The sequence below is a fragment of the Glycine max genome, chromosome 1, assembly GCF_000004515.6.
Source record: "Glycine max cultivar Williams 82 chromosome 1, Glycine_max_v4.0, whole genome shotgun sequence".
NCBI lineage: Eukaryota > Viridiplantae > Streptophyta > Magnoliopsida > Fabales > Fabaceae > Glycine > Glycine max.
This window is the reverse complement of record NC_016088.4, coordinates 41,149,002-41,213,267: the sequence shown is the minus strand read 5'-3', so window position 1 is coordinate 41,213,267 and position 64,266 is coordinate 41,149,002. Positions and strand designations below refer to the sequence as shown.

Sequence of the window (64,266 nt, the reverse complement as noted above, 5' to 3'; positions counted from 1 at the left end):
GACAACAAAGCTTCCATAGCTATTTCCCATAATCCTGTCTTTCATGGGAAAACTAAGCATTTTAATATCAAGTTGTTCTTTGTAAGAGAAGTACAGAAAAGTGGAGTTGTTAGTCTTGTCTACTGCAAAACAGAGAACCAGGTTGCAGATTTGTTTACCAAGCCATTGCCAGTTAGCAAGTTTGAGTTTCTCAGACAGAAGTTAGGACTTTGCAAATCTTAAAGCAAGGAGAAGTGTTAAGAAACTGCTTTTGGACTGCACGTGGATCATTATTTTTCACTTTTTCTGTTTTTGAATAAGTCTATTGCAACTACTAGAGAGTTGTTCCTACAATTTAGGAGAAAGTAATTATGATTTATCTAAGTTAGTTTTTTTCTGTTTTCTGCAGCTATTATAAATGTATTACATTGGCAGCTGAATAATATATTCCCCCAATTTGTTTCCCTTCAAATTATATATTCTTCAATATTTTATTTCTCTGTTTTTCTACTGCATTTATTCTCTAAAAACCAACATAACTTTTGGCTATGTTTACTTAATTGCATAAACAAAGCTCAAGCTATCAGCAAGATTGATAAATAACTTCCTACCTCAACCTCTTTGCACCTTCTTAAAATGCACACCTCTTGTTTTTCTTTTATTTTATTTTTATGGTTTTTTTCCTTTTACCTTGCTACTACGTACAGTGGCAAAGTACTTTTCTTTGGGTTAATTGTCTTAGATGTAACTTCCTTCTTCTTCATCTTCTTTAAAACTCTGCTAAATCTTTCTCGCTTTGGGAATGTAGCCTTCAAACTTCAAGCACTAAATGTTCCTTTCTCCATAACTTCTTTTTTTAAGAGTTACTTGATCTCTATCTAGAGGGACATTACAATAATGAAATATCTTTATTAGTGGTATGCCATAGGACATGCTAATAGACTTTTTTCTTGCACATACAACAATGATCATGTATGAATGACGTGCATCAAATTTAACTTTCTTTGAAGTAAAAAATAGAACAGTACAACATTTTAACTCCTAGGTCTATTTCCAGATATCTTCCCTTGGGTGCAAGTATGTGCATATCCAATCAATGTAATAACTTTCAAACGAAATTGGGGTCTTTAGCCTTGTTGCTTATTCTTTTTCTTTTTCTTTTCTTTTTCTGTGGTTTGAAAAGGCCGGTCTTCAACATGTCTACCTTGTTAGGTTGTATTTTGTATCTGAATCTTGATAGGAGATGCTAGTGACTCCAAGTTGATTCGGCCACTCATCATAGAAGGAGAGTAAAACAAGCCAAAATCACTATCACAAAACCCTGTATGCTTGAACTCATTTGAAGGCCCTGCAAGCTTGAACTCATTTGAAGGAGAATAAAACAAGCCAAAATCAAGTGTACCTAAGGTAACAAAAAAATTTATTTTCTTCCTTCATATGAGTAGGGATGAGAGACTCCATAAAGCGGCAAACAACATCAACCACATACATAATATCTAGCCTTGTACATATTAAGTACCTCAAGTTACCTGCAAGACTCTTTAACGAATTAGGATCTTCTTTATTTCCACCATCAAGCCTTGACAATATCAAGTTACCTTCCATCGGTGTGTTCAGAAAGTTGTAATCAAACTTTTGAAATTTCTTTAACACCTTTCCATAGCTCTCTTGAGAAACAAAAATGTCATTCTCCATTTGCTTCATTTCTAGTCCCAAGTAGTAGTCCATAAGCCCTATATCTATGTCATCTCAAATTAACAAGACATAACCTTGAAATCTTCAAACAAATTTGATTATCGTCAATAGAGATAAGATCATCCACATTAAGAAAACAAGAAAAATATCTCCATTATCAAATTTTTTAACATAAAGAGCATTTTCATGTTGTCAATGAGCAAACCTATTATCTTGAAACTATTTGTCAATGCAACTATTCCATGCCCTTGGTTCTTGCTTTAGGTCATACAACGCCTTCTTCAATTTCAATATCTTCTCTTCTTTTCCTTTGAATACGAAACCCATTGGTTGTTCAACATAGACAACTTCATCAAGATAGTTGTTTAGGAAGGCTAATTTGATATAAAGTTGAAAAATTTTCCACCCCATTTGAGTCCTTGGAGACAAGAAGACGAATTATCTCCATACGGGCAACAAGTCCAAACACTTCATCATAAACAACTCCATGTTGTTACTTGTAGCCTTTGCTTTATATCTTTCCACCTCTCTCCCTTGACATTCTTATTAATCTTGAATATCTACTTGATTCCAATTATTTCATGACCCTTAGGACGTTTTGAAAACTCCAAAGTATCATTCTTCTTGATGATATTAATTTCTTTCTCTATGACTTGTCCACACCTTTTGTCTTCCATAGTTTCATCAATGATTAAAGGCGTACTGTCAACAAAAAGACAAAACAAATCATTTATAATTTAGTTTCATCACATATTTCTTGAATACTTCTTATTTTTCTTCATCTTTCACTTGATATATTAATTTAATAATTCAATGGTCAAATATTGCTAACCACAAACAAATTGAATTTTTTTAGAATATATACATGAACTTTATTTATATAATACTTTTTGGTAAATTATATTTAAAAAATAAAAATATTTATGCATTTTATTTGTTTTTTTATTTATTCACATTTTAATATTTTATTCCTAATTAATGATAGAATATACGATGTAAAGGTATATATTATTCTGAATTTATTTAAAAAGAAAGAATTAACTATATTTCTATTTGAAATAAATAAAAGATTACATGTGAGTTGTAATTTATATGTAGTTTCCATTGGTAATTTTTATATAATAGTAATTAATCTCTCTCCAAACTAATTTTTAATCAACATATACTGAAATTCTTAATGATTATAAAAAAAAACTAAAATCACATCATTATGATAATTAAGGCAGTAAAAGTGTAATTAAAAAAAAAAAGACTTTACCAAATAGTAATTTTCATGGGAAAAAAAATAATGATTTGTTAAAAAATAATTAAAAAGTCTTGCAGTGAAGCAAGTGATGAACGATTGCCGTCGCGGTCAAACAGTCTACAGCGGTGCCTCGGATGCTCCTCCGTGTAGGGAGACTTCGCCGGCAGAAGAAGCTCTGGCACCACCGCCGACAACATCACCTTCGTCGGCATCGCCGTTGTCGTCCCCGAGCTTGGCGACGAATGTTGGACATTTTAGTGTAATTGATCTCTTTATTATGTTAAAATAAGAGTGCACGCTTGTTTTAATGTAATAACGAGATGTTTGGGTTAGGCAAAGGTTGGAAGTTACTAAAACTTCCATCAACGGTTGGAAGTTACATGGAAGTTACTAAAACTTCCATCAACGGTTGGAAGTTACATGGAAGTTACTAAAACTTCCATTAACGGCAATTTTTAAAAATAAATAACTTCCATCAACCGCCAATAACCACCTGTTCTTTGATTATAAATAATCATCTTGGTTCAGAAAGCATAACATGTGAAATACATACAAGACCAAAACAAAACTCTTGAATTATAATCTTCTGATTTTATCCGATTGAACAATTTTGGTTGAACCCCGAAATTTGATTCAATCTGAAAGTGTTTATACACGACTTCAGATTTATCCAGGATTATCTCGATTTTCAAATTAACCAACAAAAGATTGAATCAAATTTTTCGAGATGACGAACGATAGTTCGAAGATGATAAGCAAGTTTGCGAAGTTGGACAAGTTTGAAGGGCAGGATTTCAGAAGATGGCAGAAGAAGATGCACTTTCTCTTGACAACATTGAATGTGGTGTATGTGCTGAGTACACCGATGCCGGTGTATATGGAAGACGAAACTCTGGATCAAACAAGGAAGCGTTCAAAATGGGAGAACGACGATTACATTTGTCATGGACACATTCTGAATGGTATGTCTGACTCTCTCTTTGATATTTATCAAAATGTTGAGTCTGCTAAGGAATTATGGGACTCTCTTGAATCCAAGTATATGGCAGAAGATGCCTCAAGTAACAAATTCTTAGTTAGTAATTTCTTTAATTACAAAATGATTGATTCGAGGCCTGTTATGGAGCAATATAATGAACTGCTGCGGATTTTGGGTCAGTTTACTCAACATGATTTGAAAATGGATGAATCCATTGCAGTTTCATCTATAATTGATAAACTGCCTTCTTCTTGGAAAGACTTTAAGCATACCTTGAAACATAAGAAGGAAGAGTTGACTCTGGTTCAACTCAGTAGTCATTTCATGATTTGGAGTCGCTGAGGGCTCAGGAAATTGACAAAGTCAATGATAAAACCATAGCAGGTTCCTCTTCCGTTAATATGGTAGAGGAAAGTGGAACAGTTAAGCAAAATTACAATGCTAAAGGTAACAAACGAAAATTTCAAGGAAATAAGAACAAATGTCCAAACAAACAGACAAAATTGTCATGTTGGAAGTGTGGGAAACCTGGTCATTTAAAGAGGGATTGCCGGGTGTTCAAAGGAAAGAACAAGGCTGGTCCAAGTGGGTCTAGTGATCCTGAAAAGCAACAAGGTCAGATTGTAGTGAATAATTTTAATTCGAATACGAATTCAAATTATGTATCACTAATATCTGATGCATTCTATGTGCAGGATGATGACGTTGCTTGGTGGTTTGATTCGGGAGCAACAAGCCATGTGTGCAAAGATCATCGTTGGTTCAAGGAATTTAGACCAATCGATGATGGCTCTATTGTGAAGATGGGCAATGTTGCAACTGAACCAATCCTAGGATTAGGTTGTGTGAATTTAGTTTTTACTTCCGGAAAAAGTTTGTATTTGGATAATGTCTTATTTGTACCTGGTATCCGTAAGAACTTATTGTCTGGTATGGTTTTAAATAATTGTGGTTTCAAGCAAGTACTTGAAAGTGACAAGTACATCTTGTCAAGACATGGTTCGTTTGTTGGATTTGGTTATCGTTGTAATGGAATGTTTAAATTAAACATTGATGTTCCTTTTGTTCATGAATCTGTTTGTATGGCCTCGTGTAGTTCTATAACTAATATGACAAAATCAGAAATTTGGCATGCTAGATTAGGACATGTTCATTACAAAAGATTAAAAGATATGTCAAAAACAAGTATGATTCCTCCTTTTGATATGAACATTGAAAAATGCAAAACTTGCATGTTGACCAAGATCACTAGGAAACCTTTTAAGGATGTTAAAAGTGAGACTAAAGTCTTAGACCTTATTCATAGTGATTTGTGTGATTTGCATGCTACTCCATCATTAGGTCATAAAAAATATCTTGTTACTTTTATTGATGATGCATCAAGGTATTGTTATGTATATTTATTAAATACAAAAGATGAAGCTCTTGATAAATTTAAAATTTATAAGAAAGAGGTAGAACTTCATCAAAATGGGCTAATCAAAACTCTTCGTACGGATAGGGGAGGTGAGTATTATGATCCGGTTTATTTTCAATCTACTGGAATAATACATCAAACTACAGCTCCCTATACACCACAACAGAATGGTGTAGCCAAAAGGAAGAATAGAACCTTGAAAGAAATGGTGAATTCCATGTTATCCTATTCGGGTTTAAGTGAAGGATTTTGGGGTGAGGCTATGTTGGCAGCCTGTTACTTGTTGAACCGAATTCCTAACAAAAGGAATAAGGTTACCCCATATGAACTTTGGCACAAAAAGACACCAAATTTGAGTTATCTAAAAATTTGGGGATGTAGGGCTGTGAGAACTCAGCATAATTTGGCCGATCATTTAACAAAGGGTTAAGTAGAGATCTCGTAAAAAGGTCGGCTGTGGGATTAGGATTAAAGTCCATCTGAAATCTCTTATGTTAAGATACCCAATTCCCATCTAATATGACATTAGGTGCTGAATTCAATGTGGAAAGCTTAACATGTAGAGATTGGAACACATCATCGAAAGTATCCCAAAAGGAATGTGTTCGGTTCTGTAAGTTAAGGAGGTTGAAGTATAACTTCTCAATGGTTCTTTTGAAAAATTGCATTTACAGGTGCAAGAAAGAAAAGGACTACCTATATAAGCATGAAGTTTAGCCGCTTCAAGAAGCTGGGACTTGGCTTTGATATGCTTATGAAGGATAGGGACACAGGCTAGTAAAACTAGTGTCGAGCAAGAGTAATGTTATAAACTATTGTGCAGATTATCTTCATGTATTCATTATGAATAGAAAGGGTTCAATCCTTAGTGACACCCTGATATTCGAATATTTGAAACGTGTAATTTGCTAAGATGAAATTCAATCGTCACGATATTTCATCTATGCAGTAGTTTGTGGTATGTTATGACTTTGGTGATTTGATCGGTAATTACACTAAAATGGGGGAGGTTTGTTGGACATTTTAGTGTAATTGATCTCTTTATTATGTTAAAATAAGAGTGCACGCTTGTTTTAATGTAATAACGAGATGTTTGGGTTAGGAAAAGGTTCGAAGTTACTAAAACTTCCATCAACGGTTGGAAGTTACATGAAAGTTACTAAAACTTCCATCAACGGTTGGAAGTTACATGGAAGTTACTAAAACTTCCATTAACGACAATTTTTAAAAATAAATAACTTCCATCAACCGCCAATAACCACCTGTTCTTTGATTATAAATAATCATCTTGGTTCAGAAAGCATAACATGTGAAATACATACAAGACCAAAACAAAACTCTTGAATTATAATCTTCTGATTTTATCCGATTGAACAATTTTGGTTGAACCCCGAAATTTGATTCAATCTGAAAGTGTTTATACACGACTTCAGATTTATCTAGGATTATCTCGATTTTCAAATTAACCAACAACGAAGAAACGTTGAGAGTGTATTTGGATTTTGAAACACTGATGGGAGAAAGAGAAGAAGAGAGAGAGTTAAAATTCTTCACACCATGGTTTGGTGGAGCTTATATAGGAGTTATGCACAACAGGCTTGATACACCATGAGCATCAGCTTGATTGCGCCACCGTTAACCGTGGATGCACATGACGAGTTTACCTTTTTTTTTCTGTTTATTTTATTCAGAAATAAATATTACATGCTCTTTTTGTAATTATAATTTGATTTAATTACGAATTTCGCCTATATAGTTTAAAGCGGAATGTTAAGAGAGAACCTTTCTCACTTCTCTTTTTCATACTTTTTTTATTATTAGAAATAATTAATTTTTATAAAAAAATTATCAACCAACATTGATAAAAGAAATAGTAAAATATTGACTGAAAAACTATAATCTTTAGGCTAACATTTTCTGTGAAATTTTTCGACAAAGATCAGTCGAAACTATTTTATCTGAGATATATGTGTGACTTCATGGATAGAACGATAAGATCGTTCATTTGGAAGGGATCAAATGAGAAAGGTCTTCATATGGTGGGATGGAAGAAGATTATGCATCCAAGAAAGTATGGAGGATTGGGATCACTTCAATGATGCTTGTGTATGTTATAAGTCAACAACTGTTTTATGACTATTTTGTGTATAATTTAATGAAAAATTAGTCTCTAACTTTATAACCTAAATGTTCAAACATTACAGCTTAGTGATAAAATGATCTCATATTTTTACATTCAAAAAATAAATTAGAATTTTTGTTCTTGTGATACTAAATTATAACTGACTTACACATTTAGGAACCGAAATATTCATTTAACCTACTTTATAACATGATAGTTACAACTAACAACTTGTCATACCAAGATAGTTACAACTTACTATTTATTTTGCCTTTCTATCTTCACTGGCTAAAGTTGTCTAATGCCATTTGAGATTGATGTGGATTAAATGAGTTAGAACACATTCATTTCAAACGGCAGCATTAGTTGAAACTTGAAAAATTGCAACTATAGAAACTAAAATATTATGTTTTAGCCTAGATAGACTAAAATGAAAAGTTGCTACCGAATAACTATACCTTATAAGTTATAATGTTTTTTTAGGTAGAAGTATAATCTTTAAAAACTGAAAGGAACTTCTAATAGCCAGTGAAGTCAACTCCATTCTTGACACGAAACTATGGTCCTCCCTATGAGCACCCGAACTTTCCATGCTACTTTTTGACTTTAACATTGTCTTTTTCAGAAGTCTCAAAGGGTAGTTTACCCGGACAGTGACTAGGAGCCTCAATATTCAATAGTGTGGTCCTTCTAGCCACACAGACTAGAAAGACTGAAACCAAACCCATAAACCACGAAATAAAAATCTACTGAAAAATCTATTGAACAACTTAGGAGATTTGCGTTTACAAGTTAATATTATGTCTTAAAGTTCAAATTGCTGAAGTCAAGATGGAACAGCATCAATGAAAACGATATTTGTCAGTGAAACTGTGACGTTTCTGCTGATACTGAGTGCAAATGTCTGAGTCTCCTGGTGTTGGCTTCTTGTAATCGCAATTATCACACATAATCATCATCTACAATGAAAATTCTGCAAGTCTCAGCACTGATGATGCTATTTTATTGGTTATGCGTTTGTAAGTCTTAATGGTTATAAAGAGTTAGCAAATAACCCCAATTTGACTCCATTACTGCTTATGCAATACTTTGGTTTGCTTAGTAAATTTTGTTACTCCTCTATATATATACTGTGGTTTCAGTTTTCTTAGTCTTCAGCTTGGCCGTTTTAAGGTCTGATTGTGAAGCTTAGGACTCAATGAAGTTTATTCTTTTTCTGATTAGTATGATAGTTTATATACTGTTTTTCCCTTTTCTCATAGTTTTCACAGCAGCAGAAACTTCATCCATCACACAATCCCAGTCCCTCAGTTACAGAAAGACCCTAGTTTCCCCAAGTGGAATCTTCGAACTCGGTTTCTTCAATCTTGGAAATCCGAACAAAATCTACCTTGGAATTTGGTACAAGAATATTCCACTTCAAAACATAGTTTGGGTTGCAAACGGTGGTAGTCCAATCAAGGATTCTTCTTCCATCTTGAAACTAGACAGTTCTGGCAATTTGGTCCTTACACACAACAACACAGTTGTTTGGAGCACAAGTTCTCCAGAAAAGGCACAGAATCCGGTGGCAGAGCTCTTGGATTCTGGCAATCTTGTGATAAGAGATGAGAATGGAGGAAATGAAGACGCATATATGTGGCAAAGCTTTGATTACCCATCTAATACTATGCTGCAAGGAATGAAGGTTGGATGGGACCTCAAAAGAAATTTTAGTACTCGCCTGATAGCTTGGAAGAGTGACGATGATCCAACCCAAGGAGACTTATCTTGGGGCATTATCCTGCACCCTTATCCTGAGATCTATATGATGAAGGGAACAAAAAAGTACCATAGACTTGGACCATGGAATGGTTTGCGTTTCAGTGGCTTTCCACTTATGAAGCCTAATAACCACATATACTATTCTGAGTTTGTCTGCAACCAGGAAGAGGTTTATTTCAGATGGAGCCTCAAGCAGACTAGTTCAATATCAAAAGTGGTACTTAACCAAACCACACTGGAACGTCAGCGTTATGTATGGTCTGGGAAATCATGGATTTTATATGCAGCACTGCCAGAAGACTACTGTGACCATTATGGAGTTTGTGGAGCCAATACATACTGCACCACTTCTGCATTACCAATGTGTCAATGTTTAAAAGGGTTCAAGCCTAAGTCTCCTGAGGAATGGAACTCAATGAACTGGTCTGAAGGATGTGTCCGGAAACATCCACTTAGCTGCAAAAATAAGCTCAGTGATGGGTTTGTACTAGTGGAAGGCTTGAAAGTGCCGGATACTAAAGATACGTTTGTGGATGAGACTATTGATCTAAAACAATGCAGAACCAAGTGCTTGAATAAATGTTCCTGCATGGCGTATACCAATTCAAATATAAGTGGAGCAGGCAGTGGCTGTGTTATGTGGTTTGGTGATTTATTTGACATCAAACTGTATCCAGAGAATGGGCAGAGTCTATATATAAGGTTGCCTGCTTCAGAATTAGGTAAATACTTTATTAACTTTTCCAATTAATCCTTTTATTATTCTTATCACCAGAGTTTCAATCATGCTTTTAGAATTTAGGCTTGGTCCTTCAATATGGAATTTAACCGTTGTTGTTCTGCTTGATTGAATTCAACCATGAAGAGTTTATCAGGCACAAGAGGAACTCTATAATAATAATTGTAACCTCCGTTGCTGCAACTTTGGTAGTGATGGTAGTGACACTTGCTATTTATTTCATCAGAAGAAGGAAAATTGCCGGTACAATTTCTCACATTTCCCTTACAATATGGCTGTATAGTTTATGTATCATTATTTAAATGGAAATTCTGCTAGTCGTCAATACCGTTGACAAATGCTGTTATTAGCTTTTTAGTGAATCCTTTGAAATCTTGGTTAAGTGGCCTTATAGCAGGGTTCTGTTCTGTGTCTCTTGGAAAGAATTTCATAGTTCTAGAGTTTAATAATGTTGAGGCATAAAAAAATCACAAAAGACTTGTGATTTCTTTTCCCAGAGAAGTCTAATGCAGAAAATAACTATGAAAATTGTGTGGATGATCTAGATCTCTCATTGCTTGCTTTGTCGATAATTTTTGCAGCCACTAACAATAAGATTGATTGTGTGTTTGATGAAAATAAACCATGAAGATCTCTGCCCCGACATGGACACAACTAAAGCTAATTGCTACCACAATTAGTGGGATACTTCTATTTTGGATTTTTGTCATATACAGAGTCCGAAGCAACATAGCTTTTTGTCACTAAAATCATGATAGCTCTTCTCTCTCTCTGTCTATATATATATATATATATATATATATATATATATATATATATATATATATTGTAAAATTGAAAATTTGAAATGCTTGAAATTATCAGGAAGCACCTGTAGTGTAGTCATAGTTTAACGGGGAATTTGAGGCCAGGTGGCCTTTTAGCATGGCCATGAATCTCATATGGGCTTAATGATCGGAGTTTCAACTTGCTACATATTAAAGAAATTGAGTGCACGCATTATATTTTTTGTTTCCTTCTCTAATTGAATATTGCAGATTTAAACCTTTTCCAAGTTCCAATCCCTCCTCATGTTTCATAGTATTATTGACTGCTTTATTCATTTGTTCCTTGTCCAGACAAGTCAAAGACAGAAGAGAACATCGAAAGACAGCTAGATGATATGGATGTGCCATTGTTTGATCTTCTAACAGTCACTACTGCCACCAACAATTTTTCATTGAATAATAAGATTGGACAAGGTGGTTTTGGACCTGTATATAAGGTAATTCGATATTTAAGCACTTAACAGAAAAATAATGACTAGAGTCAAGGGATGATTTATTGTTATAGAAAACATGTTCTCAAATGAATGCAATTATGCAGGGAGAATTAGTGGATGGGCGAGAAATTGCTGTCAAGCGACTATCAACTAGCTCTGGACAAGGAATAAATGAGTTCACAGCAGAAGTAAAACTGATTGCAAAGCTTCAACACCGAAATCTTGTAAAGCTCCTTGGCTGTTGCTTTCAAGGACAAGAAAAATTACTAATATATGAATACATGGTTAATGGCAGCCTAGACACCTTCATTTTTGGTATGTATTAGGAGGAATGCATAGATTAGGTGAATTTGTGTTGTTTTACTGCAGTCTTATTTAGAGACTTATTAATCTTGAATATCTAATACTAAACAACATATTTGCTTTTCAACAAAAAAAAAAAAAACAGATAAAGTGAAAGGTAAATTATTGGATTGGCCCCGACGCTTCCACATAATACTTGGAATTGCTAGAGGACTTTTGTATCTCCATCAAGATTCCCGATTAAGGATTATTCATAGAGATCTCAAAGCAAGTAATGTTTTACTTGATGAAAAGTTCAATCCTAAAATATCAGATTTTGGAACAGCAAAAGCTTTTGGAGGAGACCAAATCGAAGGAAACACAAAAAGAGTAGTTGGGACTTAGTGAGTGTCCGTCTTACTATACTACATTACTACACCACATTTTTTTTGTGGCATGTGATTTTTTTTCTCTAATTGTTTCCTGTAGTGGATACATGGCCCCAGAATATGCTGTTGCTGGACTATTTTCAATCAAATCAGACGTTTTCAGCTTTGGTATTTTACTGTTGGAGATTGTATGTGGAATAAAAAATAAAGCTCTTTGTGATGGAAACCAGATTCATAGCCTTGTTGGTTATCTAAGCACTCAAAAACTTATTATTTATTTATGCTGGAGTTTAAACATAAAAAATTAACCTTTTTCTCTTCTTTTATGTTTCAGGCATGGACACTTTGGAAAGAGAAAAATGCTTTACAGTTGATTGACTCAAGCATAAAGGACTCATGTGTTATCTCAGAAGTACTGCGATGCATCCATGTTAGTCTCTTGTGCTTGCAACAATACCCGGGAGATAGGCCAACCATGACATCAGTAATTCAAATGTTAGGGAGTGAGATGGAACTGGTTGAGCCAAAGGAGCTTAGTTTCTTTCAAAGCAGGATTTTGGATGAAGGAAAATTAAGCTTTAATCTAAACCTAATGACTTCAAATGATGAATTAACCATTACCTCATTAAATGGCCGGTGAAAGTTATTGAGCCAGCTGAACATACTGCACTGACGCACAATTTGCATTGCAAGTACGTACATTCACTTCCAAAGGATTATTGATTCAAAAGTTGTTTAGTTGTGCTTATGTATTTACATAATTACGTATAAAATTTAATCACAGGTTTTAAAAGTGATATTATTCTTTTCCGTGGGCAAACAACTGATATTAATAGCATAAAAGATACATGTTGTGGTAAAGGCTTCACTGTCCCTGCGGACTGCATCACTACATAGTAGAACTTTAGCCACAAATTACATGTTAGTCTTTTACTGGTGAAACAATAACTGGAGGATAGGCCTAACATGATGCTAGAAGCTGAAATAATAATAATAATAAAAAAACACAATAAGAAGATAAAGCGAAACAATTCACTGACATGGATCAACACCAAAACCACCGCAAGGTGATGGAAGTACAATTCTAGGACCTCACACTGATAGTGAAAACCGCTATGATAATTCATATATTTTAATATCTTTTCGATGTTAAACTTCTTTTTTTAGCTTCCTTGTCAGATTCATTTAAATTGAATTAGATGATGTTGAAGATTAGATCAAAAACAAACAAGAGCAGATATATTTTCGAAGGATGCATAGTTGTTATTCATTTGCTCTTTAAATAGAGTTAGAGTCAAATTAAATATACAAAATAAAAAATCTCTTATTTTTAGGCATGACTAAAACAATTTCTAATTTGATAAAACAACAGAATCAGAACTCCTAAAGAATAGATCCTAAGTAACAGACAATTTTAAATTTTAAAAAATGGCTAAAACATCCACGTATGCAGCTATTGCAGACACAGTTTCAACAGATCTCCTTCTTGCCTCAATAGTTGCAGACACCTAGTTTATTTCTTAAAGCTTCAAATCTAGCTTTTGGAAGTGCTTTTGTTAAGACATTTGCACCTTGATCTTCAGTTCTGCAGTAAATTAGTTTGACTTCACCTTCTCTTTGTGCTTCCCTTAAAAAAAAACAACTTGATATTGAAATGCTTAGTCTTGCCATTAAAATGGGATTATTTGAAATGGAAATAACCGCTTGATTATCAACAAGAATCTGTGTAGGCTGCTTTTGTTCCATATGTAAATCAGCAAGTATACACCTTAGCCAAATAGCTTGATTCATAGCTACAGTGGTTGCCACATATCCTGCCTCAGCTGTGCATTGAGCCACTATGTCTTGCTTTTTTGAACTCCAAGAAAACATACCCGAACCAAAGCTGAAACAATAACCTATTGTGTTTTTCATATCATCAATTGAACCACCCCAATCACTGTCAAAATAATCATGAAACTGAAAATTCTGAGAGTAAGTGTACTTGACACCATAGTCTACAATCCCCTTGACATATCTCATAATCCGTTTGACAGCTTGAAGACGCACTTCACTAGCACAATGCATAAATCTTGAGAGCATACTTCCTGCAAACATGATGTCGGGCCTGGTTGCAGTAAGATACATTAAACAACTAATTAGACTTCTGAACTGATGAACTACCTTATCAGCCCCGTGCAAATTCATTGGAGTAGCAGTGTTTTTGCAATCCTCCATGCAAATTTTTTTTAGTATTTCCCTTGTGTATTTTTTTTGGCATATGAAGAATCCACCATGATCTTGCTTTACCTCCATACCCAAAAAGAAAGACATCAGGCCAAGGTTTGTCATTTCAAACACTCGCAACATTTCAACTTTAAACTCCATTATTAACTTTTCTTCATTCCCTGTTACAAGCAGGTCATCAACATAGATAGAAACTATGATTAAATTAGTACTCATCAGTTTCATATACAATGTAGCTTCACTTGGACTTTTAATAAACCCAAGGTTTTGAAGATAATCATCAATTCTACTGTACCAAGCCCTAGGGGCCTGTTTAAGACCATGCAAGGCCTTTTTTAGTTTGTAGACCTTCTCCTCCTGTCCCTTGACTTGAAATCCCTCTGGTTGCTCCACAAATATTTCCTCCTGCAAATAACCATTTAGGAAGACAAACTTTACATCTAAATGGTAAACTTTCTGTCCCTTTTGCGCAGTCAAAGCAAGCAACATTCTAATTGTATCGAGGCATGCAACCGGAGCAAACGTTTCTGAAAAATCCACTCCGGACACCTGAGCATAGCCCTTCACAACCAGCCTATCCTTGTACTTATTTATAGAACCATCTGCATTTAGCTTAGTTCTATAAAACCATTTGACTCCTATAGGTTGTTTGTGTTGAAGTCTATCCACTAGCTCCCAAGTGTCATTCTTTTCGATCATCTTTAGCTCTTCCTTCATTGCTTCTATCCACTTATCATCCATCTCAGCTTCTTTAAAATCATCGGGTTCCAAGACAGCTACATTACTCTTTTCATAAATTTCATATAAGAGTCTTGTACCTCTAACTGAAAAGTTGTCTATATTATCATCAATGAATTGTGGAATTTCTGGTAGTTGCTTCTTTATTGACTCCTCCCAACTCCATTGTTTTCCTTCCATGAACTTGACATCCCTACTTACAAGGATTTTTCCATTTTGTGGTTGAAAAATTCTGTAAGCTTTGGAAGTATTGTTGTATCCGATAAAAACTCCTGGTTTTACCTTCTTGTCCAACTTGTCTCTTTTAACCTGTGGTACAAAAGAAAAACAAAGACAACCAAAAAATTTTAGATTATGCAAATCTAGTTTGTAACCAAACCAACCTTCAAATGGGGTTTTTCTATTTAGTACTTTGGATAGTAACCTATTAAGCAAAAATACTACAGTGCTTACAGCCTCTACCCACAACTTCTTTGGCAACTCCTTTTCATGCAACATACACCTTGTCATCTCCATGATATTTCTGTTTTTTCTCTCACTTACACCATTCTATTGTGGGGTGTACAATACAGTAAGTTGGTGCTCTATGCCAGCTTCTTCACAAAATTTGTGAAAGGTGTCATTTGCATATTTCTTCCCATTATCTGATCTTATTGTGCGTAACTTGCAACCACTTTGATTCTCCACCAATGCTTTATGTTTCTAGAATATCTTAGCTACCTCAGTCTTGGATTTAAAGAAATAAATCCAACAAAATCTGGAATAATCATTAATAAATGTAATATAATATCTATTACCATTCAAAGATGTTATTCTCTGAGATCCTCCGACATCTGCATGTACTAACTGCAATTTTTGTGTTGCTCTCCACGTTGTTTAGGAAAATGGTAATCTAATTTGCTTGTCATATTGACAAGCTAAACAATCATCCAATTTGTCTTCAAGAAATGACACACCTTTCACAAAGGCATGTTTTTGCATGCATAGAAGTCTCGCAAGGTGGAAATGTCCAAGCCTTTTGTGCCATAATTCAATGTTGTTGCAGGTGTTTGAAAAAACTATTTGCTCCTCCTCCATTAGATTTAGAGCATAGCTTTTGGCCCTCATTTTCACCTTAAACACATTTATGCCTTCTGCATCCTTAATCAAGCATCATTTGCCTTCAAATATAACTTTGAAGCCCTTTTCAACTAGTTGCGCCATACTAAGCAAATTTTGGTCAATGTCAGGCACATATAAGACATCAGAGATATGTTTCAAACTTGTTAAACTTTCTATAGTAACAAATCATTTTCCTTTGACTAAGATGAAATCACTATTTTTCCAATTTTTACTTTGGAAACAATGGTTTTTTCAAGCTCTTTAAAAAGCGTTTGGTCGTTCATCATATGATTTGTACAATCGTTGTCTATTAACCATGAATCACTGAAACTATTGCTTGTAGCAAAACATATTGCAACAAAGAGTTGTTCTTCTTCTTGTTGCTCCATGGACACCTTTGCCTCCTTCAGTGACTTGCAAATCCGCTCTACATGCCCCAACTTACCACATTTTCTGCACTTGATGTCAGGCCTCCACCAACATTTTTTTAGAGTGGTTTTGTTTTTTTGCAGTGTGGACAAGGCGGAAAAGTATCATTTTGTTGCTTGTTGGAGCTTTCAGCTTATTTCTTGTTCTTCCATTTGTTGTTCTACTTATCTTTGCCTCCTCCTGAGTTTTGTGCTTTTATATGAAAAACACCTTGTACTGCCTCCTCATGTCTCATCATTCTCCTATGTTCTTGTGCATGTAAAACATTTACCAATTCTCCAAGGGTGATATTTGACAAGTCTTTTGACTCCTCTAATGCTGATATTTTGGATTCATACTTTTCAGGTACAGTAACAAGTATTTTTTGCACTATCCTTTCGTCAAGAAAATCCTTACCGAGGAGATGTACCTTGTTTGCAATGCTCAGTAGTTTGTGAGCATAACTTTTGATAGTTTTTGTCTCCTTCATGTTCTGCATCTCAAATTCTCTAGCCAAGTTAAGTACATTCATACCTTTGGTTTGCTCACTACCCTAATACTCTAATTTGAGATAGTCCCAAATGTCCTTCGCAGAATTCAAATTCATAATTCCCGTAAATATGATTTTTGAAACTAAAGAGAAAAGACAAGCTTTGGCCTTAGCCTTTCTTGTCTTCCTCTCTTTGTGATTCTTGAGCTGAGCTGTTGTAGGATTTTCAGGTAGTGGACAACCTGCATAGTCTTCTTCTATCGGTTCCCAAAGATCTAGTGCTTCAAGATGGGTAGTCATCCTTGCAACCCATAAGTCGTACTCCTCACCATCAAAAATTGGTGGTGGTATTATGTGTGTTGTGTCTACTTTCATTATGGTTTCTCTCAACTCACAGATCCCTCAAGATGATGGCTCTTGATACCAATTTGTTGAAGATTAGATAAAAAACAGAGAAGAGCAGATATATTTTCGAAGGATGTATAGTTGTTATTCATTTGCTCTTTAAATAGAGTTAGAGTCAAATATACAAAACAGAAAATCCCGTATTTTTAGGCATGACTAAAACAGTTTCTAGTCTAATAAAAAAACAGAATCAGAACTCCTAAAGAATAGATCCTAAGCAACACACAATTTTAAATTTTAAAAATTGGCTAAAACATCCACACATGCATCTATTGCAGGCACAGTTTCAACAGATGAATTTTGTAATGATGGATCTTATTCAGACTAAGAAAAAATGTAGTAATTCATGTTTTAAGTATTTTCCAATTTTGTTTCATCTGTAGGTCTTAATGAGCTGCACTTGCCAAAATAAGATTAGACGAATGCTTTAAAGACATGCGACGAAAGCTGAAAGTTGATACGACGATTGGAGATTGCTGCAAAGCCTTATCAGATGATTAATGTAATCAGATGCAAGATGCTGAATTGCAAGTCTCTCAATACGTGCTTCATTTTTTACTCTGACTCTGCATCCGAAGTTGTGTTATAGGCTTGGGCTGATTTGTAAAAAGAAATAAGAGGACTAGAAAAGTTCAAGTTATCTTTAGTATAAATAGGATAAATTTTTATTGTCAGAAAGTACAGCGCCAGAGTTTGGTTATCTGATTTTTCTCAACTAGTTTTTAGTTTTCTTTGTTGTTCTTAGAGTTTTCAATTTTCACTCTCCGCCATCAATGGCTAAACTCTGTAATCAATCTTTGGATTTTAATATCGTTTGTTTGCTGACTTGAGACCTTGTGCCCCAATGGTTTTATTTTACTTACTGTTTTAGTTAATAAGGTTTCTTCACCTTCAACTTTAGAATCATGTTTGTTTTAATGAATGAAACCGCTTGTGCTGAACTCATTACTGCGTTGTGTGTTTAACTCTAAATATATTCGTGATATAAGTTAAGGAGAGGCTTACTCGACTTAACGCATTGATGAAGCACTTATGTAAACGTGAAGAATCAAGTTTCTAGCAATGTTTGTTTGTTAAGGCTTGAGATTTTGACTTAGATTGGTGTTGAACCTTTGGAAGAATCGCTGGTGTTATTTCCTTGTCTTGACTAAATCGTATTATTGGCACTGGTTTCAATGGGGAATCTGAATTTCAAATTTTCCTTGTTCATTTGGTTCCTAAATGAGCAGTTTTAGCACTAGTATGAATATTAAATGATATTTTGCAGTCCCAAAGAATTAGCCGCTAACACAGATCCCTTGAGAACAATCCTGGGATCTTTCACCTCGTACTGTTTTAATCCTTTTATTTGAATTCCAATTTTCTACCATGTTTGTTTACTTAACGACGTAAAACAAGGTCAACCTTATAGTAAGATAACTAAATAACTGCCTACCTCATCCTCTTTGCACCTTCCTAAAAAGCATACCTCACTCCCGAACTAAAAGATGCAAAAATTTATTTAAGGGGTTAAAAATAACATTTTTTTGAATTTAAAAGACCATAAAATGCAATTTTTTATTCGGGAGAAAAAAAAAATAGATCCTCTAATCTGAGGAACTAAAAAAATAATTAAGTTATCTTTTAGATTACATTCAAATTCAAAATATCCACAATGGTACAACTAACTCCCAAAAAATATTTTTTCATACTCAAGATTCAACCTCAAAAACCTTTATAAAAATTACGCATGTGCCATTTGAACCAATCACCTGATTCAAGTTCATTGAATTATTTTTAATAACATTTAAATAATGGAAAATTCAATGATAAAAGTTTCAATGAGTTTAATGACCATCTACTGTCAGTCCATAATTCTTTTTTATCTTTATAAATATTAATGCAAATGCAAATTGTCATGATTACAGATAGCAAATCAATTTGTAGCGATGTTAATAGAGAATGCAGTCTTTAGGAATGATCAGTCCATCGTGCAAATGTTCCCCCTACAGGAGTTGACGTCAAACCATCTAATATCATCGTGCAAAAGTGCTTCAATCTTTAACTACACATTGGTGATTTTATCTCATGTACTAAAAAAAAGACAAGCTCAAAACTAGTCTTGCTCAGCAGTAGAGTAGACAAAAAATGCCGAGCACAAAAAAAGAGTAGACAGAAAACTAGTACTACTGGACATTGCTATGAGGTTCTCCTGGTGCACGCACCAAACGTCCGTGTTGAAGCAGGTGAGCAGGAAAGGGGGATTGGCAGTTGCTAATATGTGATTTTAAACGCGGTATGTTTGGATGTGCACTTCTACATCTGTGGCACCTCAACTCCATAGACAGTAGTTTGTCATCATCTTTCAATTTTGCCTTCCCATCACTAGAGATCTCGTCTATTACATCTACCGAGTCACGAAAGAAAGCTGTGTTAAATGAGTTCCAGTGCTTCTTGTTCTTTAAATGTATTGATTCGAAGTCCTGGCTAATAACATGTAAATGTAGTTGTCGCATTGATGGTGCCTGCAGAAGGTACAGAAGAAAAAGATATTAACAGCTACTGAAGCTTTCAGTTTACAAATGATATACACCTAAAAACATGCCCAACAAAATGAAAAAAACCTTAACCATTGCTCTTGAAGTTAAATGAAGATGAACCTTCTCAAACCTCAATCCAATACTAACACGATCATGTAAATTTTTTAATAACTTATTTCTTTCAAATTTTAAATATGGAGTATTCCATTCAATAATTTTCCTTGTTGAATATTACTGCTAATATTTATTAGTAATAGCCTTGAGTTATTGATTAATATGGTTAACAACGAAAGAAGTCATCTTTAAACTCTCAATTTTTAATACAAATCCAATTTAGCCATCACCTAACACACTGTCTCTGCAAAAACTCTCTAATAGCTTCAATAATCGAAACATACTTATGATGATTATGGCTGCATGTTTTGATAGAAAACATAAAGTACCGAAGCCACTCATTAATCAAAGGCCAAGGAACATTCTTTTCTTTTTTAGGGTGGGGGAGAGGAAAAATAGTTCATGAATATATATTCTGCATACCGAGTGATATCCGAGACGAAATACCAGGGAAGCATTCTCGTTCAAGAACTTCTCAGCCCACTTTAAACCCACATCATGCATCTTGTTCAATAACTGAAGGTGCTCCTTTTGGACATCTGCAAGGCAATCAAGACCTCCGGTTCGTGCCAACACCAGAACATGCTTCCGTGCCTGAAAAACACAGGTAAATCCAGTTTGTTGCATTTGCAGAGTCACGCGTGACACGAAAGTTAAAAAGAAGAAAAGGGGCTAATTCAACCTTGGGATACATATCATTCAATACAACAACATCATCGGAAATTTCAAGCAAGTCATCCTTAAGCTTTTCTGGATGCATAGCTATTTGGTGAAGAGCTTGAGCCCATGATCCCCATGTCTTAGTCATGCTCCTCTCAGTTCTATGCTCTGAATCAACATTTTCATTCCTAGAATCAGTAAAGGTCAATCCAGAGTCATCCCGAGTCCCCTTGTATTTCTTACTTTTTCCCAATCCATGATCAACATCTCTCTTACTCTTTTGATCAGTTTTTGTGAAATAATTTCTGGAACAATCAGACTGAACCTGCAACTCTAAAGACTTCCTTTCAAGGTTTTCACTTTTTCCTACTGGATGCCATGTCTGGTTCCTCACAATAGATGCAAAGCCTTCAAAAAGTGAAGTATAAGCATCTTGGAGAATTTTGCAGCCTTTATTATAATCATTATTTAGACAATTTGGTCTTTGTGGGTTCATATTAGGTCCAACAACATGTATTACATGGGTTACACCCTCTCTGGTGAACAAAGGAGAAGATGAAGGTAGAGGAACAACAGCAGCATTCCCTGGAGAAAGAGATTGTACTTTTTCTTTTGTTGCAGACTCCAGTTCAGGACCTGCAGCATTAAAAATTGCTGCATTTACACCTCCACCTCCAGGATTTAACCTCCTGCAAAGGAGTTTTTACTTAACCAAGAGAAAATTTGAAAAATGGCAGGTTTATCTGACTGAAAATATAGTTTATTACAAGTTTTAAGGGCAGAACTGGGCCTGGGAAACAAATTAAAAATAATGAGATCCATGTCAATCAAGAAGCAGGCATTGGTGTTGACTAAAATAGTTAGAATGGATGCCAAAAAACAAAGGCAGTTAAGTTGATTGATTGGCAGCTGGAGTTGCATGACATGAGATAAAAAGAAAACACAATAGATCCGTAACTGTTAGATAATGTAGCATTTGATCATAAAATCACAGTCGCCAGAAAATTCCTTATGTAGTTCAGATAAGTAGAGACTGAGGCAATACCAACAGATACAAATTGGCATACCATTTAACAGTCATAATGGTCAGTAACATGTACCTGGGTAAGGGTCATCTTGAGTTTATCAAATTTTTAATTCAGATTTATTGATTAATGTTAAATGGAATTTTACATATACACTAAAATCATAGAAATAGAACCTTACCAGTTGGCAGCGTTAGCAATGACATTACATCGCAAACCTCCCCTGGAATAAAGATGAGTAATGTCCCCAACATGGGTAAAGAACTTTTGGGCATCAATGTTTTTTCCTGCAATTTTAGCCTTAACTAAGGACAGAATCTTTGATTTATGAGACAAGTCAACAAGAACAAGTCTGGCATTCCTAAACTTATTTGAGAACTCTGCAACCTTCTCAACAATAATATCAGCTGCCTTCTCATGGTTGAATTGAAAATCAGATGTTGAAATAGATGGAAATGCCAGAGTGGGAATATCATCCAGAGAAACTTGATTGGCATGGGAACCAACAGAGCCAACTGCTTGGTTTTCTACTTCCTTCGTCTCTGAGTTGTCATTATCAGGAATTGAGGAAAATGTTTGCTTATCTTTGCAGCAGGAGTTATTTTTACCCGGAGTCTGGGAAGTAGGGTCTTCAATGCCACTCTCTCTAGATGCAGCAGCAACTGGGACCTCTGCTCTTTTAAGGAACTTCATTATACCAACTTGAATTTTGGAATCAGGATTCTTCTGGCCAAAGCAGCCATATTGAAGACTATCCAGTGGCCCAAGTGTGCTGTATGTGTTAAGAGCATTTTTTACATCACTTTCATTCTGACAAAATGTTATCCGGCTAAAGCCTTCACTTAATTTGGGAAGCTCTTTATGTTGAAGCATTCTATTCACAACTGCAGCAGCTTTTCCACCCTGCAAATTTCCTTCATGCCCAGTTCGTTTGACTGATCGAGAAATACAAAGCTTAGCAGGAAGATCAAGTACAACTGCATGGACATCTATTTGGGGTCCATCACCAAGCTTTATAAATTCTGAACGCTGTTCTCTGTCAAGATTGCACCTATCAATAAATACACTCTTCCCATCCTTCAATGCTCTAGTTGCACTGCTTAGGCACTGAGCTTTATTTCCTGCTTTACCATTTCCAATAGTGTCCTAAAGCGAATAAACAGTATAACCAGTGTTAGATAAGATCCAAAGTCATGTTGGGTGAGCATTAAATACCAAATAGAATATCCTTAGATAATAGTTCTCAAGAGTGGAGATTAATATAACTTAACCAAGAAGCAGACTCTGCACTAAGAGATTTTATCAAGGCATTATTCAAATTGCATTTACATATAAATGGCTATACAAATTAAACATTATCAATAAAAGGCCTAAACTTTACTTTCACCAAATACACTGATTACATCTCATCTTATATAAGTAGATTTGTTTGGCAGTTGAGAAGGAGAGAGAAGGAATAAAAAACAATTAGAGAAGGGAGTAGTGTTGGCTGGGGGGGGGGGGGGGTGGAGGGGTGTTAAATGACAAATTTCCTTTTATTGTTCTAAACTTCTAATGTTAAAAATTTCAAATACATTGTAAATTTTTTTATACTTGTTATCAATAATATACTTTGTTAAAAACATATTTTAACCACAAAATATGGACATATGTATTATGTTACAATAGCAATCTCTTCCAAATCCTTCAAATTGAGAAAAATCGTATCAAGTTATAGCTGATCTGTTGGAGGGTCAAGTGAAAATCCCGCCTTTTCCTTCCCTATCAAATAAAAATATCCCAAAAAGTATACATTTCCCTTATCCTCCAACCGTTTAAAAAATACTCATAAGCCCTCATTCAGGCAAGAACTGACACACCCAATAAAACACATCAATACCCTACGATCTTTCACATATATGCAAACGGCCAAGATCAAGATCATAAGGCACAAAAAACAACCCTTTATTCAACTCAGACTAATCAAGCAAATAAAAATGTAAAATTTTTCATCAATTCCCTGCGACACACTAACGCCCCTATCTTGTTTTCGTCGTTTTAAATTACAGTATATATTGCGTTACCATTACCAAAACCTTAGCCAAATTACAGTATTGCAAAACCTTAAAACCCTTAACATGAACAGCAACTAAAAAACTGAAACCTTATTAGTTTCCCTTCAATTGTCATCTTATCATTTAATTACCGTAGTAAAAACTAAAAACTCAATTGGTGAAAGTGAAACCCAGTGAGACATTTCATCGAACAGGCAGAAGCGAGTGAACTAAACCTGGCAAACGCGAACCCAAGGGCGAGTAGAGGAACCCATAACTTCTTCGCAGAAGGTGGACTTCCCGCTCCCTGGAGCGCCCACCAAGATCACCAAAACGGGCTTTCTCTCTGCGTTAAACACAAACACTCAGAATCATCAAAAGGGTATCAATTTCTGTGATTCATTTCGTGCACGAAATGGTGAAGGTTCTAGAAGGAAACCTTTAGGTGCAGAAGCTTCTTCCACGTCCATGTCCATCTTCAAATCCGAGCGTTTTTCACCACATTGTCATTGTGAATTTAGATCGCAAGCAATGGGTACATTCTGCTGTGTTGTGAGCGAGTTTTGGGGTTGTGTTGGGTTTTGTGTTGTGGCCAATCATGAAACGCGCCATGTTATTTTTTCAGTATTAAATTTTTTTAAGACTTCAATTTTTTCATTTGTATCAAATACAGAAAATCAAAATTGAAAAATGTAAACGTGTAATTAGAGGAACTAAAAATAACAAAAAATTTATAGGAATCAAATTTAAAAAATCATAAATTTATGAGAACTAAAAAAAATTATAAGAAACAAATTTTTTTAAAAAAACACTAACTTACAATGATTAATTCATATTTAAGCCTTAATTTTTTTAAGGCTTAATTAATTACTTTATTAATTTGTTTATTTTATTCAATTTTGCTTTACCTTTAATTTAAGGTTCAATTAAATCCCATAATTTTTAAAACTTAGTCAATGATATCTTTAGTTACTTTAATTAGATAAGAAAGGAATCTAGTTTGGGTCATTAAAGAATGTATATAAATTATTGTAAATCTTTTAGTATTTATTTTTTATTTCTATAAATAAATAAAAAATTCAATTACACTACTAGAAATTGATCATTCAACATCGTCAAATCTACATCGGTTATTGAAAAACCGATGTAGTAAAACATGCGGTGGCATTTTTGCAATTTAAATCAACTTTTTGAAGGTGTTAACGTCGGTTTTTATAAAACCGCCTTTGATTTGAATGTTTCGAAAGCGGTTTAATAAAAACCGTTTTTGTTTGTAACCTAACTACAACGTTTTTAGTTACCATCGTCTTTGAATATATCATATTTTAATTCTATTATTTTTTATTTACTAGAGAACTACGACTTTTCATTTTCACTCCGGAGTTAACCTGCTTTATCGAGGGTTTTGTTTCTGGCTCCTCTTCCCCCTCCGCCACTGTCCTCCAAACCCTTGCGCCGTCCAAGCCAAGCGCCACTTTGTCCAAGGCGCGCAGCTCCTCGCCCAAGCCAGAAGATCCAAAAGCGCTTTTGCCGCAACCTCCCTCGCCAAATAGGCCCTAGTCGAGGCCAAGAAGGCCCTCGCGCTCGACCCCAAGGAAGCCGCCTCGCACCTCCTCAAGTCCATGGCGCTTGACCTCCAGGGCTTTCGCTCCAACGTGCTCGACGCTGCATTGTCCCCTCTCGCCGTGGGGTCCCTTGCCGAGGAAGAGAGGGGCAACGTGCTGCTGAAGAGGGCGGAGCTCAAGATCGCGATGAGCGAGCGGTGCGTTGACTCAATGCTGGCTGATTTGACCGAGTCGGTGAAGCTGAGTCCACGAAACGCGAAGGCGTGGTGCATAAAAGCAGCAATGGGCGTTACAAAGCGGTCTGTGATTGTTGAGTTGACGATTGACGAAGGAAGGAGAGAGTAAGCGTGAGTGTCTGTGTGTGTGTGATTCACATTTTGATCTTGAATTGAATTCATCTCCAACTCCATGACTATTATTATTTCATAGGTTAAATTTAGGATTTAATATTGTAGGTACACTTTCTTATGCTCTGTTAGCTTAACTACTCCGTCTAGGCACCAATTCTTTGCCATTTAGAAGATTGCGTGGACTCGACACTAATCGTCACCTTCAATTGCCAAGAGGTCACTATTCTTTTACTTTTCTTTACAGTATGATTGGAACTTCCTTTTCAAACTTTTCTTCTGTTTTTCAGGTGTTCCTTTTTGGAACAATGACAAGGAAGCAAAAATCTTATGCCTTGGATATGTATGTCTGTTTTGTTGTCCCTCTTTTTTCTGCTAAACTTTTATATTTACATGTTTTCTCAGTTTCACCCTTTTATTCCTTCCCGTAGGTCAAACCTGAAGTGCTTAACTGGTCTCCATGAATTATTTTACTTCATAACTTCCTGAGCATGGAGGTATGACCTCCCTTCTACATGCTAATTTTTCACTCTTAAAACTCATAATCCCCGAATTACAACCATATTATGGTAAACCTTTGTTAATTTTAACATACCTATACCTATTAATTTGGTTGTAAAGTTAAGGTATAAATCCAAATAGTTACATCATTCTATAATTGTCATTATATTTTGTGCTGTTATTCATGGGAAAACTAGAAACTGCATGTTTGGACTGTGTGTGTGTCTATATGTATAAGGTCATATAAACTACTGGAGTTAAGGCTGTTAAGCATAAAAGAAAGACCCTATCAAGCCTCCACTCTTGTCATCTGGGACCTTTTTCACTTAGTTGCATATTCTTCAATTTCTATAGGCAAAGTACCATTTAGTGGATGAGTGGATCTATTTTAGCGCTTCATCAATGAAGATTGAAGAGTAAACTAAAATTTCCTCATGAGGTACCAACATGTGTTGGTCTGAGCGAAAGGTGCTTAAATCTCTTAAGTGTGTTTTTTTATTTCCTCATGAACTAAAATTTCCTCTCTGTTTTTTTATTTCTTTGTTCTCTTTTATGAATAAATTATATTTTTGTAAACTACTATATAGCTTCAGATGGTGGGAAGACCCTTCTCACAGAAAATATCTAATTTAGAACTAGGAAAAAAGATAAGTGAGAAGTTTTCAAACTTAAAAAGAAGAATACCATGCTTCAAACAAAGGAAGAACTGAATCCATTTTAAGAGTTATTTAGAAATCATTGCTTGATCTCCTCTATGGACTAACCCTCTATTAGGCAAGTTCTATGATTCTACCCAGCAAAATACATCACATTGGAGATTATGAAGCTTGTAGAAACCAAAGAGACAGAGATATATAGAGAAAATCCAGTCTAAGTCTTATTGTACTTGAGAGGGATGTGTGCAGCATACGAGTATGGTACAAATGTTTTGTGCACTCCTTTGATCAATGTGTCAGTTTAGCCTTGTTGTGAAATTTTGGCCTTTTTGAGAATTGCTTTTTTAAAATACGTTGTTACAAAAAAAAACCATAGAAAGAAATAATTTTTCTGAATTGATTTTTTTACTGCTTTGAGTTGCTTACTAATTATAACAAAATCTCACTTCTTTCACATTTGTGCATTTGCTGTCACATGAGGCTTGTCTGTGTTGGCCTTATTGTGAAATATTATGGAGTACACTCGTTGACAGCAATTTTGTGTGTCTACTACTCTACTGTCATATAAAAACACTAAAAAGAATTTGGCAAAACACCATGAAGAGTTAAAAAGATATGTTTTGCTGTAAGAATAAAAGAAGTTTTTTTGTTGATTTCCCAAAATGGTCAAATAGGTTCAAAATATTATAAAGAATATTTTTTTCCTATTTTTTTTCTTTTGCTTTGCTTTCCAATCATACCATTTTCTTTTTGGGTTATGACATCAATTTTATGCATTTACATATAAAACGCCTAAAAGAATTTGGCAAAACACCTTGCAGAAATAAAAGAAATGTTGTTAAGATTAAAGGAAGCTTTCGTTGATTCACACATAATCAAATTAAGAAAAGGAAATCCATATCAAAACAAATGTGGACATATTGTGCAGTAGTACTATATGGGGTCATTGGCATCTATGAACATGTGTTTCTTCATGAAACATGATATTTCTATCTTGTACAGGGAATCAAGAGTGATGTCAGGACTAGCTCTAGTATGTTTTTGAATTCTAAAGAGAGAAAATATCCTATGGTACAAGTAAGTTAACAATTTTACTTTCCCCTCAAGTCTTACTTTAGTCATTAAATCAGTGTAAAAAGCATGGACTGCACCATCTGGCTCTATAACTTTTATTTTAATGATATTTTTTTAATTTCTATCTTTTTATATCTTTTTAATATTGACAACTATTTATATCTTTTTATTTCTAATTTTAGTGCTTCCACTCTGGCTCTATAACTTTTATTTTAATGATATTTTTTCCATTTGTTTTCTAGTGCTCTTCATCATCCAATTTGATGCAGGATAGAGAGATGTTGATGCAGCTGACCTTATCTCATTCATGTTGGAATCAGTTTTCATTACATAGGATGGCTTATTCTTTTCCTCCTATTTCCTTATTTCCTTCTAATAAAATTTACTCTTTAAAAAACATAAAACAATAAAGATGAGGAGGAAATCACTGGAACAAAGCTAACCGTGTCCTTGAGAAATGAAATTATGAAAGAGTTTTGTTAAAATATTGTGCTACTATTTTTAGACAAGAATTTGACAACTTCATGGTACATTTTCTTTTCCCACTTCTCATCTCCTTTTTGTCCTTACTATTTGTAATTTTTATAAAATTAAAAAGTTTGAGACTCTAATTTCATTTTTAAAAAAATATGAGCAAATCTGGTCTATACTCTATATATTTACCGATCAATTTTTCTAAATTTTAGAAACTATTTTTGCATGATTATTATACTTTACAAATATCAGACTCATATTTTATAAGAAAATGAATTTGAATCTTTTTTCGATTTGAGAATATTGAATGAACATTAGACTTACTCTAAATTCATTCACCTAAATTTTTTGTTAAATAAAACTTAATTGTGTATAAAAAGTATTTTATGAGTTAATTTTATATAAGAAATATTCTAAGAATTAAATGTGATATTATAAAAATATACATGCATAGTATACCTGCATAATTAATTGTATAATAACACATATTTAATTGGTAGTAACATATATTTTAATTGGTATTTTATTTTTGTAAGTTGGAGGTTCCCTTTTGACTATGGATATGGTGACTTCGATCAGAAATGATTGGAGAGTCTGTGTCCCTTGACCATGTGTTTCAACGAAAAAAATATTAGGTAATATACAACTATATAAGGAAAATTTCTAACCAATGGATTTCTATAAAATAGTTCAAATATGAAGATTTATATATTGTCTTCTTGCAGGAGAGAATTCAACTTGAAACTACTCGGTTGTATAAATTTGATTGATATAATTCAAACTTCCATGCTCAAGGTAAATATTGATTATCTAAGATGGAAAGCTATACAGTTCTGGTTTTGCTATTTTCTTGTTTCATTCACCTAAATTTTTTGTCGAAGTAAAACTTGAATGGCACACTTATGAAATCTTGTCAAATTTGATTAATTTTATTCTTTTGTTCTCTCTTCGTATGAACAATTTAGTTTAGTAATTACTAGTTAGTTTGTAGAAATATTTTTTTAAAGAAATGACCATGTCACCAATTTTATGTCATCATAATTCTTGCTTCCAAAAAGCAAAAAAAATTAAAATAATTAATAATTCTACATCGGTTCAGGCCACAACTGATGTAATGTTGAAATCTAACATTCTACATCGGTTTTCAGGACAACCGATGTAGAAATTTGGCATTCTAAGACGGGTTTGGAGGTCAACCCGTCTTAAAATAGGCAGATTTCTACATCGGTTGTCCTAATAACCGATGTAGAATGTCAGATTTCAACATCGGTCCCTCGACCGTTGTTGTGTTTCAACGACATCGGGCTACAACGACGCGTGATAATCGATGTAAAAAGGCGCTGATAACCGATGTAGAAAGCCTATTTTCTAGTAGTGTTAGTTCTCATAATTTTTGAAACCTGATCAATGTGACCCTTTCTAGTAACCACATTTTGAAAATAATGAACGTTATTGAAGTAACAAAGAATAACATTTGACTTAATTTTGAAAATTATGGACAACTTAATTATACCTTAAATTAATAGTGGAATGAAATTGAATAAAATAAATAAATAAAGCGAAAAATTTCATAAAGTCATCTTTTGAAAAAAAAAAGATTATTAGTGTAAATATATTTTGAATAAATAGTCACTTAATTCCTAAAAGGGGTAGGTTGATGCATTACTTAGGAAAACTAAGAAAATGTTAAATAAGTTTCTAAATTAAAAAAGTATCTAAACATAAATACTTACTATCATTTTAAATACATGTTAATATTATCACTTTAGTTATGTGTTTTATACTTTCAATATTTTTTTCTTTTTAATTTTTCATAGTTCAAGGACCAATGTCACAACACCCTACAAATTATAGGGATTAAAGTGATCATTTATTCAAATTACATGATTTTAATAAAAAAAAATTATTGTGATATAATTTTTAAAATAAATAAATTTTATATTGGTAGTATATGATTAAATGATAATATCTAATTTTTTTATATCCTTAATGTATTTAATTAATTTCTTGAATAATACTACCTCTATTTCTATATATAAGAAACAAATGGTAGTATATTTTGTTTCTAGTTATAAGAAACATGTGATCACTTTCTAAAACATTAATTTCTAATTTCATTGTATACCTCTAGTTTATTGTGAAGTCTATTAATGAGATATCATTCATTCCCCATAAAAGTATAAAGAAATTTGATTGGTATAACCTTTGAGATACCCCTATATGTATTATAAAATATCACAAATTTTGAAATGCATTTAGTAAGTTATTAACAATATATATAACTCATATTCTTTGGTTGAAAAAAATTATCCTTTGGATTCTAGTAATGTTATTATATCTAACTACCACTTAAATCAATTATTTCTATTGGTATTTTTTGAATAAAATTTAAGTTGATGACAATATTAATTAAAATAAACTAATTTAACTATTTTTATTGGTGTTGATGAATTGATATTTTGTTTTTCTTATGTATAAATAAAAAGATAGTAATAAATAAGCATTAATTATTCAAGAAAATATTGTACAAGTAATGTTAATTAATTAACACTTAAATAAGGTTTAGTTCTAGTGGTGGGGAGATTTTGATTTTTTGTTTTAAAATAAAAATTCAAAATCAAAATGTGTTTGAATAAATTTTAGCTGAATTGGTTTTTTACTTACTTTTAAAATGCCTTTACTTGATTCTAAAAAGGCTTAATGTAGTCCATTATGTTTTGCAATTATTTCGGTTTGGTACTTTAACTTTAAAAATTTTCATTTGATCTTATATGTTTCCAAAACATATCATTTTTGGTTTTTCTTTAATTTTTCATTTGAAATGTTAGTATTCTTTTAATATTTAAATTTTAAAATAATCAATTTAACATAATAATGATTAAAAATTGTTATTATCTTTATTTTTATTTTAAAAATTATATCCACTTAAAAAAATCATCTCCTCCAACCTAATCTCCACAACTACAATCCAAACACCCAATCTTCATAACCACTAACACCACCGTCATGGGTACAAGTATTTATTTAGGGGTTATAATTCATTGTATGTGGTGGGATATATGTAGTTTGTAGCAATTACTAGCTCAAGCTCTTTGATGGGGAGTGGCCAAATGAGTTTTGCAACTTTAACAAACTTGGGTAGGCTCTTTGGTGGTTTTAGGAGGGTGTTGGCTTCTCTCTTTTTTCTATGATATCGTGACCCACCACCTTCGATCCACACTCTTCTCCTTCCTTTCACTTCTCATTGTCATCCCCTCTGTCGTGCCTAGCAGCGATGTCACCGTTGGTGGCAAATCTGAAGCATGAGATAAAAATCTAAATCAAGTTTTTTTTTCAAGTTACAGATTTGGGAATGATGAAGCATGACACACACACACACACACACACACACAGAGACTGTGTGCGTGTGTGTGCAATGAGGCGGCAACTGTGTAGGCCATGAAAATAAGAGGCATTGTGCTATTTCTCTCTTGCGTGAAAAGTCATTATTGTGTTGCTTCTCTTGTGAGCGCATTTGTTGCTGTGTTGTTTCTATGTGTAGTGATACTTCTTTCTCACACGAAGACTCATCATTGTACTGCTTCTCTCTTGTCGTGTTACTCGATCCGGTGCATTTTGTGCTGGTGTGTGCATCTTGCATTTGATGGAAACTTTATGGGATTGTGATACTGTGTGAAATAAAGATAGTGACATTTAACAATTATTATGTTAAATTAATTATTTTAAAATTTAAATGTTAACAAAATACTAATGTTTCAGACAAAAAATTAAAGAAATGATCAAAATGAAACTTTTAAAACTTAATGTACCAAAATGAAACAACTACAAAACATAGCGAACCAAAAGTGATATTTAGCCCTTTAAAAACAATACAAATAGGTTTATTGTCTCCAGTTTTAAGTTTCACAAATCCTACACCCACTTCTTTTACCCTTTCATTGTTCTCTTTTGCTTCTGGGTGGAGCCTGTGCATACTACATTTCTAAACCTTGAATGTGAGATATAGTGTTTGCTCCAGTTTTATAATCAGTGATCAAATTTTAAATAGCATTTGCCGAAACTTTTTTGATTTATATGCATAATTTTAGTTTAGACAATTCTAATTGATGTTGTGGGTTCATACATTGCGGATTCAATCTAAACCTTGAAAGTATTTTAAACCTAAACTAGAGATAAATGGGGGTATGTTTACATAAAAGCTGTCGGTTTAGTTTCAATTTAAATCGTTGACTTTGTCAATTATGGAAATAAGAAATCTTCTACTACCCACTTCTTTGTTTCAAAGAATTTCCCTTAATCCTTTTGAGTTTTGTTTATTTCCAGTTTAGTTTAGTTCCATTAGTTTCATATCTTTGAATTTAGTGTCAAAATTTGATATTTTTTTATTATTTATTTGTATAGAGTGGGCTTTGTAACAATGGTGGGAATTCTTGTCATAAGGAAGGAATTTTTTGAAACTTTGATAGTTTTCGAGGTTTTCTATTAAAAAGGTTGTGAAGGTTCTTGATGTTTTTTTCTCCTTGCAGCATCATGCTTATGCATTAGGCTTTCCTTTCTGCATTCGTCGTGCATCCATCAACTAGAAATTCATTGCATAAATTAAATAAGAAACATAAAAAATAATTGAATATTCATATATCATAGCTCATAAAGACATAAACATTGTGCCTTATGACATTACAACCATAAACATTGAGTATTTCAAAAGGTGATGATAAAGATCAAGGAAGTCCTCCAAGAATAGAAGGAAGACCTAAGATAAATGATCCCTAAATTAAGCCAAAAGAACTTAAGGAGAAAAGAGCTATAGAGGATGGCTTATCATTGGACTTGGAATACCTATGAGGAAAAGAGTAAAAAGACCCATGGAGCACTTAGAGGTGTACTACTACAAATAAGGCCTTCGATGACAGTTCTATAGGGCCTTCCATGATGGTTTTTAATCGTCATGGAATCCACCGTTGTTGAATATGGACTACTTTTGAAGATGATTTAAAAACCGTCAAAGAATATGTTGCATTTTTTTAAAAAAATAATTACGTGTACTTTTATGATATTTTTTCAAAAAATTGTCATAGAAAGAAAACCGTCATAGAAAGCTCAACATCAATGACGATTTTCCACAAAATCATCATAGAACATGGAGTTTTTATGATGGTTTTCTGGATCATCATCATTAATATCAATATTTCTTTGGCGGTTTTTTTGAAACCATCATCATTTTTAATTTTTTTTAATGTTTCTTTTGTTTTAAAGAACACTCAACCTGTAATTTAACAAATACATGCAATCCAATCCAAAACAAATATAGGAAATATACTCAGACAGTCCACACCAAATTATTAATTAATTAATTAATATCAATAAATATGATATATGATGTACAATATCGAACATTGTTCAAATACATGCATCATTTTTATTTTAAAAGCTTGTTGCCCATTCCTTACGAATTGTTGTAATGTTCTCCAATTTCAATGATATTCCATCACTAAACCACTGCAACATATAATAAACACAAGTTAACCTCATAAAATAATGAAAAATGTAATAATTAAAAACGTCAAAGTAAATTAGCATAAAATTAAATACAAGCTAATGACATTTTATAATTAAAAGTCTAATAATTGAAAGTTTTTAAAGTAAAATAGTGCGTTGTATTCCATTCATTCTTCAAACCCCCCATGACTATGGTCCACATCCAATGCATGACATAATGACCACATTCCAACCTCAGGTTTCAATATGACTAAATTCAATTATAAAAAAAATCAAGTAAGGTTCATTAAATTTAACAAGAGACTTGACCTTCACAGAAGAATCAAGTATAAAAAATGACTCTTTTCAGACTGCCCAAACGGACAATTGAAGATTGAATACAATGATTAATCCAAATTATCTGCATTAATCATTGTATTCAATCTCAAACGGAAAACTAAGGTTTACTCATAATGCACATAACTTTAATATAAAACAATACTCAGTTATCATCAAACACGCTATAAAGTATTAAGTTAAGGATTGAGATACTACTAGACACAAATTTTATGCATTAATTTCACACTTGTAACAAGCATAGATGTGTCACAAAAAGATGCCTACCTCAGAGGATGCCCACTAACAAAAATAAAGAGTATGGTGATGATGGTGATATGTTATACAAAAGTTAAGACTTATACAAAAGTTGAACGTTGCCTGCACCAGCACAACACAATAGAGGAAACAATGAAAAATAAAATTCTATCCAGCAGATATATATCAATAGAAAAAAGTAGCAAAAATAGTCGAGTAGAAAAAGTTATAACAACATCCAATTGATCACTGTTATTTACAACTCAACAAACAAAGTCATAGCAAACATCAGTTATTTTTAGCTCAACAAACAAGAAAAAACTCTATCCTGTTGTTCTATAACTAGATTACAAGTCTCTTAAAAAAAATAAGAAAACTAATTTTTTGATGATAAAGTAAACGAACCTTAATCTATCCTAATGAAAAATTAACTTATGGATCGCTCAAGGTTATCAAGTATAAGCTTCCTTGAATGTGTAAAAAAACAACCTCCTGGGAACGAACTTGTATCCATACTTGGAGCACTCTATTTTTAGTGTTGCATGTCCTTATTGCTTGGAGTTAGATATTGAAGAAAATTAGACCACAATTGGAGCAAGCATGAACAAGAAATAAGTTTTCATACAAAGGACAACAATGTAATTTTGAAAGCTATTAGATCTGATATGATATAATCTATCTATTAAAAAACTAATATTTTAGCTAATGGTTAAAACTAGGTGGTGCACTAATGTATCCAAAAATTTTAGGTGCATTGTAGAAAGTAGAAATGTCCAAGAGTTTGACCATCCATTCAAGTACAATTTTTACAAGATGCAGTTAGAATGATATAAAAATTTGATTAAGAAAATAGTGATAAACATCTGGGCATAGGCATTGAGTTTGATACCTGTGTTAAGAACAACCATAATACACCGAATAAAAATACACATATGAACATCATATCATATGGAAAGAAATACACAAATCCTAACCAACTAAGCATGCGTAGGTATTGAGTTTGATACTTGTGTTAAGAGTCATAGATTGGTCTAATAACCTTTTAACCCCCCCTCCTCCATCATCTTAACCTATTTCATCCTCAAGTTACACAGGAATTCAAGCCACAAATTTCACAAGTTTTGTTAATCATACAAATCAAATTATTAGTGCATCTAACAAGCCTATAATAGTAAAAGTATTAGTGTAGTAAATTTCTATAGTTTTAAAACATAAGCAGAAGCAAAACAATTGAATGGATTAATATATTTTACATTCAATGTGTGCTATCCCAAAACTTAATAGATGATCAAATTATTGATCTTAAGCCATATTTTAGACAAAAACAAGTAAAGCCATACAAACAAGTTTCTGAAATGCTTTGCACCTTAGTTCACTGTAGCCAATCTAAGTTTAGAATAGATAATCTCATAAATAACAACAAATATTAATGATTTGACAAACTTGAAAGAGAAAGGTAATGTAGTTTAATTGATCCAATACAAATTATATGTCCAATAAGAAAAGATAAACCTAAGCATAATATTCTTAACTGATGATATGATCAAAGTAGACTAAGAAAACCAACCTAAGGAAAATTGATGCCAAAAAGTATGAAGCTTAAATGTACATTGAAGTCATATAAGTTTCAACTACAATTTAAAAAGAACAAAATAGTGATCAAATGAAAGTATCCAATAGATTTTGATCCCATGAAGACTATCACTCGCCAAGCCACTAAATCCAGTTATTATTTTCATCTTAATATCTTTTTGTAAAATAACTAAAACTCTTCTAAACTTGGTATTTCAGTTTACACTAACAAATATATTACTTAAAAATAAACTAGAGACTTAAGTGTCATAAGCTTCCAATCAAACAACTGAGATAATTTATCAGATTAAAGGTCTCTTAATCACAAAAATAGGAAAACTAATTTATCAAGTTTTGAGGTTGAGCAATCCACATTTATAAATCATATTCTTGTTTAAGACATGCACAATATGGCTAAAGTGAATGCTCAAATGCTAGAGTTTAAGAATTCAACTCTCTTTGGAATCCAGCCAAACTTGTTTGTATGCTTTCATACACAAAGTAGAAGTAAGTTCAACAAAAATTAATCTTTTCCTAGTTTGTTCTTCTTGGGAATTTTGAATTGTGTTCGAGATTTTAGTCTCTTAGTTTCTTCAGTGTAATATGTTAACATTTATGGAAATTGACTTTATAATGTGGATTCCAACAACATATGTATATAACATTCGTCACATAATATCTGTACGTGGATATAATAATGTTAAATGTGACTTTCATATTGATTGCTATTAACTTTAATTGTTCCTACAAGTATAACAAAGAAACCATTAGTGATTGAAGCCAGAGCCAGAGCAAATACTAGAAAAGAAAGTGGAAAAATTCAAAACATAAGGATGCTGAAAAAGGTATGCTTATGTTATATCTTCAAATTTTACATGTCATCCCATTTTTTACTAGTTAGTTGTAGATTTTAGAGATCCCAACCTACAAAGACACCATCAAAGCTACAAAGGCAACATACAAACTTTTGATGTTCACTCTTCCCAGATTAGCTTTGATGTTTACTTAATTATATTTGAAGTAGTTTTTGGACTAGTCCAATTAAACCTAATATAGTGTTCGAAAAGGCTAAAAAAATAGAAATAAACAAAAATAGAGAGTCTAAACAAGAAAATATGGGAAGAAGGAACCTAAATTGGACATTGAAGGATTTTGACCTAGTGAACGTCGAGTTTCTTGTTGATGATGCTGACCTAGAAGTAGATGTTGTCAGAGAAGGCGAGTTCCAATGAAGAAGAGTGAAGCCACCATGATGGCACATGACGACGACAACGAGGACACACACAAAGGAGAGTGAAGTGCCATCGCAGGGAATGTCGCAATGAATGGATTGAAGTGTTGTTGCTAGTGAGTGAGTGTGTAACATCCCTGATTTCCAACTTCTTAGTGGCTCTCACACTATGGCATTTAACGCGGTGACACTTCACTCAACATCCTTATTGGTCATAACCCTCCACCGATCAAAACCCTTCATAGGTAGCCCTTTTCAAGAACATGAAAATCAACTCTGCTTAGTTCTAGGATCAATGATTAATCCCACAAACCAACCTAAGACTTTTCAGTGTATTATGTCCTCACTCACACATTTTTCGAGAAACTTCTCAAAAGGTCACCCATCCCATAACTACTTCAAGACAAACACGCTTAACTATGAAGTTCTTAAGTGATGGACTATCGAAAAGTATATGCATCTTGTGTGTATATGTAGTACCAATTAATTCCTTTAAATCATCCTCAATTGTATAGTCCCATACATGCACAACTTCTGGATCTCTCTCATTTTGATGTGATTCGATTGGGGTGTTACATTCCCACCAACTTCTGCCTGGTTCATCCTCGAACTATACTGTACTAGGAGGGAGGTTTGCTCTAATACCATTTGTGTGAGTGAGTGAAGAAAACCACGAGAGTGAGTGAATGAGCGAGTGAATAGACTGAATGTGTGTTACTGGAAGATGAGTGAGTGATATGAGCATGCCATACAAAATTATCATGCATTTTATTTTAAGACGGTTTTTGGAAACCCTCATCGATTTGACATCGTTATATACAATTTTGGTAGTAGTGGTGATCAACACACCATAATATCAAGACCAAAGTGAGAGAAGAGAGTTCATGATGTTGCACTTGATTCAAGTGGAAGAAGGCCTAGCCTAATAATGCACCAACATGGGCTTGCAACCAAAATTTTATTTGATTTAATTTAAGTGTCTTTGGATGGATTTTAATTGTAATAAATGGGCTTGTTTGATTCTAATTAGGAGCCCATGTTTGAATTCTAAAATAAGGTTATTTTTATTTAAGTTGTAATCTAGGACTTAAGCTTGTTTGGCCCTTTTGCTCACGTTTCTTAAAATTTGGGCTAGTCACAAACCATATTAGAAGAGATGTCACTACTAGAAAATATGTGTATTACATCAATCAGTTAACATTGGTTTTTATGAAAACTGATATTAACAAATGCATGGTAGAATTTTTGAAAATAATTGGACATTGTTAACATCGGTTATAAGAGAACAGATGTCAAGTATTAAACTCAACATCATTTTTATTAAAAACTGATGTTGTGTGTCACACGTGTTTACAATGGTTTTAATGTAAATTGATGTATATCTCACTATGTATCATTTGATGATCCAATGAATCTCTGATTCTTTGTTTGACCAAATAGACTTTTTTAATTTTAAATGTAGTAGGAAATTAACCACTATGGCAAGGAAAATGTGATTCAGAGGGAGAAGAAGAGACAAAAAGTGAAACAAAAATATCATTTTATTCAGTGATCCTAAAAAAAAGTACTTAAGATTTTATTAAAAACAAATCTTAATGTTTCGTTAGGTGGGATGGCAAAAGAAACCAAAAAACAATCCATTTTTTAGGAGTTATGTCCTACATTACATCTGAATTTGATTGATAATAAAAGAGTAAATATTCAAAAGAGTGAATATTCATCCACAAGAATTTCCTAACATTAAAACAAGAACATTCATATTCTCATTTTAGATCTCTCGCTCACCCAAAGCCCTACTATGTATAACCCTAGCATCTTGCCCTTGTTATCGTGATCGTCACCATCGCTGCTGCTATGTGTGTCCAAACTCTGTTTGTGTCCATCACCGTTGCAAACTTATTTTAGCTAGCCAAACCAGTCTGGAGGCCTCTGTTGCCGTTGCCGGCACTGGTCCTCGCTGTCGCCCTTGATTTCAAGTTCATATATCATTTTCAAAAGCTATTTCCAGTTTGCTATTTCTTCTTGTTAGGGTTCCTAGGTGTTGGGTCATCTAACATAGCTCCAATGTGGTCTCCTCTTGGTTCACTAAGGCCATATTGCTAACACTAGTTATTACTACTTCATTCCCTTTTCTTTAGCAGTTTCCCTTGCCATATTGCTAATGTAACATCCCATTTTTTTTGTAAACCAATTTAAAAAGTATTTTTATTTATAAATAAATAGAGTTTTAGGAAAATGATGAGATTTTTATAATTAAATAAATAAGGAGAAATAACTTTATTAATTAAAATAATAGTTTAAGAGAAAATAAAAAAGTATTTTATTTATTCATTTGATAGGGAATAAAATAAAGTTTATTTTTATAAAATAATAAAAATAAATAAATAGAGTAAATGATAAGTTGTGAGTATCCTAGCTATAAATAGAAACATGTTAAATCAGTTTTCAAACTGACGGTAGTTTCTATGCCTCCTCTTCCTCTCAATTTCGTTTTCTATTTTTCCCTCCCAAAACCCTCTTTTTTTTCTGCATACCACCAAACCTGTCTTAGAAAACGACGATCTCGAACTCATTCACTGTTGGATCATCGTGAAATTTGAACAACAAGTTTGAAACTCATTTTCGAACATTGTAACCATTGGGAATTACTAAAACATGTCGGAGCTGAGAGAAATACTCTTTGTATCGTAAATTTTCCTTTTCCCACAGAAACCCAAAACTATCTCAGTAAAACTACGATCCCGGACTCATTAACTGTTGGCTTGTCGTGAAATTTTGATATGTGGTTCGAGATTCATTTCCGCACATCTTCACTATTGGGATTTGCAAAATAACCTCTATGGATGGAGAAATACTCATCGCACGTAGACAGTGAAATGAAGGCTTCAATCCCTTCTCCTTTTCTCTAACATTTGGGAACCTTATCAGAGCAGTCAGAGGAAAAACTTGAGGAATCTCAGGAAACCACTAGAGATGCCGCTATTGTTGTCACAATACACACGTGAGCCCACTTAGAGGTAAAGGATGAGTTTATCGCAATTGGGGTTAGAATGAACATGTGTAGGGGTTCTTAAAGGATGAAATTTGGATTTATTTTGGGATGTTTATTGTATTGAAATTCTACTTGTATGATTATGTGAAATTGTTTGAGGGGTTTTACTCCCCGTGGATTGAGAAATATTTTTGTATAATTTGTTTGTATTTTGAATAAGATTAGCGTAATAAATATTTATATTGGGATTATGAAATTATGATTGAAAATGTATATAAGTGATAAATTGAATATATGATGAATTGTAGAATAATATATTACTTTGAGATTATAATATTGTTATGGAGATTGAGTATAAGTGCAAAGTTGGATGTGTTAAATTGCAAGATACACGTAAATATAAGATGGTTGATTGTGACATAATGAGATGTGAAGTTGTGGACATGAGTTTTAGTTGTGAATAAGTGTGTGGTTCACATTTGATGCGACATTACTTGTGTTGTGAGCTGTGAATTATACAATAACCCGACCAGTGTTTATCTTGAGAAAAATGTTGATGCGCAGTGTTAAAGGAAAAATGTAGGTTTCCTAGGTAGGAACCAGTGTTAAATTGTAGCACAATGTATTAAACGTGTTTAAAACACGAATGTGAGGTCATGGGTATTGTATAATTCATGAGCAGTGCCTGCTTATAATATTATTGTTGAAATCGAGTATAAGTACAAAGTTGAACATGTGTTAATTTGTGAGATATATGTAAACTTGTGATGGTGGATTGTGACATTATGAGATGTTAAATTGTGGGCATGATATTTGGTTGTGAATAAGTGTGTGTGTTTAACACTTGATGTGACAATAATTGTATTGTGAGCTGTGAATTATACAATAACTTGACTAGTGTTTATGCGCAGTGTTAAAGAGAAAGTGTAGGTTCCTAGTTAGGAACCAGTGTTAAATTGTAGTGAAATGTGTTAAACGTGTTTGAAACACGAGTGTGAGGTCATGAGTATTATATAATTCATGAGCAGTGTCTGCTTGCAAAAATTATTTTAGGGGTTGGACCTGAATCAGGAAGGTGAGGCTCTAACGGATTCTTCGGAGTCTAGGTCTTGGGGGTAAAGACACTCGGTTTGAGTGATCCTTTAAGCCTATGTAGATCCCATATAGTTGGAGCATTCTCGCAAAATGGAGTGACCCTGATTGGTCACCTTATGATTTTACTTAGTGAGAGTGGCCTGGCATACCCATTGTATGGTGTGTCTTGTTATGTACTCCTAAGCGCCCCAGGGTGGTTTTTCACTAACATGGTACCACATTGCATGTAGGCTTGAGTCTTAGTATAATTGTTGCATAACACTTGCTAATTGTTTATTATGAAATTGATGAGTGTTATTGCATCTTGACTCGAGTGTGTGATTCATGTGTAATGTAATTAGTGATTGAAAAATGAATTTTAAAGATAAAGTGGTGAAGTGACGTGGGTTGTATTAAGTTGAGTTATTTTATAAATATTTCAATAATTTATTTTGGTTACGTCTTATTTATTTGTTTTGTTATTTTTTTGTGTGATAACTCACTCCCTGTGTGCTATTTGTGTTTGGATCCTATGATGATTTCGAACCTTGTGTTAGTAGGAGCAGATGACTAGGTGGATGACTTTAAAGAATCTTGTGCCAGAAGACGTTGGGACACAATGCTCTGATAGGATGTGACATTGAGGATGAGTTTTTTTATTTTAATTGCATAATGTTATTTAATTTTATTTTACCTCACTGATTTAACAAAACATTTTTTGTAAACTTTGACGGCCTTGTTTTGAGCCGAGTATGTTTTTAATAAGTCTTATTTTGTAATAGTGAAGTGAATGTGAACCTTTTACCCACTTGAGTTTGTTGATCAATATTTTTATGTTTTATTTATTTATATGTATGTCAGGGTAGAGGGTGTGACACCCTTTACCCCAACATATATATATATATATATATATATATATATATATATATATATATATGTATGTATGTATGTATGTATGTATATATATATATATGTATGTATGTATGTATGTATATAAATAAAATATATAAAAATATCGGTAATCAAATTCACATAGGTAAAATGTTCACATTCACTTCACTATTATCAATTAAAACTTATTAAAACATATTCGACTCAAAATAAGGCCGTCAAAATTTACAAAAATATTTCTTAAATCAGTGAGATAAAATAAAATAGACTAACATCATGCAATTAATATAAAACCGATGCCCCACTGTTACATCCTATCAGAGCATTGTGTCCCGACGTCCTTCAGCACAAGGTTCCTTAAAGCACTTCACCTAGCCATCTGCTCCCCCGAACACAAGGTTCAAGATCATAACAGGATCCAAACACAAACAACACACAGAGAGTGAGTTATCACATTCCTAACTAATAGAGAAAAATAAGACAACATACAGGTATAAATATTATATAACAAAATACAATTTGCTTGAGCATAACTCACGTTATTTCACCACACGTCTCATTCATTTTCACAACATTCGTATACTCAATAGTCAAAACAAAATATCATCAAATCAATGAATATAGAACAATACACAAGCGTTATGCAGCAGATACACTAAGACTCAATCCTATATGCAATGTGGTACCATGTCAGTGAAAAACCTCGTCAGGCGCCTAGGAGTACATGACAAGACAAACCACACACTAGTAAGTCAAGTCACTCTCACTAGGTAATATCATAGGGAGACCAGTCAGGGTCATAGTGTTTTGCGAGAATGCTCCAACCATATGGGATCAACATAGGCTTAAAGGAGCACTCAAACCGGGTGACCCCCAAGGCCTACACTCCGAAGAGTCCATCAGGGCCTCCCCTTCCTGATTCAGGTCCAACCCATAAAACAGTTTAGCACACAGACTCTATCTATGACCTGTACAAAACACACGACTCCTCAATTATTCTCAAATTTTTTTAACTTGTCGCCCTTTAAGGGTCTTAGCATTAACTCATCGCACTTAAAGGGTCTTATAGTCGTGTGATTATACAATCCATAGTTTACAACTCAATGCACACAACATCTTAATCACGTGCATACTCAATTTATCACATACACTCGATCTCAATTACAATGGTATAATATCAAAATAGCATGTTATCACACCTCATGAATCATATTCACTTTACCTATGAACTATGCAATACACACAACTACTCAATTATTATCAAAATCATTTTAACTCGTCGTGTTTGTGATTAAACTCGTCGGGTCCCCACAATGGATCCCATCACAATACTCGTCGCCCTTAAGGGGTCTTACAGTTGTGTGATTGCACAATTCATAGCTCACAACACAATACACATCTCAATATACATGTATTCCGTCATTCATCACATGTTCAATTCACCACATACTCATAATTTGAATCATCATTTCATATCCTCAATATAACAATTTATCCAAAAGACTATCACAACCTGAGGACTAAAACCCCTCAAATAATATTACATAATTATATCAAAATCATAGGTCAAAATATACAAATATGAAGAGCATAATTTATCAAGCAATTCTCATCAGAACATCAATATTTTATTTATAATTATAAAGGAAAAATTGCAATTTAATAAACATCCCGAAATAAAACCCCAATTTAATCCTCTAAGGATCCCTACACATGTTCTCACTAACCCCCAATTGTGAATAACTCATCCCTTACCTCTAAGCGGACTCACGTGTCTTCCGACAGCGATAGCGACATCACTAGCGGTTCCTTGAGGTTCCTCTAGTTTTTCTTCTGACTGCTCCAATAGAGTTCTCAAACGTCAGAGAGACGGAGAAGGGATTGAAGCCTCCATTTTTACTGTCTTTGTGCGATTCCTTTTTCTCTCTCCATGAATATTATCTCACAAATCCCAATGCTGAAGGTGTGCAGAACTGAATCGCAACCACATATCAAATTTTCATGAAAATCCAACGGTTAATAAAACCTAGATCGTAGTTTTACTGAGACCGTTTTGGGTTTTTGCGGGAAAAGAGAAAGCTACGATGCGAAGAGTATTTCTCTTAGCTCCGACAAGATTTTGCAATTCCCAACGGTGAGAATTCTCGGAATTGGGTTGCAAACGTGGTGCTAAAGTTTCATGATGATCTAATAATGAATGAGTCAGAGATCGTTGTTTTTCTAAAACAGGTTTGGTGGGTTGCAGGAAAAAGAAAGAGTTTTGGGGAGGAGAATGGGAAAAAATGAAAATGAGGAAAAGAAGAGGCACCGTTAGTGTGAAAACTGACTTAACGCTATTTATAGCTAGGTTTACTCTATTTATTTATTTATTATTTTGTTAAAACAAACTCTATTTTATTCCCTATCAAACAAATAAATAAAATACCCTTTTTATTTTCTCTCAAATCATTATTTTAATTAATAATTATATCTCCTTATTTATTTATTTATAAAATCTCATCATTTTTTCTAAAACTCTATTTATTTATAAATAGCAATTCTTTTTTAAATTAGCTTACGAAAAATGGGATGTTACAATTTCACCCCCTTTAAAAGAAGTTTCATCCTCGAAACTTTGCCGAAAGAATGAGAAAGATATTACACATCTGGTTTACCATAGCAAGCTGTATGTCCAATTGAAACGCTTTTTCGTGACTTCGATCATAAGACTCCCTTGCACTTAGCAACTAAATCCAGCGATCATCGTTTACTCAATGATAGTATTTCATAAGTTAAGTCTTTTCACGAGAGTGAAATCTCAACAATAATAGAATGTGAATGACATACTATTTGAAGTAGGATAATATCATGGGAGACACTGATGACAATATGAAACAAACAAACATACACAAGATAACGCGACTCACCACATGGTCAACTCTTTTTTGAACATTGGACAGTTCAAGGAAAAAAAATTAGTTTTGAGACTATCACGTTCTATCAATCCTAGTCCACAAATGGCTATTGAGAATACATGATTTGCGTACCCTCGGGTCTAAGCCTCTTCCTTCAACACGATCTTTCTCACTTTGGTATACTTAGCTCATAACTCTCACTTAGGTTCAAGAAATTGCAACGATTCCACTCTAAGGTTTGCTACCTGATACTTACTGGGTACTAATCGAATAAGCAAAATAGACCACTTCTCACTTCTATAAACTTGTTCAACTTAGGGTAATCTTCACACATTTATACTCATGTCACCCTATAACTTTGCACTTGAAGTTGAGGTTTCGACTGTAGTTTATGATGTCTAACTCTATAACTAGGACACTGGTCGGTTTCCTACTCAAGCTCCAACTACTAAGCTAGTTCTAACGATTGAAACTAAACTTACAACAAGATTGTTAAGAATTCTACCCATCTCTTTTACCTCAGATTTAACTCTTAAGGTTCTCACAACGTATCAAACTAACAGTAATGCCTCTAAAGTGTGGAAGTGAAAACCGTGGCTACAAACTTTAGGTCATACGTACGATAAATCCTTTCATGAATATTGAGTTATCAAGGAAACTTAGACCGCTACTTGTCCTCATACAAGCAGTCCTCTAAACTTAAAAATTATTTCAAATATCTTACTACTCCAATAAGGACCTACGCGGCTAAGATAGCACTCAACAATTTACAGTGGTTGACTTCTCTATGAACTTATGGCTTACTCCTTACAGGGATCTCACCCGAAAACTCAAACTTACTTGAGTCCTCTCCAACAAGAATTAAGGTTAATTCAAGGAATCCTAAATTAACTTTTTGGTTCGACTACTAGTTAAGGAAATTCCATCTTAATCTTAGGTTTCCTCTCATCTCAAAACAACTTTTGCCCAAGAAGGATTTTAAGTTATCTTTCACCTACGTGACATACTCTAAGGGTCATCTTCATCTAACTAAAATGTATAACAAAACTCTTAGCACAAAACAAGATTCCCAAGGGTCTATAACAACCTTATGATACATACCATAATTCAACTTAACTGGAAACATACTAAACACCAATCATCGAAACCACAACAAGAGCTAACTCAGGGTGGGAGATCCTGTCACACATTCCACGAACACACATAGGCATCAATCATATTATGACATGACCAGGTACACATAGAGGTCACAATAGGTACTAAGGTATTTCTTGAAGCATCCGCAAACTTTTCCCATATTAAGGTAAAGAGAACTAAGATTTATCTTGCTAATCATACAACTATCATCCATAATCCTTTAGGTCACCTACCTTACACAAGAACACTCACTCTCAAACCCTTTCATGCTTGGTAATTAACATCCTACTAACTACTTACATTCTTCTTAAGGTTTCACACTAAACCTCTTAACTATTTTTTTTCACAACTTTTCCAACTACTTTATACCAAACATTTTCCAAGAACTATGGTTACAAGTTTCTATAGGTACTACACGTAGAAGATTATAAATCTCGCACTTAGGTGGTTGATCGAGGCCGTACCCGAATCAAATAAACATTAAAAATGCAGTATCTAGGAAGTGATCCTAGGTCGTCTCCCAACAAGCAATGGTCTACCAACGTTCATAATAGATAGTGATAAAACAGTAACGAATTGGGGGGGGGGGGGTTATTTGTTTTTGTAATTTAAACAACAAGCAAATTTTAATTAGAAAATAACAGAATTAAAACCTATTGTTTCCCCTTGATTCCCAAGCAAGTCTCTTATCCTAGGTTACGAGGATTTATCCCTAACCAGTTCAACCACTTAATCCAACCATAAATTAAATTACTAAGCGAAAATTAACATAAGGCTGTCATTATGTGATTAAGCAACACATACACCAATTCATCATGAACAAAACTGATCATTAAGCATGAACATAAATTAAGCGCAAAGACAATTAATCAAGCACTAAGCATGCATGGATTAATAGCAACAAATACAGAGTAATTGGTGAAGAGAAAAAACTTATCAGTATTCAATAGTAATAACAAAACCTCAAAGAGAGTTGTGCTTGATCCTCAAGAGAAAACAACGCTGGAGACTTAGCCTTCCATTAATCAACAGAAAACGAAATTGTAGATTGAAGCAGAAATGAAATTGCAGAAAACAAATTTTATTCTACGTGAACAATGTGCATGAACAGTAATAAAAACTGGCATTGCAAAACCCTCAAATTATTCTTCTCTCCCAAAAACCTCCTAAACTAAAACCCTGATGCTGTTATATATGTCCTCAGCCCCAAAGCTTACAAATCTATTTTAAGTCCAAGCCCATAAATGAAATAAAATAAAATCTGGACAAGATAAGATTGGATGAAATAAAATATGGACGAAATAAAATCTAGATGGAATAAAATTTGGATAAAATAAAATCTGGATGGAATAAAATTTGGATAAGATAAAATTTGATAAAATAAAATTGTCTGCTCTCTTCAAGTCCAAGCCCAATTCCGGATTCAAGCCTAATTGCTTATAATTCTCCTGAAATTAAATTAAAAACACAAAATTAGTCAAGTAGGCCCAAATGATAAAACTGCATAATTAATTTGACAATTAAGGCTAATCAGTAATTAAAATGGTGACAAAAAGGGTTAAGAAATAGGAGAAAATAATGACACATCAAATCCCCCCACACTTAGTCTTTTGCACTCCTGGGCAAAATTAAAAAAAAAAATAAAGCAAGGGACAAATCCAGAGACATTAAAGAGAAACAAACAAACACAAAAACAATTACATATTTCTTAATGAATCTCAAGGAATGAAAGGAATGGGCAACATCCAACACGTAGAGAGTTAAAGAATCAAGACAGTCATGAAAATCATCCAAGCATCTCAAACATGGCAAGATAGTCAATAAGCTCAAGAATGAAAAGTGATAAAGCCTCATAAGATATGCACTTTATCTCTCAAGTGTCTAGGCTACTGTTTACTCTCAGAGCACCCATGAAAACAAACACCACATAGACTTGGCAAGACTCTAAAATTGACATCTACACCACAAACACATGCACATGAGGATCAAGAGGTCTTTTAAGGTTGTAATGGGACCAAGGATAAGGTAGAGGAATGTATGGGATAAGTAGCTAAAACCCAAAGGAATAGAGGAGCAATGGGGAATAAGTGGGAACTAAGAAAAAGTAATAAACCCCAAAACTAAAATTAAAAATTAAGCATAAAAAGTAAACCCAAAACAAAATCAACCAAGTCCTCAAACCAATCCAAGTCTTCAAACCAAGACCTCATTTATTAAACTTCATTCTTTTTCTATTTTTTTTTAACGTGAACAGTAGCAATTGAAAGCATTTGAAAATAAAACAACAATTAGACAATATATGTATATACATCAAGCATGGCCAACAAAAACATATCATCCAATGAAACATACCCTCCCACACTTATTCCCAAAACAATTCCAAAGCTCCAAAATTCGTTAAGGGTAGGGTGAGATCATGGTTTTTCACTTAAGGCTTGTAATGAGCTTCAAAACATAGAAAGGGGAACATAGGCTCAAAGGTGCTATCAAAGGAATTAATTCAAGGTAGGCTCATTTGGCTAGAGGCTTATAAGAACAAACTGCCTAAATCATCTCCCAACATGCATGTGAAGCAAGAAGTATCAACAAGAGTCAAGCCAAGGCTATTGTGCAAGCAATCAATGGGGCAAAACACACCGAATAAAATAGATGATGATGGCTCAAATTCTCACCAAGGGTAAATCTATCACTTCCAATTTGAACTTTCAAAACTAACTTGACATGCAGAGAAAAACAAGGATTTCAATTCACAAAATGCCAAGAAACTCCTATTTCAAAAACAATTACCCATTACCTGTACATAACCTATAATTCAAAGAGAAACATGCAATGTTGTACATAAAACATAAAACATAACAAAATTAGCCTAGAAAACCTAAAAAAATTAAACTAGAAAACCCAACAAAATTAATCTAGAATACCCAACAAAATCAACAAAATTAAAGAACAATCTCCCCCCCCCCCCCCCCCACTTAAACAACACATTGTCCTCAATGTAGCACAATCACAAGATCAAGAACAATCAAAACAATCAATAAAATTGGACAAGTGCAATAAAAGTAAAGAAGGAGACAGAAAAAAACTCCCTAAGTCATGGCGGAAGAGAAGTAAGGTGAAGTAAGGGGGTCTCCTCCACCACTACATCCACTAAGGAGGGATTTGTGAGGAATGGTTTCAGTCGATGTCCATTGACCTTGAAGCTCTTATCTGTGGATTCACTTTTGATCTCAACTGTACCATAAGGAAAAACATTAGTCACCACAAAAGGACCAATCCACTTTGACATCAACTTACCACTCATGAGTCTGAGCCTAGAGTTATACAATAAAACTTTTTGTCCAACCACGAAGTCCTTTTTAGCTATCAAGTTGTCATGAAACTTCTTTGTCTTCTCCTTGTAGAATTTGGAATTCTCATAGGCTTCTAAATGGATCTCATCTAGCTCACTTAGTTGCAACTTCCTTTCCTCCCCAGCCTGATCAATAGAGAAATTGCAGGTCTTTATAGCCCAGTAGGCTTTATGCTCTATCTCTACAGGAAGATGGCATGCCTTGCCAAAGACAACCCGATAAGGTGCTTTGTAGGCAGTCCTATGCGACCAAAGAGCATCATCCAGCCTGGTGCTCCAATCCTTTCTGTTTGGCTGGACAATCTTCTCCAAGATCCTTTTTATCTCCCTGTTTGAAATCTCAGCCTGCCCTTTAGTTTGGGGGTGGTAAGGTGTGGAAATTTTGTGCACGACCCCATACTTTTTTAGCAAGGCATACATGGATCTATTACAAAAATGGGTGCCTTGATGACTAATGATGGCTCTAGGGACTCCAAACCTGCAAAATAGATTAGATCTAACAAAATCCACAACAACCTTAGCATCGTTAGTTCTGGTGGGTTTGGCTTCCACCCATTTTGAAACATAATCAACAGCAAGGAGAATATAAACAAAACCAAAAGAGACAGGGAAAAGCCCCATAAAATCTATACCCCAGACATTAAACACCTCACATAACAACATGGGTTGTTGAGGCATTTGTTGTCTCCATGAAAGTGAGCCGCCTGCTCTCTGACAAGGCTCACAAGTGCTACAGATTTTCCACGCATCCTTGAAGATGGTGGGCCAATAGAAATCACAGTCAAACACCTTGCGAGCTGTCCTCTGTATGCCAAGATGGCCACCTGGCGCGGAAGAATGACAGGATTGCAGGACCGAATCAATCTCATGGTCTGGAATGCATCTCCTAATAACTTGGTCACTGCACAACTTCCACAAATAGGGGTCATCCCAAATATAATGCTTAGCATCACTCTTAATTTTATCAGTTTGAGCTTTAGATGCTAAGGGAGGAAAAACAGAAGCAACCAAATAATTCACAATATTAGCAAACTAGGGAGTGGGGAAGGAATCAGAAATACTATATAGAATGTACAAATGGTCATCCGGAAAATCATCCCGAATGGGTAAGTCCTTAGACACACGCTCAATCCTACTCAGATGGTCAGCCACGAGGTTCTGTGCACCGCTCCGATCATAGATCTCCAAATCAAACTCTTGGAGTCAAAGCATCCACCTGATCAATCTAGGCTTTGATTCAGCCTTCTTCAACAGGTACTTCAAAGCTGCATGGTTAGTATAAACAATAACATAAGTACCAAGTAAATATGAATGAAATTTCTCAAGAGCAAAAACTATCGCTAATAGCTCGTTCTCTGTGGTAGTGTAATTTGTTTGAGCAACATCCAAAGTTCTGGAAGCGTAATAGATCACCCGAGGCAGCTTATCAATCTTTTGAGCAAGGACAACCCCCAATGTGTAATTGGATGCATCACACATTAGCTCAAATAGGGCTGTCCAATCAGGTGCCTGAATGATAGGGGTGGTAGTCACCGCACACTTGAGGCAATCAAAAGCCTCTTTGCATCGGTCATCAAAATCAAACTCCACCTCCTTTTGCAACAGATTGGATAGTGGAAGGGCCACTTTGCTAAAATCCTTGATAAAACGCCTATAAAACCCTGCATGACCAAGAAAAGAACGAACCTCTCGCAAGCAAGAGGGGTAAGGCAATTGTGAAATAACATCTATTTTTGCAGGGTCTACCTCGATGCCCCTACTGGAAATGATATGCCCTAAAACTATACCTTGTTCTACCATGAAGTGACATTTTTCAAAATTCAGCGCAAGGTTAGTTTCATTGCATCTATTAAAAACTCTATCCAGACTATCCAAACATGCATCAAAAGAGGATCCATAAATAGTAAAATCATCCATAAACACCTCTATGAAACTCTCTAAAAAATCACTAAAAATGCTAAGCATACACTACTGGAAGGTACCAGGGGCATTGCATAGGCCAAAGGGCATCCTCCTATAGGCAAAAGTGCCGAAGGGACAAGTGAATGTGGTCTTTTCTTGATCCTCAAGAGCAATATGAATTTGTAAATAACCGGAAAAACCATCAAGAAAATAGTAATGGGACTTACCTGCCAAGCGCTCAAGCATTTGATCAATGAAAGGCAGGGGAAAATTATCTTTTCTGGTTACCTAGTTCAGTCTCCTATAATCAATGCAGACTCGCCAGCTGTTCTGCACTCTTGTGGGGATAAGCTCATTCCTTTCATTCTTAATTACTGTGAGGCCTGTCTTCTTAGGAACCACTTGGACTAGACTCACCCATTGGCTGTCAGAAACGGGGTAGATGATTCCAGCTAGTAAGAGCTTGGTCACTTCCTTTTTCACCACATCTAGAATGACGGGGTTGAGTCGCCGCTGTGGCTGCCTCACTGGCTTAGTTCCATCCTCAAAAAGTATCCTATGCATGCAGGTAGATGGGCTAATACCAGGAATGTCTGCTAAAGAATGTTTGCTAAAGTCCATCCAATGGCTTTCTTGTGCTTCTTGAGAACTAGCAACAACTTCTCCTCTTTCTCAGCAGCATGGGAGGCAGAGATGATCACTGGAAATTTTTCCTTGTCCTCCAAGTAAGCATATTTGAGGGTTGCTGGTAAGGGCTTCAACTCTGGTGTGGGTTGTGGCTGAACAGTGGGAGGAACCTGGGTAGGAGAAGAAGAAGGTTCCTTAGCCTATACCTCATAAAGCAAGTCAGAAGTATATGTACTTCCTGCAACATGGTTAGTGCATTCTAACTCTAAAAAATCAACATCAAGAGGTACAGCACCCAGAAAATCAGAACCAGACTCAAATTCAGATTCATTCTCAGCATAAAAATCAGATACAGGATCAAATTCAAACTCAGATTCAGATTCAATGCATAAGGAATGATAAGTATACAGATTAGATAAAAATGGATGTTTCCTACCATGAAGAACAGAATCAAAATCAAACATATAGTCATCAACAATCTGATCAATTATCTCAACACAAAAAATAGAATGATCCTCAGATGGATGTTTCATGGCATCAAGAATGTTAAAATGAACAACAATATCACCAAATTCCATAGACAATGTGCCAACATAAACATCTATCTTGGTTCAGACTGTTTTCATAAATGGCCTGCCTAAAATAATTGGAACTGAACCATGAGAAAATCCCTCTTCCATATTAAGAACATAAAAATCAACAGGAAAAATAAGTTCACTAACCCGAACCAGCACATCATCTATGAAACCTGCGGGGTAAGCAACACTTCTATTTGCCAAAGTGAATCACCACATCCGTAGGTTGCAAAGGTCCAAGAGATAAAGAATTGAAAATTGATAGAGGCATGACATTAACTGATGCTCCTAGATCTAGCATGGCATTCTCAAATTTATTGTTCCCAATAATGCAAGGTATACAGAAAGTACCTGGGTCTTTACATTTCTCAGGAATGTGAGGAACAAATTTACCTATCAATGTTGACACATTTATGCCCATGCTAATCCTTTCATTGCCTTTGAGCTTCCTTTTGTGGGTGCACAGCTCCTTTAGAAACTTGACATATCTTGGAATCTGCTTGATGGCATCTAGCAGAGGTATGTTCACCTCTACTTTCCTGAAGGTCTCCAAGATCTCCTTTTCTGCTACTTCCATTTTTTTGTTTGGAATTGCTCTAGGTGGGAATGGAAGAGGGATAGGCGGCTGCGATAAGTCATAATTACTAGAAGAAGGTCCACTTGCATGAAATTTTTTGTTAGGAAGCTTTCTCTTTTGTGCATCTATCTCATCCTCTTTTTCAGGTGTAGAATGAAGCTTGACAGGTTCAGGTGTAGGTGCTGCTACTAGTGGAGGCACTTGAATTTGGTTGCCAGACCTCAAGGTGATGGCACTCACATTTTTCGGATTCTGCACAGTTTGTGAAGGAAATTTGTCAGAATTTTGGGACTGAGCTTGGTTCAACTAAGTAGCCATCTGCCCCATCTGATTTGTCAGACTTTGAATGGGGGCTTTTGTCTCTTGCTGAAATTGCATATTCTGGATGGTCATTTGCCTCACTAACTCTTCTAAGGAAGGTTGAGGAGGAGCCTCAATTGCTTGTTGTCTTTGTTGTGACTGCTGCTGTATTGGAGGAGGAACATATGGCTTGCTTGGACCAGCAACATTCTGGTAGAAAGGGACAGACTGTTGTTGTAGTGGAGGACTTGTCCATCTCAGATTTGGATGATTCCTCCAACCTGGATTGTATTTGTTGCTTGAAAGATCATAATTATTCTGTTGTTGTTGGTTTTGCTGCTGAGGAGGTCTATTATAAATGTTTGCAGCATAAGCTTCAAGTTGCTTATTGACTCCAGACTGCTGCAAAGAAGGACATAGATCTGTATGGTGATCTACAGAAGAACATAGACCACAAACTCTTGCAACAGGTGCAGATTTCTTATTCATGGCAAGGTGAGTTACTAGGTTGACCAAGGCATCAAGTTTTCCCTCAAGCTTTTTATTTTTAGTAGATGAAGATGAATTTGTGGCCACCTCATGGACTCCTCTAAGGATAATACCATAATTTCTTGCACTGAATTGTTGGGAGTTGGAAGCCATCTTCTCAATCAAATTCCTAGCCTCAGCAGGGGTCATATCACCAAGAGCTCCACCACTGGCAGCATTAATCATACTCCTCTCCATGTTACTAAGTTGCCTGATGCCTAGTACTCATGCAAGCTCTCTCCACTAAGTTGCCTGATGCCTGAAATGTCTTTTCTGATGGCAGTGGTCCTAGATGCAGGGAAGAATTTCTCCGAGAACACCCTCTTAAGGTCATCCTAGCTGAAAATGGACCTGGGAGCAAGGTAGTACAACCAATCTTTTGCCACTCCCTCTAGAGAATGAGGAAAAGCCTTTAGAAATATATGATCTTCCTAGACATCAGGGGGCTTCATGGTGGAACAAACAATATGGAACTCCTTAAGATTCTTATAAGGATCTTCACCTGCAAGACCATGAAACTTGGGCAACAAATGTATTAGTCCAGTCTTGAAAACATATGGAACACCCTCATCAGGATATTGAATGCACAAGCTTTCATAAGTGAAATCAAGTGCAACCATCTCCCTAAGTGTCCTCTCACAAGGTTGAGGTTGAGCCATGTTTTCAGTGTGAAAATTAGTAGTTGAATGCTCAAAATCAGAATATTCAGAATCACCAACAACGGAATACTCAGAATGCTCAAAATACTCACAATGCTCGAAATGCATAGAATGATCAGGATGCACACTATGCCTAAGTAATCTATGAAAGGTTCTATCTATTTTAGGATCAAAGTGTTGTAAATCACCTGGATTGCCCCTAGTCATGCACTATATACAACAAATAATGTGTTCTCAAACAAGCACCAGGGGACGGTTAAAACTACAACTATAGTGAAACGATATCCAAATGAGCTGAAATTTTGTGAGCAACACACTAAAATCATGAAAAGATAGCACAAAAATTTTCAGACAAAAATTAAAAGTCTAACTATGAAAACTGCCTAATGAAAGTTTAGAAAAATAAGACAATAATACTAAAAAAATTAAAAAAACTTAGTAAACGGCTGATTTTTCAAGTTTAAAATGGAAACAGACCACAATTTGGTTTCCACGGCTTGGGAAATTTTCTTCTACCCCAAATGCATATATAATAATAGTCATTCTGATAATCGGAGCAAAAGTTATGGCTGTTTTAAGTTTTGCTAAACACAAGTCCCCAAAATTTTTGCCTCTCTCAAATTCAGCCACACCAAGTGCTTCTGGTATTTTTCACACAAAATATGGAACAAAAGAAACTACCACACAAAAAATCAGCCAAAAATAACAACTCTAACTATCAAAACAAAAATTGCCAATTAAATTGCAAAATCAGTCGCTAGTTCAGTCGCTAAACACTGTTCACAGCATTACACAAAATCAGTCACAATTTTGTGGGCAACTGATCGAGGCCGTACCCGAATCAAATAAATATTAAAATGTAGTAACTAGGAAGTGATCCTAGGTCGTTTCCCAACGAGCATTGATACACCAAATGTTCATAATAGATAGTAGGAAATAGGAACAAATTGGGGGGGGGGGTTGTTTGCTTTTTGTAAATTAAACAGCTAGTAAAATTGAATAAGAAATTATAAGAATTAAAATACGTTGCTTCCCCTTGATTCACAAGCAAGTCTCTTATCCTAGGTTGCGAGAATTTATCCTTTATCAGTTCAACCACTTAATCCAACCCTAAATTAAATTACTAAGCGAAATTTAACATAAAGCATTCATTATGCGATTAAGCATCACACACACCAATTACTCATAAATGATCATTAAGCATGAACATAAATTAAGCGCAGAGACAATTAATCAAGCACTAAGCATGCATGAATTAATAACAACAAATTCAGAGTAATTAGTGAAGAGGAAAAGCTGAACAGAATTTAACAGTAATAATAGAACCTCAAAGAGAGCTGTGCTTGATCCTCAAGAGAAAACAACGCTGCAGACTTAGCCTTCCATTAATCAAATAGAGAACGAAATTTTATTGATAAAACTATAAGTCTGAACTGGAATTGTAAAAAAATGAAAATAAAAGAGAAAGAGAAGAGAGACTAAAACTAAAAACGAAAAAAATAGAAGAGAGAGAGGAGAGAGCTAAACTAGAACCTTGGTGCTGTTATATAGTTTTTCAGCCCCAAAGCTTACAAATCTGTTTTAAATCCAAGCCCATAAGTAAAATCAAATCAAATCTAGATAAGATAAGATTTAGATGAAATAATATCTAGATGAGATCAAATCTAAATAATATCTAGATAAGATAAGATTTAGATGAAATAATATCTAGATGAGATCAAATCTAAATAATATCTAGATAAGATAAGATCTAATTTTGTAGAATAAATTAGTCTACCCTCTTTAAGTCTAAGCCCAATTCTAGATTCAAGCCCAATGCTTCATTAATTCCTGAAATTAGATTAAAAACATCAAATTAGCTGAATGGGCCCAAATAATAAAACTGCCTCATAAATTTGACAATTAAGACTAATCAGTATTTAAAATGGTGCAAAAAGGGTTAAGAAATAGGAGAAAATAATGGCACATCAGCAACTGAAACAGGGAAGCGCTAAATAGAGGACACGACTGAAATGCGAAACAGAACACTACACAAAACAAAACAACACACACTCACACACTAAACAACAGAGCTAGACTCAAAATACCTAAACACTATTATGAACCTTTGGACCACTGCTCCCCGACAACGGCGCCAAATTTGATTGAGGCCGTACCTGAATCAAATAAACATTAAAAATGCAGTATCTAGGAAGTGATCCTAGGTCGTCTCCCAACGAGCAATAGTCAACCAAATGTTCATAACATATAGTAATAAAACAGTAACGAATTGGGGGGGGTTGTTTGTTTTTGTAATTTAAACATCAAGCAAATTTTAATTAGAAAATAACAGAATTAAAATCTGTTGTTGATTCACAAGCTAGTCTCTTATCCTAGGTTACGAGGATTTATCCCTAACCAGTTCAACCACTTAATCCAACCCTAAATTAAATTACTAAGCGAAAATTAACATACGGTTGTCATTATGTGATTAAGCAACACATACACCAATTAATCATGAACGCAACTGATCATTAAGCATGAACGTAAATTAAGCACAAAGACAATTAATCAAGCACTAAGCATGCATGGATTAATAGCAATAAATACAGAGTAATTGGTGAAGAGGAAAAACTGATTAGTATTCAATAGTAATGAGAAAACCTCAAAGAGAGCTGTGCTTAATCCTTAAGAGAAAACAACGCTGAAGACTTAGTCTTTCATTAATCAACAGAAAACAAAATTGTAGATTGAAGCAGAAACGAAATTGCAGAAAACGAATTTTATTCTACGTGAACAGTGTGCATGAACAGTAATAAAAACTGGAATTGCAAAACCCTCAAATTATTCTCCTCTCCTAAAAACCTCCGAAACTAAAACCCTGGTGCTGTTATATAGGTCCTCAGCCCTAAAGCTTACAAATCTATTTTAAGTCCAAACCTATAAACGAAATAAAATAAAATCTGGACAAGATAAGATAAGATTGGAAGAAATAAAATCTAGACGAAATAAAATCTAGATGGAATAAAATCTGGACAAAATAAAATCTGGATGGAATAAAATCTGGATAAGATAAGATTTGATAAAATAAAATTGTCTGCTCTCTTAAAGTCCAAGCCCAATTCCGGATTCAAGCCCAATTGCTTATAATTCTCCTGAAATTAAATTAAAAACACAAAATTAGTCAAGTAGGCCCAAATGATAAAACTGCATAATTAATTTGACAATTAAGGCTAATCAGTAATTAAAATGGTGACAAAAAGGGTTAAGAAATAGGAAAAAATAATGACACATCAGTGGTAACTAAGCATATCCTCAAGGTACACAAGTACATGCCTTACTAAGTTGACTTCCATCAGTAGGTAACAAGGATCATGTCTACACAAGTATTTCCTCTCGAACGTCTTAACGTGATTAACAAGGGAAAAGTCTCTCTCTATACATGACAGAAGTAACAACATGACAATATATCAAACAATTTAACAAGACATGATTGGAAGATGATCAACTCATAACTAGATGAACACTCAATTGATTAAGAGACTTTAATTTTAAATGAAGAATGGTCACTTATTCAGAATTAACAACAGACATTCCAAATGAATTCTATAAATGAAAACATGACCACAAAGTACACCCATATGGAGACGTTGACAATCACTTGATTGTGACAAAAACATCATTAATCCAATTGGTTGATGTAGGCTCATAACACAAATAATGAATTATACTCAAGCTTGCAAGTGTAATCGAGTTACTTAACTTAAGCACGCAACACAAAGAATAGTTTGCACTAGAATCAGAAGGTACGGTCAAAAGAGTATTCTTTATGAAATATCTCTCAATACAAGTCCTCGAACTATAGATTATCAACATCGCTAAGAACAAGAAATCACAAACAACCATACTATTTATGCAACTAACGCAACACACTATACTACAAGCATACATAGAATTATCAGGTTCATATAACAAGTATATAACATACATATAAGAAGTAAGAATTAAACAATTAATGAGGATGTATTAAGGAATCACAAACTTCAACAACTACATTCACAACTACACACAAAATAAAGGAAGTTAAGTAGTCATGCGTTTTCACATCAAGAAGGACACAATCATCCAAGACATACATATATGGTTCAAAAGGTTCTTACAACACTAATCCACGCGTCAAGGAAGAAATAAGCTAAATAACAACATACATACAGGAAGATAAAGGTTCATTAACACACATTATCAATCAATATCAAGACTACCTGCATCACCCAATGGCTTGTCATAATGTCCAACCGCACTTCACAAATTATAGAGATGGCCAGTCTCATAACTCATGACTCAACAGTGGATTTATGGTATAGCAGACATTAAGGATATTGTTCAATCTCATTTAATCATGCAGAAGAAAATACAAATAATAATTCAACCATGGTCAACAAAAGTACTCACAAGTAACCACACAGAGTACACACCAGAAAATGGTAAGCACATAACAAATTAACCGAAAGGTTCAACCTGCTCTGATACCACTAAATGTGACACCCTCTACCCCGACATATATATATGTATATAAATAAAATATATAAAAATATCGGTAATCAAATTCACACGGGTAAAAGGTTCACATTCACTTTACTATTATCAATTAAAACTTATTAAAACATATTCAGCTCAAAATAAGGCCGTCAAAATTTACAAAAACATTTTGTTAAATCAGTGAGATAAAATAAAATAGACTAACATCATGACATTAATATAAAACTTATGCCCCACTGTCACATCCTATCAGAGCATTGTGTCCTGACGTCCTTCAGCACAAGGTTCCTTGAAGCACTTCACCTAGCCATCTGCTCCTCCGAACACAAGGTTCAAGATCATCATAGGATCCGAACACAAACAACACACAGGGAGTGAGTTATGACATTCCTAACTAATAGAGAAAAATAAGACAACATATAGGTATAAATATTATATAACAAAATACAATTTGCTTGAGCATAACTCACGTTATTTCACCACACGTCTCATTGGTTTTCACAACATTCGCATACTCAATAGTCAAAAAACAATATCATCAAATCAATCAATATAGAACAATACACAAGCGTTATGCAGCAGATACACTAAGACTCAATCCTATATGCAATGTGGTACCATGTCAGTGAAAAACCTCGTCAGGCGCCTAGGAGTACATGACAAGACAAACCACACACTAGCATGTCAAGTCACTCTCACTAGGTAATATCAGAGGGAGACTAGTCAGGGTCACAGTGTTTTGCGAGAATGCTCCAACCATATGGGATCAACATAGGCTTAAAGGAGCACTCAAACTAGGTGACCCCCAAGGCCTACACTCTGAAGAGTCCATCAGGGCCTCTCCCTCCTGATTCAGGTCCAACCTAGAAAACATTTTAGCACACAGACTCTATCTATGAACTGTACAAAACACATGAATCGTTAATTGTTCTCAAATATTTTTAACTCGTCGCCCTTTAAGGTTCTTAGCATTAACTCGTCGCCCTTAAAGGGTCTTATAGTTGTGTGATTATACAATCCACGGTTTACAACTCAATGTACACAACATCTCAGTCACCTGCATACTCAGTTTATCACATACACTCGATCTCAATTATAATGGTATAATATCAAAATAGCATGTTAAATCATTTTAACTCGTCACGCTTGTGATTAAACTCATCGGGCTCCCACAATGGATCTCATCACAATACTCATCGCCCTTAAGGGGTCTTACAATTGTGTGATTGCATAATTCATAGCTCACAACACAATACACATCTCAATATACATGTATTTTGTCATTCATCACATGTTCAATTCACCACATACTCATAATTTGAATCATCATTTCATATCTTCAATATAACAATTTATCCAAAAGACTATCACAACCTGGGGACTAAAACCCCTCAAATAATATTACACAATTATATCAAAATCATAAGTCAAAATATTCAAATATCAAGAGCATAATTTATCAAGCAATTTTCATCAGAACATCAATATTTTATTTATAATTATAAAGGAAATATTGCAATTTAATAAACATCCAAAAATAAAACCTCAATTTAATCCTCTAAAGATCCATACACATGTTCTCACTAACCCCCAATTGTGAATAACTCATCCCTTACCTCTAAGCGGACTCACGTGTCTTCCGACAGTGATAACAACATCTCTAGGGGTTCGTTGAGATTCCTCCAGTTTTTCCTCTGACTGCTCTAATAGAGTTCCCAAACGTCAGAGAGACGGAGAAGGAATTAAAGCCTCCATTTTTACTGTCTTTGTGTGATTCCTTTTTCTCTCTCCATGAATATTATCTTACAAATCACAACGGTGAAGGTGTGCGGAACTGAATCTTGAACCACATATCAAAATTTCATGAAAATCCAACAGTTAAGGAAACCGGGATCATAGTTTTACTGAGACCATTTTGGATATTTGCGGGAAAAGAGAAAGTTACGATGCAAAGGGTATTTCTCTTAGCTCCAACATGATTTTGGAATTCCCAATGGTGAGAATTCTTGGAATTTGGTTACTAACGTGGTGCTAAAGTTTCATGACGATCCAACGGTAAATGAGTCCGAGATCGTTGTTTTTATGAAACAGGTTTGGTGGGCTGCGGGAAAAAGAAAGGGTTTTAGGGAGTAGAATGGGAAAAACGAAAATGAGGGAAAAAAGAGGCACTGTGAGTGTGAAAACTGAATTAACGCTATTTATAGCTAGATTTACTCTATTTATTTATTTATTATTTTATAAAAAAAACTCTATTTTATTCTCTATCAAACAAATAAATAAAATACGATTTTTATTTTCTCTCAAATCATTATTTTAATCAATAATTATATCTCCTTATTTATTTATTTATAAAATCTCATCATTTTCCTAAAACTCTATTTATTTATAAATAACAATTCTTTTTAAATTAGCTTACGAAAACTGGGATGTATCAGAGGGTGTCACAACTAACATAGTTATTTCATACTTTTATATTTGATTACTGCTTTTCTTCTTTTGTCATGTGAAATTAAATGTTAATGTGAGTGGATATATAGTCGCTTCCTCTGATGAGGATGATGGTTGATAGAGGTTAGTTACAAAACGATTGTATTAATGTATTGAAGTATTGTCCAGATTCTTTGATCTTAGTTCAAGTTCCTTCGAATCATTTTGGGAGTTTTACATATCTATAAGAAATTTATGATTACTCGAATGGAATTAAAGGCATGTTTATTAATCTGTGTGTTAATCACATGCCTAGCTAGCAATATTAGAAAAAAAATTGTTTATTTTATTCAAATACTTCTTTATTTCTTAACAAGGAAACCCATCATTGGGATGTCTTGATAAATTAAGCTTTGAATGAACACATCATTATTATAGGAAATACATATAAATATTGTTTGTGCATATATCAAGAGGAGCTCTAGTTTAAGCCTTTAAGAATCTAAATTGGAATGGAACATCACTTAGTGCTAAATGCTGGTTCCCATTCTGATCCACAACCATCCCAACATTCTTGAACTTGCGCTTACAAGAAAGGCACTCGCTAAGACAATATACAATTTTATAGTTATAAGCACCATCAGTCTTCTCAATCATGAACCAATTGCCAACGGTTTCCTTACCTAGGTTTCCAACAACACCACCAGTGGTGACCAACCTATGTCCCTTAGAAACATGAAAATTATCATTCTTCCACATTGTGGAATGGTGGGAACACTACTAGAAAACATTGCTTTTACGATGCGCCATCTACGACGGTTCTGGAGAATCGATTTAGAATATGGCGCGGTGGCAATTTTGTAAATAGGGGAATAAAAATTTGCTTTTACGTCGTACATTCTAAGGCGATTATGAATAACTGTCTTAGAATGTGACCCAGTGACATTTCTGTAATTATGAAAAGCTTAATCAACGATGGGTTTCAACAAAAACCGCCTTTGTATCCTTTACTAATTATGTACTAACCCTAACCCTGGCTTGCATTGCTCATCCTCCCCATTGACGGCAGCTTCCCTCTTCCACACCCTAATTTCTAATCCCACTCCCTCCACCGCCAAGTCTCGTATCGGACACCCAACCCCTTCGAATCTCCGTCCCAGACAAACCCAGTCAATCCCAAAAAACCACCCACCCCATATCCTTCTCGCCCCTATAACAAGAAAACTCTAGAAGCCCCTCCGCTTCTCTCTGATGCCTCTCTCAACAACCCAGATCTCAGCCCATTCCTCCTTAAGTTGGCCCGCGACACCATTGCCTCGGGCGATGGGCCCTCCAAGGTCCTCGACTTCGCTATTCGGGCCTCCGGGTCCTTTGAGCGTTGCATCGTCAAGGGAGAGCCCAGCCTCGACCTCGCCATGAGCCTCCACATCTTCGCTGCCATCTACTGCAGCCTTGGATGCTTTGAAGAAGTCGTCCCCATCCTCGAACGCGCTATCAAAGTTCCCGACATCAAACGCGGCGCCGATCATGCCCTCGCCGCCTTCTCTGGCTACATGCAGCTCGACGACATCTTCTCCATGCTCGACCAGGTCAATAGATCCATCTCCTGCTACGACCAAGGCCTCCAGATCCAAGCCCTCTGCAACTCCGATCCCCGCATTGGTGAAACTTGCCGGTACGCAATCGTTTTATCTTGTTCATTTTCTTGATTCTTAAATTGTTTGGATGAAACTTAGATGCAGTCAAATTATAATTAGATGAGTAATCTACACAATATTAAATGTCGACTCAGACTACCTTGGTGAAACTTCCCCCCTTTTTATCTCTTTGATTCATTATTATTACTTTGAATGCTTCCTCTGTTGTCTCCTTCGCTAATTGTATAGCCCAATCTCCTGATTTTGGCTATCAGTAACTTAAATCAGGCTCTCAACAGTCATCATTTGACATATGGCAGTGTGAGATTTTCAAGATTGTCAACATGAATATAAATCATTTATTCTTCCTTTCTTGGATGTGATAAGATTTTTCCTCTAGTTACCTCGATAGGATAAGTTTCTAGGTTCACATTATGTTGGGAAGAACAAAATTGGTTAGACACCAACTCATGTTTGTTGTACGTGTCATTTTCATGTTGATCAGACCATGTAGAAACATATACACTACTGGAATTAGTGGCTTTTAAGTCGGTTATATAGCCCATTTTACGACGGTTTTGAACCGTCGTAAAAACGGGCGTCGTAAAAAGCACAACAAATATAATGATAGTTTTAAAAACCGTCTTTGTATGTCAAACTTTTTACGATAGTTATTAGAACAACCGTTGTAGAAAGTCTTGAGAATCTAAGACGGTTATTTCAATAACCGTCTTAGAATGACATCATTTTATTTGCTAATCTACGACAATCGCTACATAAATCGTCTTAGTAAATATGCTGGATAAATGAGTTTCTACGACAGTTATATTATAACCGTTTTAGAAAGTTGTACATACTATAACTGTTATTAGAGAAGAGATCGTCTTAGTATGTGTTGCCTTTCTAAGACGGTTAATCCTAGAACCGTCTTAATATGTGTTTAATTTTTTTTGTATTTCTTTTTTTTTTTCTGGTCTTTGATATCTTTAAATAAGACATTGATGACAACCAAAAGTATCATCATCAATTTCAACAATTATAAAATCATTTTCACCAATTATAAAAGTATAATCAAATTAAGGTAAAGACAATGAT

The 64,266-nt window shown here is 34.5% G+C and overlaps 2 protein-coding genes and 1 pseudogene across 5 annotated transcripts; 2 read left to right on the top strand and 1 right to left on the bottom strand.

Moving 5' to 3' along the window:
* Window positions 1-8,104: 8,104 nt before the first annotated feature.
* Window positions 8,105-18,141, top strand: LOC100796821 (G-type lectin S-receptor-like serine/threonine-protein kinase At4g27290). Of its 4 annotated transcripts, none has more exons than XM_006573296.4 (9): window positions 8,106-8,457; window positions 8,701-9,924; window positions 10,068-10,184; window positions 11,060-11,205; window positions 11,307-11,517; window positions 11,651-11,888; window positions 11,974-12,115; window positions 12,208-12,565; window positions 17,625-18,141. In XM_006573296.4, the coding sequence occupies exons 1-8, from the start codon at window positions 8,403-8,405 to the stop codon at window positions 12,511-12,513; spliced, it is 2,439 nt and encodes an 812-aa protein (XP_006573359.1). In that variant the 5' UTR covers window positions 8,106-8,402; the 3' UTR covers window positions 12,514-12,565; window positions 17,625-18,141. The 4 variants fall into 4 exon arrangements, with proteins under 4 accessions (XP_006573360.1, XP_006573359.1, XP_006573357.1 ...); XM_006573294.4 differs by adding an exon at window positions 16,713-16,863 and having other exon boundaries at window positions 8,106-9,924; XM_006573293.4 differs by having other exon boundaries at window positions 8,106-9,924.
* Window positions 18,142-19,235: 1,094 nt separating this feature from the next.
* LOC100786762 (transcription factor bHLH140) lies at window positions 19,236-24,198 on the bottom strand. The gene is made up of 6 exons (XM_006573292.4): window positions 24,032-24,198; window positions 23,829-23,938; window positions 21,741-22,705; window positions 20,557-21,223; window positions 20,298-20,468; window positions 19,236-19,745 (listed from the first exon to the last, which is right to left on the bottom strand). The coding sequence occupies exons 1-6, from the start codon at window positions 24,066-24,068 to the stop codon at window positions 19,407-19,409; spliced, it is 2,289 nt and encodes a 762-aa protein (XP_006573355.1). The 5' UTR covers window positions 24,069-24,198; the 3' UTR covers window positions 19,236-19,406.
* Window positions 24,124-25,502, top strand: LOC102661583 (uncharacterized; annotated as a pseudogene).
* Window positions 25,503-64,266: the final 38,764 nt, after the last annotated feature.

What these genes read in the sequence shown, in the direction of transcription:
- LOC100786762 (XM_006573292.4), bottom strand. Translation starts at nt 24,068, where the DNA reads ATGGACATGGACGTGGAAGAAGCTTCTGCACCTAAAG. An exon ending in ATTGCTAACGCTGCCAACTG is followed by an intron (nt 21,224 to 21,740) that starts GTAAGGTTCTAT and finishes ACTCCTTTGCAG; the next exon opens with GAGGTTAAATCCTGGAGGTG. An exon ending in TTCGTCTCGGATATCACTCG is followed by an intron (nt 19,746 to 20,297) that starts GTATGCAGAATA and finishes TACCTTCTGCAG; the next exon opens with GCACCATCAATGCGACAACT.
- LOC100796821 (XM_006573293.4), top strand. Translation starts at nt 8,637, where the DNA reads ATGAAGTTTATTCTTTTTCTGATTAGTATGATAGTTTATATACTGTTT. An exon ending in GTTGCCTGCTTCAGAATTAG is followed by an intron (nt 9,925 to 10,067) that starts GTAAATACTTTA and finishes TCAACCATGAAG; the next exon opens with AGTTTATCAGGCACAAGAGG. An exon ending in CCTAGACACCTTCATTTTTG is followed by an intron (nt 11,518 to 11,650) that starts GTATGTATTAGG and finishes AAAAAAAAACAG; the next exon opens with ATAAAGTGAAAGGTAAATTA.